The sequence below is a fragment of the Sturnira hondurensis genome, unplaced genomic scaffold (genome assembly GCF_014824575.4).
Source record: "Sturnira hondurensis isolate 20B ecotype Veracruz unplaced genomic scaffold, ASM1482457v3 Scaffold0022988, whole genome shotgun sequence".
In the NCBI taxonomy this organism is placed as follows: Eukaryota; Metazoa; Chordata; class Mammalia; order Chiroptera; family Phyllostomidae; genus Sturnira; species Sturnira hondurensis.
In genome coordinates, this window is record NW_028095619.1 from 309,692 (window position 1) to 381,780 (window position 72,089).

Genomic DNA, 72,089 nt, shown 5'->3' on the forward strand with positions numbered 1-72,089 from the left:
TGTTCACCAGGGCTGGGCAACCCAGTCGCTGGGTTGTGACTCGGTCTGAGTGGGTGGTTTGTTGTTGTCGGACTTCTGTACAGTTCAGTTTTCACTGTTTTGGCTGTATTTTTTTCTAAAACTTTGCTGTCTTTAAATTTACTTGTGGTAGGGGCACAGTGTTTCCACCTTTGCCTCGATCTTGGCCAGAAGTCTACTCTGTTTCTTTAAATTGTGGTTTTTACCTCTAGGTATGACTATATATATGTGTGTGTGGGAGTGTGTGTGTTTTGGAAGATCATGTTTTATGAATTTATCAATTTCTTCTAGATTTTCTAATTTGTTGGCATATAGTTACTTGTAATATTTCCTTGTAATCCTTTGTATTAATCTGGTGTCCTCTGAATCAAGACTAGTCAGCCCCGACTGAGCTGGTCATTGGTTGGAGCATTGTCCCACACACCAAAAGGCTATGGGCTTGATCTCTGGTCAGGGTACACGCCTAGGTTTTGGGTTTTATTTCTAGTCAAGATGAGCACAGGAGGCAACTGATGGATGTTTCTATGTCACATTGATGTTTCTCTCTTGGTCTCTTTCTCTCCCTTTCTCTCTCTAATCAATAAACACAGGGTCTGGCATTGTTCACACATGTGCATTCCAGTCCACATTCCTTTGCTGCCAGGTTACATGGATGTCATGCAAACCATTCTTTGTTATAATAACAAAAGTCCACTTTTTCCAGTGGACTTTTTATACTTGTATGTATAAAATACATGGTCCAGCACAAATAATATCCTTTTTATTACAAAATCATAAGCATGTAATTCTGCAACATAATATCACAGTGAAGCACACCACACGGCATTTTAGGTGAAATTCGTATTAAAACAATACATTATTACAACCCTATGATTACCCTACCAACCATACTCCATCAGGCCTTACTTCTGCCAGACGCTGTGTGCACATGTGTGTGTGTATATAAATTTTTTCTTATTAGCAGAACATCATGTACTAGGTAAGAAGAACTGCTATCCATAAGCATTTAGAAATATGGCAGTGAGGTGGGAGGGGAAACACTTTATTGTTTTGTGATTAGGTCTCAGACTATTAGTGAGTGTGTGCCTCTGAACTGTAAACTTCACAAATGTTTCTGAGGCTTTTATCTCCCTGCTTTTATCTGAGATGATGGCTGATGTGCACTGAATTCAGGTATTCCCATTCTGTCAGATCTATCTGGCTCTTACAGTATTACCTCAACAGCTCTGGGGCTGGTTCACTAGTTACCTTGAGGGTAGGGCTTAGTGAGAAGAACAAAGTGATTTTTGCCTCTTTCATAATGGCTTCTTTACCCCACCCTCTTCCAGATGTCTGAGATTTTTTTTGGCTTATATTTACCAGTGGAAGGAGCCCATTCAAGTTGCTGGAGATGAATCTCAGAATGTTGTGGAAGCCTTCTAGGGCCACTGCCCCTGCTGTTTTTAACTCTAACACTTGTTCTCACTAAGCCTCTAACAACTGATCAATCAGTTCAGGGTTTTCTACCCTGGCAGTAGTTCTTACAGAGGTTTCCACTCGTGTCTTCCCATATTCACCTGTCAGCCTTGTCATGAGCATAGGTTCATGATAGACTCTTTTCTGTAAGTTAGCTGGGCATCTGCTCTGCACACACCTGCTGAGCAGCCCAGCACCAAGGAACAGACAAAAGTCACACACAGTAACTACACTATTCACTCAGATTTTACTGAATGCAGATTCACTCAGAGTACAACACCAACCCATATTAATACCCTACTAACAACCTAAGAGAAATAACACACACACACACACACACACACACACACACACCGCCATCAATGGGGGATAACAAACCTGAGTCCCAGAGGCTCAGTCTGCAGGTCTGGGAGAGAGCACAGTGAGCAAGGAGTTGTCAGCATCCTTCAAGGAAGGATCTCCAGAGCCAGGTGGGCAGCAGGGCAGATGAAGTCCTCCGTCCAGCAGGGCAGAGCCTCTGGTGGCTGATGCCAAGGGAGACCATCATGGTGTGGAGCAGCCCTCTAGGGTGTGGGGTTTGGTTGTCTCAGCAGTGGTCTGGAGTCTTCCTCAGTTGTACCTTGAAAGTGGGGTTCTCCACCCTTCTGGGTCTTCCCAGTAAATGTCTTGACACCCCTGGTGGCAAGTGAGGAATCTCCCCAGGAGTCTATCTATGGGTGGTCCCGCTCTGCTGACATAACTGTTCTGATCACTTGTGCAGCTATCTTGGGCTTCTTTTTGTGGAAGATGTGTCTGCTCTGACTTAGGTAGTTTCCCTCTTGAACCAAAGCATCATGGCCGACCAACAGCTGTCTTGGTTGACATGAGGGATCCCACTTTGTTTTATATACTCTATGCTGTCTTGACTAAACCAATGCCATTTTATTGGTCCTGCTCTCCACAGACCTCCCTAGTCTTGGAGGCACCGGTCTGCCCTGTGTCCTCACCTCTTTTTAAGATGCAACAAGTATTGTCAATTCATTTCAGTCTGTTCAGCTTTTTTATGTGTTGTCAGGTCAAATTGGTGACCTTCAAAGCTCCTTACCTGCATAATTGAAACCACCTGAATCCAAACCAGGCCACTTACTCTTCCCCAAAATAATCCTGGGCATTATTTTCTTGACTTACAACATCCTCTTATCTCTTGACATTTTTATTAACAAAATCAATCACCTTCATATTCTCTTCCTCACCTAACTCTGGTTCATTGCTTCTTTTTGAACCCAGTAACTTCTAGGGAGAAGCAACCTGCATGGATTTTGTAACTCAAGCAGGCACACAGTAACCATGCTTTGCCTTACAACTGCAATGCTCATTTGTCAAATTCCTATACAGGATTTCCTTATCAGCACTGAACATAAGATATCTAGGTGCTACTTAACCATCTAAAGCACAGGTGTCAAACACAAGGCCCGGTGGCTGAATCTGGCCCTCTACCTAGTTTCTACCCAGCAGCAGTGCTGAGCTGTCGCTTAACTGTTAAGGAATAGTTACATTTACACAGTCCTAAAAGTACATTTGGCCCTTTGAAGACAACCACAAGGCTGATGTGGCCCCTGGTGAAAACGAGTTTGACACCCCTGATTGAAAGGCTCAGGAAAGGAAATATACCATAGGGTGAATCTTTGGTCACTGGAAGACAGAGACTGAAAGATGAATTCCTCCTCCTTCATCCTTAGAAGGATTGTCCACACATGAAATGGTTCATTCGTCCCCTCAGAAGATGGCCCTGGATAGCACAGCCTTATATCAAAGCTTCTTCCTTCCCAACCCATTCTCTGCCCTCTCACTCTTACTTTCCTGGTATTGAACTTCCCAACAAAATAGTGACACCCATGTTTTTGCCTCAGGTTTGCTTCTTAGGGAACTCAGGATAAGGCAATGTTCTTATTTGATATTTTCAATAACTGTGAGCTTGGATATTATTTTTCCTATATAATGCATTCTCAAAACTAAAACTTAACACATGCACTTGACTTGTCCATGGCATTCCACTGCTAAAACTACTGTTAGGTCTACTAAATACTACACTGATATTTCCACTATGCATTTTCAAGACCCAGTTTACATATTCTAGATTCTTCAGTCAGAAGGAATCACTTTTGGTCCAATCACTAAAGGTGTTTTGGCACTTCATATTGTATCTGTCAGCAAGGCTCCCGTTTCCACTATATGGTCTTTACCACTGACAAGGTTTTGCATAGTAGATACTAAATAATTGTTTTACATTAACTAATATGTTAGTGTTCAGGAGGTGAAAAAAATGAATGAATGAATGTACCAAATGTCCCAGTATTCTCTATTCTTCATGTATGCACAATTAGAATTACCATTTCCTTTTATCCTTTCTGAAACAGATGACCTCTAAAAGTCTTATCCAAATTACATAAATATTACTAAACTTGAGAACAAGCCTAATTGACAATATCATTAGGAGTTTTAATCAAACTGAGTGTTTTAATTCACTCAGAATTTAACAGAAAAATAAATGTGCTAAAATTTTTAAGGTTATAAAAAAGTAGTTTTTCTTCTGAGGATTTCTCTTAAACAAGTTACAGAAAAGAGCTTTATCTACAAATATCTCAGCTGTCACATTATTACAACCAAAGTTATGGAAATAAACTAAATATCAAATAGCAGACAAAGTAAATGAAACAATGAACAAACCAGTCAACTTAGTATTATTCAAATATGAAAATTATTTTTACAAAAGGTAATATCTTGCAAAATATAAGGCAGGATTAAAATGCTTATACCTTATGATCATTATTATGTAAAACAAAAAAATAAACAAATGAGGAACAACAACAAAACACCTACATATATAAAAATGCTGGTAGGATTTGCTGGTGCTTTTTTAAAATCTTAATTTCTGTGCTTCTCCAATTTTTACTAATAAATATTTCTTATTTATATAATGAATAGAAGCAATGAACTTTACTTAAAATGTAAAATGTGTGAGGGTTCAATATTTTTCTTGAGTACATTCCAATCAACATAATTTAACCTTCATTAAAATAATCAAGGATCTTTGAAGGCCTATAGGTCACCATTCTAAGCATAAATTCTCATTACTGGGATAACAGATCAAGCTGAAGTGAAATACTGGGTTTAATGTGCATGACCTCAACATATGTATTCATATTCAATGGGAGCATTGGACATTCTAAAAACTAATATATATATATATATATATATATATATATATATATATAGTGTGTGTGTGTGTGTTTATATGTGTACACATAACAAGCTCCTAACTATTCCTTCAGTTTCACAGAATTAACACTTTAAAAGTTAAAAGTCTACTAATTTTTGTTTTTGTTATTTTGCTTGTATTATATAAAATAGAGATATTTGTTTAGCTATGATAACAGAGATTTTTAACCTATGTTTACTATAATTTTCAAAAATTTTGTATCTTCTTATGTCAGAAGGTTTGTTCTTTCTTCTTTCATTCTTCTTCCTTTCCTGTCTTTTCTACACTTTCTTTTTTTCCTTTGGTTTTTGTTTTATTTGCTTTAGGTAAATGTTTTTCTTCATAAAATAATAAAAAAAAACAGTATACCATAAGAAAAGTCAACTTTCAGCCAAGATGGAGGCATAGGTAGACACACCATACCTCCTCACACAACCAACAGAAGGAAAACAACAAATTTAAAAACAAGAAACAACTAGAACTAACAGAAAATCAAACTGTATGGAAGCCTGACAACCAACAAGTCAAAGATGAAACATTCATCCAGACCCATAAGAGGGGTGGGCATGGGCAGGCAGGGATGGGCGGACTCACAGCAGGGTCATGGCTGGTGGACCTGGTGAACTGGAGGCTGGCACAGTGGACATTCCTACATTTATGTGCAGATAAACCAAGAGGAACAACTGGGAAGGAAAACAGACCACTCAACCCAGGGTTCTAGGACAAAGAAATAAAGCCTCAAAACCTCTGACTGAAAACACCTGTGGTGTTTGTGGAGGTGGGAGAAACTCTCAGCCTCACAGCAGAATTGGTTGGAGAGACCACAGGGTTCTAGAATGTACACAAACCTGCCCACCCAGGAATCAGCACCAGAAGGGGCCAATTTGCTTGTGGGAAGTGGCAGAGGGGACTGAGAGCCAGGAGAGAGCTGAGAAGCAACACTGTTCCCTCTCGGCCCCCTCCCCCACATACGGCACCACAACACAATGATGTGGTGCCCCACCCTGGTGAACACTTAAACCTCCACCAAGACAAAAAAAATAGCCCAAATGAAACAATGGATAAAAGCTCCAGAACAAATACAACTAAGTGATGAAGTGATAGCCAACCTATCAGATCCACAGTTCAAAATCCTGGTAATCAGGATGCTCACAGAATTGGCTGAGTATGGTTGCAAAATAGAAGAAAAAGTGAAGGCTATGAAAAGTGAAATAAAAGAAAATGTGCAGGGGACCAACAGTAATGGGAAGAAAACTGAGACTCATATCAATGCTTTGGACAAGAAGGAAGAAAGGAACATTCAACCAGAATAGAATGAAGAAACAAGAATTCAAAAAAAAAAATGAGGAGAGGCTTGGAACCTCCAGGACACCTTTAGATGTTCCAACATCTGAATCATGTAGTACCAGAAGGAGAAGAAGAAGAGCAAGAAATGGAAAACTTATTTGAAAACATAATAAAGGAGAACTTCCCCAATCTGGCAAAGGAAGTAGACTTCCAGGAAGTCCAGGAAGCTCAGAGAGTCCCAAAGAAGATAGACCCAAGGAAGCACACACCAAGGCACATCATAATTACATTACCCAAGATGAAAGATAAGGAGAGAATCTTAAAAGCAGCAAGAGAAAAGGATGGAGTTACCTATGAAGGAGTGCCCATAAGACTGTCAGCTGATTTTTCAAAAGAGACCTTACAAGGTAAGAAGGGGCTGGAAAGAAGTATTCTAAGTCATGAAAGGCAAAGACCTACATCCAAGACTGCTCTATCCAGCAAAGCTTTCATTTAGAATGGGAGAGCAGATAAAGTGCTTCCCAGAGAAGGTCAAGTTCAAGGAGTTCATCATCACCATGCCTTTATTATATAAAATATTAAAGGGACTTATCTAGGAAAAAGAAGATAAACAATATGAACAGCGAAAGGACGGCAAACTCACAGTTATTAATAACCACACTTAAAACAAAAACAAAAGCAAACTAAGCAAACAACTAGAACAGGAACAGAATCACACAAATGAAGATCACATGGAGGGTTATCAGTGGGGAAGAGGAGGGAGGAATTGGGGGGAGGTACAATAAATAAGAAGCATCAATGGTAGGTAGAAAATAGACAGGGGGAAGTTAAGAATAGTATAGGATGCAGGTGCCAAACACAAGACCAGAGGGTGGAACCCGGCCCTCCACCTTGTTTTATTAGGCCTGGCACCTTGTTTCTACTCAGGGCAGTGCCAAGCTATAGCTTCACTGTTAAGGAATAGTTATATTTATACAGTCCTAAAATTACATGCTGCCCTTTGAAAGCAACCATGAGGCTGATGTGGCCCCCGGTGAAAATTAGTTCGACACCCCTGGCATAGGAAATGTAGAAGCCAAAGAATTTGTATGTGAAACCCATGGACATGAACTAAGGGGGCGGTGTGGGTAGGAGGGGATGTGCAGGTTGGAGGGGAATAAAGGGGGGAAATGGGACAGATGTCATAGCATAATCAATAAAATATATTTTGAAAAAAAGAAAATTTATAGCCTGTCCAAACCACAAAAGTATTTGGTTGGCAAAAAATCCCTTTGCTTTTTTTTGGGGCAGTTGTTTTTTTTTTTTTTTTTTTGCTTTTTCTATAAGATGGCCCAGTAGTGCTTAGTTGTCTTTAACTTCATTCAGAACAATTTTATCATATTGTATTATGACAGCTGTCATATCAGCATGGATTAAACAAACTCGTAAAAATTAGTGAATTTTTGTGTAGTCACTTTACTACTGAAGGTGGAAGAAAATGTGCAACATTTTTGGCAAGTTTTATTGTTTTAAGAAAGGTAAAAATGCAACTGAAACATAAAAAAATATTTGTGCAGTGTGTGGAGAAGGTGCTGGGACTGATAAACATGTCAAAAGTGGTTTGCAAAGTTTTGTGCTGCAGATTTCTCTCTGCATGATGCTCCATGGTCAGGCAGACCAGTTGAAGTTGATAGTGACCCAATCAAGACATTAATTGAGAACATCAATGTTATGCCACGTGGGAGATAACCAACATACTCAAAATATCCAAGTGAATAAAGTTATTGGTGAAAATGAAAAACGTGTCTTTTATAGAAAAAAACATACAGACTTTGTTACCTACCAATATTTTCTTATTTTTTGATATGGTAGAGGGGGTGTTTATAAATAATCTTTTAAATAAGTTATCCTTTCTCCTAGTTCAAGGAGAATGGGCATTGTCACATAAGAAAGTTCTTTGTGTCCCTGACAGAGTGAAGCATATTTAATTAAAAAAAAACATGAAGTCTGCCCAGCAGGTATCCATCCATGTAATATGAAAAAGAGACATTTACTGAAGAAGGCACAAGATACAAGGAACTTTGTACATAGGACTACGACACCTCAGTCTTCTTCAAAATAGGCACCTTGGAACCTCAGACAGTTCTTCCAATTGCCATCAGCTGTCCTGTCATATTTTCCTAAATGTCATTGATGATCAGAAATTTCTTCCCTTTCAGAACTAAAATGTGATTTTAGTTTTTAGGAAAAGCCAGAAGTTTTTGGAATCACCACATCACCTTCTAGTTCTCACACTATCATTGATCTTTGTTGATTGAAGACCAGACACATTCAACATTCTCAGGTGTTCTGCTTGTTACAGGTCTTCCAGAATGTGGATCACTTTCAACAGACTCTCCACTATTTTTGAAGCATTTGTGCCACATTCTTATTTACACTGCACTCTTGCATCATCCTTGAAAGCCTTCTGAATCATGTGAATATTTTCTGTGGAGGAATGTTCAAGCTTAAAACAAAATTGGAGGCAGATTCTTTGCTCTGCTTGCTCAGTCATTTTGAATGAGACAATCACACAGTGCTCATGCTCACTCAAATGGTGTCTACCACCCACATGACTAGTACGATGAAGTCATCATTGTTCATGCATGTGCATTCCAGTCCACTCTCCTTGGCTTCCAGTTACATCGAAGTCACACAATCCGTTCTTGTTATATTAACAATGGCCAGACTTTTTCCAGGCAGACCTCCTATATGTATAAATAGGATATCTGCAGTTACAGTAGATTCTCAGCCATGAAGTTCACTGAAATACTTTTTGTGGGTAGAGTTGAAGCTCATCAAGTAAATTTTCAGCTCCCATATGTTCTCTCTTGTAGATCTGTTTCCTTGTCTGAAAAAATACAGATAGAATACCTGCTTTGTCTACTTCACAGGGTTCTTGTAACATCAAGCAATCATTGTTCTCCTTGGTTTTATGAAGCAGTGGAGGTATAAGATAAGGTTGTGAAAGAAAAGAAAATGCATGTAAAAAAATACAAGAGAGAATGAAAACACAGGTACAAGAATATCCTGCCTGATTGATACTATTTTTTATTTAAAATAATTCACACCACCACACTGGCTTTGTGAATTTGGCTGGCAAAAGACAGTTTCCAGGAATCTCAACAAATTTGGATATCCATATTAAGAATTGATTTTCTGAACTTAATTATGAAAGCCCCAACCCCTGAAATAATTTTAGAAATGGGAAAGCTGTAGCATAAAAGGCCAACAATTTTTGGCCTTTTATGTGTAGGAAGGATGGTTATAGAAAGAATGTTTAGCCTTGAAATAAATATCCTATAATAGTAAAATAATAATTTAATGAGATAGGGAAAATTCAGAGCTTATAACATAATTTGAGAACTAGAGGAGGTGGTGAAAGAGAAATTTAAATGAACTAATTTTTATTTTTTTATTTTTTACTTTTAATTTTATTTTAAAATTGATTTATTGTTCAATTACAGTTGTGTAATTTTTAAAACAAAGTCTGCTGATGGTGCTTCATTTTGTAAATTGATCAATAATTTTTAAAGAGCTATAAATATTTTCTCTAAAGATACTACACTATATATAACCCAAATAAGTAAAAAGTAGTATAAACATGCCAACCTACAAAAAATAAAAGAGAAACATGAAGAGCATGCACAATAGAAAAACTGAAGCTAAGGAAACAGCCAAATACTGCCAAAAAGAGAGACAATGAAATTTGATGATATATTTCAACCCAAACAATCTTCCATGGAAAAATGATGTAAATTAAAATTTTAAATATTGGGTTTATAAAATTTTTCATATATATATGATATACACATTTACTCACATAAAAATAAAAACATATTATTGGACAAAAATATACCACACATGCAAAATGAAAATTTTCTCTGGAATGAAATGACAGTGAGAGAGAAAGAAAGAGAGAGAGAGAATGTGTGTGGTTTTTTATGTGTGCACACATGCTGTAGGGTCACTTAAAGTATTTTTTCTTTCTACTACTTTTATGTGAAAATTGTTGTTGAAGAGAGCAATTCTAGTTTTCTGTAATTTCAAATGAATTATAGTCCAATGTTCAGATGTAAATTCTATAAGAATAGAGCACTCCACAGTGCAAAAATATAATCCAATGAGCTACAGTATGATTGGTTAACATTTCAAACACAAGAGCTTCCTATGCATTGATTCCTCTACACTCAAAATAATTTATTCAGTTTGTTTGATTGATTGAATCTTTGAATTACAGGACACATTTATTTGAATGAAGTGCCTACATCATCAAATCAATATAGAGCTGTGTCCCTGCATTAAGCACCAGTTTAGAAAGTGTGATTGAATTTTCACAGAAATGAATCGATGTGATAGATTCCTTTGCTATTCAGAGTAGACAAGAAAAAAAGGGAGCATGCATTTGCTGTGTTTTACTATGAGAATAGAATCTGCACTACTTTTAGGTTGTTAGTTCTTAAATTTGATACTAGGTAGTTTTCAAAAACATACGATCAAAACAACAGGCATTACTACTTAGTATGTTACACAAAATAGATTCAAAATTAAGTAGGTTATATTTATGAATGTGTATGTTTTTAATATGACCCTCAATGATTAATGATAATACTAAATAGGGATAGCTCCTAGAAAGATTATGTAATTGACTAAAAACATTATTTCGAAACAAAAAAATCAAAACATTTCTAACATGGCTTTCTAGAAATACCAGTCAGAATAATTCAAAACTGCACTCTGGCATAAATTGTATTAAGATTGTAGCTCTAAGATGCCAAAACAAATACAGATTTCAGGGGAGGGAAAAATGAAAAGTTGTATTGACAGAAAAACAGTACTAACAAGACATATCTATGGATGTGAATATGGATATGTGGATCTATATGTATAGCTATCATCCATAGAGAGAGACACATCTATCCATATCTCTATCTACCCAGAGAGAGACAGGGAAAGAGAGAGACACAGAGAAACCAATAGATTTATTTTAAGGAATTGTCTCATGTAATTGTGGGGACTGGCAATTCTGAAATGCAGAAAACTGGCTAGCAGGCTGGAAACTTAGGCACTATTTCCTATTGGTCTTGAGAAAGAATTCTTTCTCCAGGAAACCTGTTTTTGTTCTTAAGGCCTTCAGGTGATTGTAGATGGCCTATCTGTATTATCAAGGGTAAGCTCCTTTGCTTCAATTTGATTGATTGTAAATGTTAATCACACCCACAAAGCACTTTCATGACAACTTCTAGAATAATATCTGACCAAACAACTGAGAATTATAGTTCAGCCAAAATGACTCATAAATTTAACTAAGCATTATATTAATAAATATATCATCCTTTGCGTTATTCTTTTTCACAAAGTCGAATTGGTGCATTGTGTAAGTAAAGCTTAAATTATATGCTTATAATTAAATTGTAAGAAAAACTGCTCATTAGAGAAAGTATCTAGTATTAGGCTAAGTTACAACTTAGATCATATGCTTCCACCTCCTTAGAGTCAAAATTAACACGATTTTCCCTTAATCTTTTTAAATAACAGATAATAACACTTGGATATAAAATTATTTTATTTTGACCAAATGTCCTACCCGAACTATTTATAGTCTTTATGTTTTAAAATAATGTAATTAAGATTTTATTCAAAGACTTATAATGTATTGCACTTGATAGCTATTCAGCTTCTGAAATTGCCTATATTATAAAAGATTAATTATAAGAATATTGTTTTGCTTAAAGAGTGACAAGTAAAAGGTAGTAAGTATTCCATAGATGTTTTCTTGATATCTGTAAGTGTATATTATAAAGAAATAATTGCTTCAAGTTTCTTTTTTCAATGGACAGGACAATTTTATTAACTCTACATTTGTTGAAACTTACAGAAGAACTATACCTGAAACAGAGCAAATCTTACCTTTTTATATTGTTGAAGAACAGTTGTCTCCATTTTCCCACCATGCCCATCCCACCTCCCACCCTCAGTCCTACCCCACTTTGGCTTTATCCATGGGTCCTTCATACATGTTCCTTGATGATCCTTCCCCTTCTTTCCTCTGCTTATACCCCTGCCCCCATCTGGTTACTGTCACTTTGTTCTTTATTTCAAGTTTTAACAGAATTATAGTTGCAGGTTAGTGTTTATTATAATTATTCTTGATATTTCTTGAGAAGGTTTTATTAAAATCTTATAATTGCTTAAGTATCTATTTTGAGACACTATTTTATAGTTGATGGCAGAATTTTTTAACACCTGGGAGATTTAAAGATAATCTTTTTTTAAAATGTCCTCCTAGTTAAATTATAATAATTATAATTATAAAATTATTGTTATTAATTTATGAATTTAGCTACCTGATTAGTAATAATGAAAGTAAAATTTATTTCAATGATGTCCTTAGTACCTAATCTTTTCATTTCCCAAGAGGGCTATTCCCTCCCAATTAAGGAGATAAGGTAAGAAATAAAGGAACATATTCATCTCTTCCATGAAAATATGACTGACCAAGGAATCTTTACTGACACTGTTACATGAGAACTCTACTAAATGGGATTAGTTTAGGATTAGAGATGACCACTCCTAGGAATCATGATTCCTCCTGCCTTACTCCAACCTGTTTGGTTGGTTAGAGGATTGGCATGTGAGAATAAATCAGGCTGCCTACAGAGAGTCCGATCTTAGTCTTTTGACTGATTCATCATGTTCACATGTGATCTCTGTATTGGATAAAAAAATCAGTTTCTTTGATGTGTTCTTGACACTCCCCTCCCTCCTTTGCTTCCAGTCTGTAACGTTTTGTGTCACTCTCTCTGCATGCTATTTTTTCAGCCAAATGGATCTCAATCATTTGCATGCATCCAAATCATCTTTTTGTTTCTCACTTGACCTTCACTGTTACATATCTCCTAAGTAGGGAATAGCTCAGAATTCAAAGGGGAACCGAAAAGATAAAAGAATGTTTTCTAGATCAGTGGTTCTCAAACTTAACTACATATTGGTAACACTCAGAAAGTTTTAAAAACTAAGGATGCCTCTATACCTCATTCACAGATTTTGAGTTAATGGTTCTGGGAAGTATGCTAGGCATGGGAATATCTAAAGTTATTTGGGTGATGCAGCCAATATTGAGAACCAGTCTTCTAGAAGGATAGGTGTTACAACTAATTTCTCTTAGTATTAGAGAAGAAGGATAGTTGGAATAAAGACCACTTTTCCTAGGAACTTCCTTTCTAGAAATATTCATAGCCTCCTAGGTGTACACATCATGTATTAGAATTCAACCAAATTATTAGGCATTAACTTTCAAGTCAGAAATAGTTCATTCTTCCTTTCCATTAGATTATCAACTTTTGAGTTTCAGTAGTAAGGACAGAAGATCTGGATAAGAAAAAAAAATGATGCCAATAATATTGGCAATAAGTAACACCTGAACTTGTTATCAGAATATTCTATCCTTAATCACCCCAGCTGGTGGCCGCCTCTAACTTCAGTTTTCATCACCAAACTAGAAAGTGGAATTTTCAGGTTTTAGCAGTAGCTACTAAGTAGGGCTTTAGGAAGAGACAAAGATTACCATAAAGGACATCTTCAAACTAAGTTTGAACACACTTGAATGAACTAAGTAATTTTCAATTGAGAGCAATTTGGCTCCTCAACAGACATTTGGCAATGTCTGTAGACATCTTTGATTGTCATATCTGGCTAGGGAATATGGACATGGAATCCAAATGGGGAGGTTCTACTGGCTTCTAGTCCTACAATCCATAAAACAAACTTCTACAACAGTTATTCAGCCAAAAATATCAATATTACTGAGGTAAAAATCCTGGGCTTCTAACTCATTTGACTCAATAAATGGTCTAAGTTCATCTAGAAAGATCTTAAATAATTAGAGCTTTTAAAGAATTTGTTGCTCGTCAATACACAGGATCACTGAAAAAGAAAACTGATGATCAGATCAATTAATACAATAAATTTAAAATAAAATTTGTAAAATGTTAGTATGCTTTATTATATCCAAAACAAAGTAAAACATTTACTACTGCTACTATGATTGCTATTGCTATTATTATTATTATTATTATTATTATTATTATTATTATTAGAGTGATAGTGGGAGTATAAGAAAATTGAGTAACATATCTTTTTGCCACAATATTGAAGAAATAAGAGACATGTACTAATCCTTTGCATAATTCTTTGACCTGAAAGCTGGCTCCAATTATACAAGTTCCTAAGGAAAGTCATGGAAAAGAAAATTATTCAGGCTCTCGTTTTTCTAAGGCCATTCTTACAGAAATCTCTTATTCTTGAAGTTTATTTTTTATTTGACAAACATTGGGCAGAGACACAAATTCTTCCTCTTTTTATTAATCCACAAATAATTATCCTGTGGAAATGTTAAGGTTTTAGAAGAGGGAGCAATGTGAAGAGACTCTCCTCTGTGCTCAGACTTTACTATTTCCGAGATAGAATTTCAGTCCGTGTACATAAAAATGTATGTTAAGTGGTATATTCTCTTCTCCACTATCTTCCTGCTATTTCTAATCATCTGATTTGTTATCTTTTTAATTTAATCTTTATTGTATTTTCTCATTACCATTTAGTCCCCTTATACTCCCCTCCCCCCAGCAATCACTACACTGCAGTCCATGTCCATGAGTCCTTTCTCCTTTAAGCATAAAATTGTTTTTCACCTAGAATGACTTTTTGCAGGCAAGTTATAAATTCCTGAAATCAAGAGTTTATTGTGGAAATGCTGACACAGTCTTTACTTTCATAGTCTGAAGATCACCACAATGATAAATTAGTGACTTTCTTCCATGTCTTTCATAAGTTCTATCAAAGTCTTGGATATAAATGATATCTTAGAATATTTTTGTAAATCTACTCTGAACATCAACACTGATAATAATAGTCTGTCTGTAAATAATACTGGTCATGAAATATTCTTGTGCCAGTTTATGGAATTACTTTAAAAATAGTAAAAATTATACTTTGGGAGAATTTCAAAATATATTGCTCATAATACTATTTTATCTTGGGAAAAGAGAACTAAAAGTGTGACTTACAAAATTATTTAACAGTTTTATTATTATGTTAAGTACACAGGCCTTCTTAGCCTAGTTATAAAGATGTTATATATCAAATAGCTGACTAAGTATATTACCCAAATTTGATATCTATACAGCTAACAGAAACGTAGAAGGAACAAATTACATCTTTTTAGATCATGTACCAAAATAAATGGTAAGTAATTATACACTTGCAGTCAGTATTCGTTTTTCTTGAAATACTTGATGAGTGAAACAATTTACAAAGTTTCCAGATGTCAACAGGGATTACTGAACTTGACCATTTTATTTTGTAATTAAAGAAAATCTAGTTTGCTTCATTAAGAAAAAATTCAAACAGAATGTAATTATGTATTCTAGAACTGGAAAATCCCCCACTACTCATTTACCCTAATCATCAACCTCTCCATTGTTAATGAAGAGGCTCACAATTTGATGTGAATTATTCAGGTAAATGTCTCATGTTTGTACACTCACACACAAACCAAATACGTATTCAAAATTTCATATGAGTATCCAGCATGTGTCTATGCTTATTTGCATATAAGCATTTAATTTTTGTTTGTTTTATATCATGAAATCTATTTTTTGTATGTCACTGATTTTTTTTTACTTAACATAGAGACTTGAAAATCTTTCTTACTTAATGCATGCAATTCTACCTCTTTTAGTTTTTTACATAATATGTAGCATTTTAGTCATTTTTTTGTGGATGGATATTTATGATTCCCCACCCCCTGTTGCACATTTCAATGTTAAAAATGTACTGCAATAAACTAAGTTGTATTTAGTGTTTTAGAAACATATATGAATATTTCTATATAACAGATCCTTAAAATGAAATTTTAGTTAAAATATATTCATAGTTGAATAATAAAATATTTTACCCAATTCCCCCAGCAATTGTTTTACATTATATATATATATATATATATATATATATACACACACACACATATATATACTCTCTCTATATATACATATATATATAATGTATATATATATAAGTATATATGCACTCTCTATATATACATATATATATATATATATTCATTGCATACATGTGGACTATTTTACTGACTTGTATGTCAACACTGTCTTCTGTTAACTTTCCCAAGATGAACAATAAAAGACAATGGCTTATTTGTGTGTATGTGCACATGTGCATGTTGGGAGAAAGAGGCAGTATTAAAATGAGTTGCTTTCAATCTGTCTAGCAGGAAGTTATGGATGGCAGGACATAGTTTCAACTGGAGATAGAGTTGTATGTTAAACCTTTGAAGCAGATGAGTTTACAAGGATTTCATGCTAAATGGATTATAGTTTTATGACAGTCTAATGCATTACTATATTCATGCAATTTTATAAAAGAATATACTACACTGCTTACTGGAGACTGTATTGAAAGATTATTTTATTAAGCTGGGTTTCTGGGAAAGCAGACTTTGAGCTAATGCTTGGAGGCAAGTTGTTTTATTTGGGGGATGGTTTTATTTTGAGGAAGAAGGAAAAGTCAATACCTGGGGGCATATTTTGAGTTGCTTACCATAGCCTAATCCTACTCTGTACTTTCAGAGGGATCATAGAGAATGTGCCCCATAACTGACCCCTGTACCTTTATCCCTATTCACACAAGAGTTTACCCTCCAGAATGTTGACACTGCCCTTCATACACACTCCTCTGGACTGTACACACACACACTTCTAGTCTGTGTTTGCACACAGCCTGCCTGAATTTGCGAGCTTATGGCTTTAGAAAACATCCTGAGGCAGAAAGAAAAGCAAGAAGTGACAGTATTGATACGTGTGGTGAAAACCCTTGGCATGCTTTGCCTGGGAAACATAAACAAGAGCTGCATAAGGGGTAAACTTAAGGGATAGGTCTACTGCAGTTCTTATTTTATTCCTTCAGTAAAGTCCCACACAAAAATGTAAAAGGACCGCATAGTTATTTTCCCAAATGTTCACCCTCATTTGCAAAGTTTTCTTTCAGGTTACTCAGTAAAAATTGCCCAACTTCCACTGAATATTCAGATTTGTAGAATGTCCAATCAAAAACTTAGAGTAAGTTGAACTGAAAGTAGTAAGTAGCAAACAGTAACCCTAACATGAGCATTTGCCTCATTTCAGATGCCAAGCACCTATGTGAATGACAATTCTTAGCTGTTTATTTATCTTCCGTGTAGAGTTGTGTTTAAGATAGTAGCCACATTACAAAATACGCAAATAATTTTTTCTGTAGGCATTACATCTCTGCCAACCATAAAATAAGAGGTAAAACAGCAAGGGAAATGCAATGGAAAGGTTTGACAGAGGCAGGTCCACAGAATATTAATGTGTCACCATTACTGCCTTATGTGCTGCTAATTGTACACAACTTGGTGTGTGGAGTTACTATATCGCGAACAGGTATATTCTTCAGTACTATCATTTTATTCCTTGCTGTGGGCAAATTTTAATCCAGTCAGTGTCCTCTGACGTTTAGCAATTGTGTAGGTTTAGCTGGGTTATCTCCATACTTTAAAAACTGCCTTTCCATTCTTGCTGAAGGCTTCGTGTTTTGTCCTTATGTCATGTAAATACCACTATCTGCAGAGAGTGTTTCTTTTGGGCATTCCTTTTTCACTTGTAAAATGTCTATGAAGAAAGCTACTCATCCTTCTCTGTAATGTCCTTCAGAACAATCAGAAACTGAGACATATGCTGCTGTCATCACAGCTTGTGCGGGCAAAGTGGGATTAGAAGAAACAGTCAAACAATAAGATGTTCATCACATCTCCCTTGGAAATTTTTGTCCCAACACAGTGTATAAAACATTGGTAAAATCAATTGTGACACTGATGTCCAGGAGTTGAAGGCCAAAGAGTAAGTCACGTCTGGAATCCCGTGGTCTTTTTTTAAGACTCACACTGCTCCCTTCTTGCACATAAATAATGACTTCAGTCCTTCTTCAGAGGCTTACCAGGCAGAAGTAAGGAAGAGATTGTTGCCTAATTTCCACATCTAACTTACTGGGAAGAAAATGATCCCATCTTGTTTTCTTCATATTTTAGCTACATTAATAGTATAGACATGCAAATTCACTCCTAATAGTCATTTCCTGTCTACGCAGTTGAACCAATAATCAAACTCCAAATGATAAAGTAGGGTTTATATCAGGAATTGAAGGTGAACATTTGAATGTCAGCCAATTTACTGTGTTGTATAAAATGTATAAAAGAGCAATATCATGTATTGTTCTCCAAACAACTAGAAAAAACCTTTAAAGACCCATTACCTATTTATAATAAATCATATATACATATATCATAAAACTAGGAATACATCAAATATGCCATTATTAATAATTCATAATAAAGCAAATATCTATCATAAAATTAGGAATATGAGATAATATCAACCTGATAAAAGCCATATATGCAGAAAACCTTAAGGATAATACTATACTAAATTGTAAAAGACTAAATATTTTCCTTTAGGACAAGATACCAAAAAAAGGGGGATAGACAATTTTACCACTTCTATGCAATATTATACTCACGGTATTAGCCAGTGGAATAAGAGTCACTTTGAGTGCTACTTGGTACTTGAGCACTGAACAGGGAAAGATTCCCACCAAGGTTCAGAGGTCCAGACAGTTAAGTTGAAACACCACTTAACCATCAAAAAACCACACCCATTAAAATACTAACAGTGATAGTCTACAAGGCAATTCTCAGGATAAAGAAATTATTCGGTACTGAGAGTAATTCTTCTCTGATACAATTAACACAGTAATGCCAGGTCACAGATTCCCACACACTAGTCACATATGCACTTAAAACCCTTTGAGATAAATGCTGATGAAATTCTTTTACCTTAAATAAACTAAAAACTCACCACCATTATTATGAGGAAGGTTATTTATGTACCTAATGAAGCACAATGTTCTTTTAGTTAGTGTATAATGAAAATGATACAGAATGAAAATCTGTCCCCTAACTGCATATTAACCTAAGAAAAAATAAATTGTTGACATGGATAAAACTGTATAGGATAGAGGTGAAACTCACTGCTTAAACAAATATACAAATACTCAGTTATTTATATTACAAATAGGTCAGTGGTAACTGAATTTTAATGTCCTGAATGAAAGTGTAGAAATAAACACTTCAGGTAGAAATTGGGGAGAATAGTATTAATCTGATAAAGTAGTAAGACAAAATTTATTGACTTGCTATAAAATAAATTTTGCACTGTCCACTATGCTTAAAAAAATACATTTCAAATACATGCTCACTGACACAAGCAAAACCGGCAGAGTTTTTCAGGACCACAGAGATTAGAAATTCGAGGGTTGCCTTGAAGTGTAAGAACCACTTAGAAACATTGGAGCCTGCTACTAGATAAGGGAACTGAAATGAGGTACTTTGTGGGGAATCAGATAAGTCTCCCAACTGGTAGTCAATATAGCTGCTTCCTTTTTAGCTTTTAAGTTAATAAAAACAAGATGAGGAAATATAAGGGATGTTTTACTTTCTCTGTAGTGACCTGTGAACAGCCATTAATTAGAAATTGGTGCACTGCTATGCACAAGAGGACATGATATTTCAAATATTTCAGCAACTGACTTAGGAATGACTGGACTAGTTACAGGCTAGTTTCAGAATTACAGCAAACTGAGAAGTCGATGGCATAGGCAGTGCCGTAAATGATAGTCAGTGATAAGGCAACTGACAAGAGGAGAGTTCATTGTAGATTATTATGCTATATCTGAGATAGTAGATAAGGCGTGTCTGCAAATAGATATATGGTACCTATTTGAGCTTAGAAACCTAAGTGGTTTTCTCCCATTTTTTGGCATGTGTGCTTGTGGTTTGTTTTCTAACAGCTTTGTAGAGGTGTAATTGATACCCAAAGTAATTGAAAACATAATCTCCGAGATAGCTGCACCCCTGTGTTCATTGCAGCATTTTTTCACAATAATCAAGATAAGGAAACAAACTAAATAGTTCACTGATAGATGAATGGACAAAGGAAACATGATCTATGCATACAATTTAATATTAGTCAGCCTTAACTAAAGAGGAAATTTTTCATATGGAACCATAGAGGTTTTTCCTTGCATTATTTGTGATGCTGCCTAACACTTGTTGTGTAAGGTAATTTGGATGCTAACGAGCTTAGTATTTTTAGAGACTATTTCATACTTCTGGCTTTGTTGTACCTGTTCCTGAAAAGAAGCAGAAGGTTAATTCATCAAAGTTGCCGGGTACAGAAAAACATTTACCTCGTGGTAAATCCTTCAAAATATAAAATCAGGTTCACTAAATCTCAAGAAGCGCTCTAATCTGTTAGGTGCAATCTGTGTACAGTAACACAAAGTTAGATACATCTACTTCAATATTGATCTTTTTCTAGGTTTTAGGTATTTTCCTTCACTGAAGAGAATATCCACTTTCAGTGTATTTGCAGAGAGAAAAAGAGAGGAGGGAGGGAGGGAGAGAGAAAGAGAGAGAAAGAGAGAGGGGCATTTCATAGGATCTATATGCTTTACCAGGAGAAGGAAAAGCAAATGAAAAATAAAGAACAAATTCCCAAATTGTCTTATGATTAATGCCAGCAGGCCTGACATTAAACGCTTCCTGTTCTGCTCAATCCTCCCAACACAGCTTGCGTAATTTACTCAATTTTTGACAGATTTTTCTGGATACTTGAACAATAACATATAGAGAGCCAGTACTTTGCCTTGTGGCAATCTGTTTGAGTCAGTTTGAAGAATATACTGTCTCTCAAATCAGGGACAACTTGCATATGACAGAAACTTATTGAAACTCATTGAAGTTAAATAGAATGAAAGTTGTTTTCTATGTTCAGATATACCTGCAAATACCCAAATTGGCAATAATGCAAACAGTTCAGGAGTTACGCACCTTTTATTCAACTAATACATGTGTTACTCCATTATTTTATAATTGTATACATCCAATCTGGTCAGGTTATTTAATGTGAATTCACTCTAATAAATTCAATAAAATGAAACATTACACACAAGGATGAGAAGTAGTTTTCACCCAATATGCAGGTATCAAATTACTGGGGACCACTACCTAGAGATCTTGATTGAAAAAGATGAAGAAAGCATGTTTTGTTTCCATGAAGAAAAGGATTATGATTGATTGTTAACATCACTCATTGGTGCAAAATAGGCAGTGATATGCACCGTGTACTTAGCAACTCTGTGTTAGGAAGTAATATATGAATCAGATCAATTCATCCAAATGTATCACATAATAGAATTTTGTCCCAATGTCTCCTTTTGTGCAATTGTTTTTGTAAATTTAAGAAATAAAACTACATTTTCATGCTTCAATTACATTACCAATAAAAGCATCACCCATAGGGAAGTATTCACTATAAAATATTAAACAAGAATTCATTTTATATGCTACTAAGTAAATTTGCAGTTATCAACCTCTGATACTCCCAAATTATAGTTTAGCCTTTCCATTGGGCCATTTTCTTTATTTCCCCATGATTCCTTTTTATCTCATGTTAATGAAAAATTATTTTTCTACTTTATTAATTCTACTTGTCTTAAATCAAAAAAGACAGACTCATGCACACAGACAGTAGTGTGGTGATCATCAGAAGAGGGGTCTTGGGGCAGGTAGAAGATGGTAAAGGGGGATAAGTGATGATGGGAGAAGACTTGACTTGGGGTGGTGAACACACGGTACAGTGTATAGATGATGTGTTGTGAGATTGTGTATCTGAAACCTGTGTAATATTGTTAACCAGTGTCACCCCAATAAATTCAATAAAATAAATAGGAATTTAAAACTCAAATGCCGAGAGAATATGGTTAATATGTTTGCTTGAATTTAATAAGATGGAAGGTAATAGGTGTTAAATTCTTAATATTGTTATTAAGGCCTAGTTACCTTGCCTCCTTTTCTGAGGCGGGGCCATTTACAATGCATTCTATGGAAAATTTTTCAACGGTTTAACTGAATGAGCAATTCGATTTATTTATTTATTTATTTATCTTAACATAATTTTTATTTAATTCTTGTTCACATACAGGTTTCTGTCTTATATTCCCAACCCTGCCCGCCCCCCCACCCCATGCTCCCTGCCTCCCTCCCCCTTCCACCCCCCCCTTAGTTATTGTCCATGTGTCCTTTATACTTGTTCATGTGAGTCCATTCCCTTTTCCCCTATAATTCTCTCCCCTCTCCCCTCTGGACCTTGTCAGCCTGTTCCATATTTGAGTGTCATTGGTCGTATTTTGCTTGCATGTTTGGTTTGTTTAGAATCCTGTTAACGGTGAGATCATATGATATTTGTCTTTCACCGCCTGGCAATTCGATTTAATTATCAAGCAGTTATCAGTCTCTTTAGAGGCAACAAGCCATTGGGAAATGCAAGTTGCTTATATTCTAAACAAGCCTTTAAGATGTACATTCAGTTGTACAATAGACATCAGAGGAAGTGTAAGTTGGATATCAACTTGTTTTAGAAAGCATATTTTTATAAACTTGTGCTTCATATTGAGAGAAATATATGCATTGATATTAGATGTTATGGGATACCCTCCAAGACGAGTGGATGAAAACATTTTTGAATGTTTAAACCTACTTTGTATATCTTCCCTTTAAACTCTATATTTTATATTCCTTTAAAGGAGCTTATAAGATATAAACATAGCAGGGATTAACACTCCAATTCAATGTTCTCTTCTTGGTGACTTGCTGTAAAAGAACTCACAGAAGGCAGGAGGAGGAGGCAATTTCAGATTAGATAATGGCATTTACATTATCTAATGTAAAGGTTTAGATACATTTACATATCTAATGTAAATGCTCAGGTTTAGATACATTTTTATGACATGTAAGCAGCTGTGCTTTTGTTTTTGCTTCACTTCAAAATATTTTGAAAAGATATTAAATTTCTGCCAAGCTGTACATCTTTAAGATGGAAATATTGTGAGGAAGTAAAAATATTCAGAAATATAGCCTTTATATTCCACAGTGACTCTATGAGCCCCCAAAAAGAAATGGAAAGACTTTGGTAGCTATTTGCGAGGCATTACTTCTGGATTTGTGAAGGGTTTTAATAGCAGGCCACAGTGCAGATGAAAGACATCTGTAGAATGACTATTTTCAGAGACTATCTACAGGATTCCTGGGTCATTTCAGTAACAGGTGAAAGGGATGGAAAACTTTCTAAAGTTTGATCTAATAAAGTTAAGTCTCATAAATGCATGTGACTTAACTGAATAAATTATTAATTTTTATATTTTTTATTTTCATCCTCACCCAATAACATTTTTTCATTGCTTTTTTAAAGAGAGAGGAAGGGAGAGAGAGAAACTTTGATGTGAGAGAGAAGCATTGATTGGATGCCTCCCTTCGATGCCTAGACTGGGGACAGAATCTGCGATGTGGACATGTACCCTTATCAAGGATCAAATTTTCTGTTGTAAGATGATACTCTAACTGAGTCACACTTGCTAGGACAATATGGTTAATTACAATAAGAATATTATAGTTTCTATAAAATCGAGTACTATAAAATATGGTTATTATTCTTTACATAAAAAATGTTACATTTTCTAAAATTTGAAAATTAAATGATATTTTATATGTTGATATCTGTATTTTGATAATCCAACATACATATATAGGATACACATGATCATACATACAATATATTATATATGTTTATATGAACATGCATATGATTATAGATATATTTGCAATAAGAGGAAAAATAGAAAATTTTGAATTTCATGTATTAAATATGAATTGGCAGTAATGCATATAAGTTATGGTATAGGATATGGAGTTAGACTGTTAATTTTGTGTTTTTTTAAATTTTTATTGAATTTATGAGCATGAGATTGATTAAAAATTATATAGGTTTCAAGTGTACAGTTTTTGAGATGATGTAATATATCATCTCAATATTGTATTTTGTGTTCATCTTTGAAACTCAAGTTTCTTTTGGTCACAGTTTATCCCTCTTTGCCTCCTCCCACCCACTCTTCCCTATGGGAGTCACCATATTCTTGTCTGTGTCTATGAGTTGGTATTTTTGTTGCTATCTTTTTTTTTGCTTAATCCCTTCACCTGTTTCACCCAGCCCCCCACATCCCATCCCCTCTGAGAGCTGTCAGTCTGTTCTCTGTGTCTATGAGTCTGTTTCTATTTTATTTGTTAGTTTATTTTCTTCACTAGATTCCACATATCAGTGAAATCATACAGTGCTTGTCTTATGTCTGTTGGATTAAACTCAGCATAATGTTCTCCAGGTCCATCCATGCTGTTGCAAAGGATAAGATTTTTCTCCTTTTTTTACAGCAAGTAAAATGTTGCATCATTGTTTTATCCACTCACCTTGGGCTGCTTCCAGATCTTGCCAATTATACATAACACGGCAATGAACACAGGGGTGTGTATAGTCTTTTGAATCTTAATCAATTTTACTTCAATAATCTAGATCTTTATTTCTCTCACTGCTTTACCAGCTTTATGTACAATACTTCAGGTTCCCATGCTCATTATTGTGGGTAGCAATTATCATTTTAGTTATTTATTTTTCTAAGAAAGCAGAGATGGTTTACTCTGCTATGACCTTCTTCCCTATCTCCACATTTGACTTTCTTCCTGTGGAAGCACATGAATTGCATCTGTCAAGTCACATTTAATGAAAGCTGATCATATGCCTAGTCATAACCCTATGCCTGAGATTTTAATAAATGCAGTAAGTTATCTACAAAGCTCCAAATTTCTCTTACAGATGGTGACAGAGAAATGAAAAATATTTCATCTATTCATAAACTCTCTCCTTTGCTTCGAGAAGCGTGTATGTGAAAATGAGGCCACGTCTGAGGATGGGAATAATGTCAGAAAAAGCAACAGCACCCGCACCATAAGGTCCATTCTTACCCCCTGCCCAGCCCCCTCCTAATCAGTAGGGCCTGTCTCACTGATAAGCTGATGTCTCTAATTCACCAGGACCAAGTTACTAAAGATCATGTCACCAAAGGATTTTCACATCTTGGAAAAATATTGAGAAATAAAACCCATTCCATTAACATTTTAAGAACAATTTTCACCAACAATCGGGTAATGATCTCTTAGAAACAATGCCTTCCTGAGAGAGCACACCATAACATACAGCAACATCTGGCAATTTTGACAGTCTCTCAGATGGCTTTAATTTGACACTGTCTGCAGAAATGAAAAATGGGAGGTATCACTTAAACACCAGCTAGAGGTCAGTTCATTCCAAAATTGCAGGTATAGCCATACATCTGTCACAGAGTACAGGTCTTGTGGGAGAAGAGGAGTGATAACACATGAGCTCGATGAAGAGCTTGTTGGGATCAGAGTCTAGAAATGACTACCACAGAAGCCCCAGAGGTGTGTATGCTTCCTTCAGGGGAAACATTCTTTATTACGCCCACAAATCTTGACACTCTCCTATTTGTTATTAAGAAACCATAGCACTTCCTTCCCCATCTTTCTCATTTTTGTTAATGCCACATTTATTTCCCCAGATTTTCAAGCCTCAAACTCTAGAGCTATTTATGACTTCTCTCTCTACTTCATTCCCTGCATCTAATTTGGTGTACAGGAATTCTCTGATTCACTAAGGGTTTACATGTCACTGTACAGTGATGGACAAAACTCAAATTTCTGACTATAAAATAAGAGTGCCCAGGGCCAACACACACTAATATTTCATTGAGTGAATGACCAACATTTAGAAGCCTACCTTGATCTGCAGTAATTCAGATTATTGTTTTTGAAATTAAAAAGGCAAGTAATCACTGAAGAAATATTTCCCTAGACATCTTTTTTCCCACGCTGAAATTAACTCAAAGGCATTTGAAGCAATAAAGATTTGTTACAAGAATATTAACCAGGAAAAACTATATTTTAGGCCAACTAGACTACATCCTTATTTCAAGGAACATCAGTCTTTCTAGATTCAACAGACAGAGCTGCATAAAAATATCCTATGGCTTTCACATTGAATGCTTGATTTCATACATTTACTATATGGGCTAGATTGAAATTTCAATTTAAATGAATACAAATATTAATCATCACCATGATTATAAATGAATACAAATTTCATTATTTCCTGTCATCAAAGACAATGTCAAGCCTCAATTCTCCAGATAGACATCTGATCTTAACCCATTATTTGATTTTCTGATATTTCACCCCACTCTCCTGTGTATCTGTACTTTCTCTGCAAAATTGTTGCAGCTTTCAATCTTTAAATTACAGGAGAGCCACAGCTGTAATCCTGCTCTATTCTCTCTCCCTCTTTCTTTCTCTTACTCTCTCTCTGTTCTTTCTCCCAGCACCCAACAAGCAATATGTGTAGTGCACGGACATAGTTCTTATTCATATTGCCATCTCTCTGACTCTAGTAAAATTCCAGTTTGGGTTATTGCTCAGTTGCAATACATTCTTTGCACTCAGAGGTTTTTTAACACATGTCTGCTCCTTAGTGGAAGGACTGATGGAGAAAAACAAACCAAATCCGAAACCAAGAATTACTAAAGTGAAGAAGCACATCACATCTTATTTCTCTATGTTTTTACATCTACACAATTGTATCTTATTATCTTTTAACTAACTCTTATGATGTTATCTTGATATTTATAAGCCAGTCTGTCCTGTTCTGATCCCAGTTTCATCACTTAATAAATGTGTATGTTTGGACTAGTTGTTTTTATCTCTACATGCCTTCATTTCCCATTTGTAAAAAGGTGATACTGATAGTATCTATCTCACCTTTAAGGATATTGAGAGGATTCCTTGAGTCAGTATATTTAACATACAATAATACCTAGCATATAGCAGTCGTCAGATAAATAACAGCCTTGTAAGTTGGAAATTTGTAAGTATGTGTATACATATTCATGTATATTCCCTGGTGATTAGAAAGTGAGAAATGATTTCAAGCTAACATATACAAATATAAAATCTGGAGAGCTAATTTCTTCACTTAGGACAAAGGTGGCAAACACAAGGCCCACAGGCTGAATCCGGCCCTCCACCTTATTTTATCTGCCCAGCACCTTGTTTCTACCCGGCAGCAGCACAGAGCTCCTTGCCCCCAGTTAAGGAGCAGTTACATCTATACAGTCTTAAAGTTACATTCAGCCCTTTGAAGGCAACCATGAGGCTGATGTGTTCCTGGGTGAAAAATGAGTCCGACACCCCTAGAATGACAATTTTCACTTGTAATTGGCTGAAGACATTTTCTCTGATGGATAAATGAGATCTAGGATGGGTGAGACACAACAGAGTCACAAGTGGGAAAAGGGAAAAGGGACATGAAATACACTACTTAGAAAGTGACACATCTTCAAGTCAGGATTTGATCATTTTCTAAAGGACAGGCAGGGAAGTTAGTATAGCTACCAACATGTGAAAAACACAAATGTAGTTACAAGTACCCTTGATCAATTACAGAGAAAGCCTTTTCAAAAATGCTGTGAACTTCAAAGAAAAAATAGGAGAACCTCTATATTGAGTGGATGGAGGTTAGATGTGAGTAAAGAATCTGTCAGAAACAGTCTGGGTTTTATGTGGGGAAATGGACACCACACCATGGATCAGACATGAGCCTTTGCCTCTACTTTCTCTGCCAATTCTTCCTGTAAAACTTAGAAATACTTGCACTCCCACATTTTAGTTATACAATCTGCTCTAACTGAAGTTTGTTAAGCACTTAATTGATACTGCTTTTACCAATATCAACAACTATTGCTCATCACCATGTTTTCTAATAAACCACACAGCTCAGAAATTCAAAGCCATGAAAAGAGACCATGGGAAAAATAAAAGTGGCCACCCTGCCCTGGCTGGCATGGCTCAGTGGATTAAGCATCGGCCTGCGAACCAAAGGGTCACCAGTTCAATTCCCAGTCAGGGTACATGCCTGGGTTGAGGGCCAGGTCCCCAGTAGGGGTGCATGAGAGGCAAGCACACATTGATGTTTCTCTCCCTCTCTCTCTCCCTCCCTTCCCCTCTCTAAAAATCAATAAAATCTTTTTTAAAAAATTGGCTGCCATTAGGTATTTTTGTTTTCTACAAAATTGTCCTTGAGTTTGTCAGCAAGTATTTTCTAAGATCTGCAGCATTAGATATTTTTACAAGCCTACTTTAAGTAGTCTTTTGCTCCTCGCTGGTAAATAGCAATAAAACAAATCCCCAAGATAAAAATAATTCTACAACATGCTCCCTTAAACTTGCACTGATCTTTCACAGATCATAACTTACAGAAGCAGTGTATTTCTTTTAAGATTTCAAGCTATCATATTAATGATATCACATTAGCAACACATTTTCTTTCAGAGGTTTAAAATCCTATCCTTGTTGTAGGTTCAAATTTCTTTTTATCTTATTTCCTTTAAACTCCACCATGTAATCTAATTCTACAAATCCACCTTGACCATTACACAGGTTATCATGGTGGACAATGTGGTTTCTTAAAAGATTAAGTCATTATTATGATAAAATATCTGATAACATCTGAAGTACATTTTCCATATTCTATGAATCCAGAATATTATTCATTAAATCTATGGAGCTTAAAACATGATCAAATACAGATTGTACCTATGTAAAACCAAAGGAATAGTTGTAATTATAAAAAGATAGTTGGTTCAGTTAGCCACAGAATATTCCAAAAACATTCCATTAATCAGGTTTCCAGAAAGTGTTTTAAGCCTAAGTTTGGAAATATGTCATTCTTTGCATATTCAAACTTAGCAGTGTTAGTTCAAACAAAGACGCTTTTACAGCTTCCACATTTCTCAAATGATTTTTGAATTTTCTAAATGTATTCATTTAAAACTCTAGAAATTTTGAATTGGGTATGATTTGATTTGGGCTGAAACTTGTATTACAATAACCCATATCTAAGAGATAATATGGTGCTGCTGGTAACTCAGTGGGTGACCTGAGCGTGACCTAACTTTCAGCCTCAATTTTCTCCACCTCAAAGTCAGTTGTATAGATTAAATGATTCCTTTGATCTCTTATTATCTTAACCCTTCAAAAATCTTATGTTTTCATCTGATTGCTTAGGGTTCATTGTAGGCAAGATTGTTTGGAAGATTCTTTATTTTACTATTTTATTTACTTATTTATATTGTGGTAAGGACATTTGACATGGGATCTCCCCTCAAATGAATTTTTACTATATTGAGTCTCACGAAGTTATTCATGTTACATGAAATTTTATAAATGTTTAATAGGAGTTCCTTCATTCTCCAAAACCCGAGCCAGTGGCAAATACCATTCGATCTTTTGGCTCCTAAGAGTTTGACTACTGTAGATACTTCATGTACATAAAACCCTGCATTGTTTGTTTTTCTCCGTTGGGGTAATTTTATTTCAAATAATATCCTTAAGGCTCATTCATGTTGTCACAAATGGCAACATTTCTTTTTTATTATGATAGTGAATAATATTCTATTTTATGCATATACTACATTTTAAAAATTCATTAATCTGTTGATAAAACTATCTGAAAGCCAAATAAAGATCTTTAATAAAGGTGACTACATAGATAGATATAAAAGCCACTATTATTTATTTTAGCTTGTATTTTCACTATTTATCTATTATATCATTTAAGAGAAAAATTCATAAAATATACATATATGTTTTTGAACACATGATGCATGAATGCATTATTTGTGACAACAACTGCAGAAAGGGGAATGAGCTGTATAGGAGAAGAGTTTTTCTTTCTTTTTCTTTTTTTTAATTTAAAGATTTCATTTATTTATCTTTAGAGGGGAAGGGAAGGAAAGAATATCAATGTATGGTTGCCTCTTGTGGGTCCCCTGCTGGGCCCTTGCCTGCAACCCAGGCATGTGCCCTGACTGGGAATCGAACCTCAATCCTCTGGTTCATAGGCCTGCGCCCAATCCACTGAGCTACACCAGCCAGGGCAGGAGAAGAGTTTTTCTATGTCAATGAAAGTAAATTGCTACCACTTCAAACTAGATCATTATAAATTTTGGTTGTTAATTGTAATCCTCATTGTAAGCACTAAGAAAATACCTTTAAGCCAGGCTGATGTGGTTCAGTGGATTAAGCATCTGCCCGAGAAACAAAGGGCCACCGGTTTGATTCCCAGTCAGGGCACATGCCTGGGTTGCAGGCCAGGTCCCCAGTAGGGGGGGCATGTGAGAGGCAACCACACATTTATGTTTCTCTCCCTCTATTTGTCCCTCCTTTCCCCTCTCTAAAAACAACTAAATAAAATCTTTTAAAAATACCTTTACAAATATACACAAAAGAAAATGAGAAGGTAATAAGCACAGTATACTCAACAGCATTAATAATTAAGAAAGTTCACATTAACACCAAAATGGCCTATTGCTTCATGCCCACTCAGATGGCTATAAAAACAAATAACAAATGAAAATTACAAACATTACAGATGATGTGGAAAAGTTGTAGCCGTTGTACTTTCCCAGTGGGAATGTGAAGTGGTGCGACTTCTGTAAAAATAGTTTGGTGGTTCTTCAAACAGTTAAACATAGAGTAACCAAACAGAAGAGAAAACAGGGGCTCAAACATGTTCACAAATGCTCATAGTAACAGTATCTACAATAGCCAAAGTGCATAAATGTCCCAAATGTTCATCAACAGATGAATGAATATGTTATCAAACCATAAGGAGGAGTGAAGTACTGATATATGTTACAATGTGGTTGAACACCCAAAGCATTATACTAAGTTTAAGAAGCCAGACACAAAGGACACTTACTGCATGATTCCATCTACATGAAATATCTAGAATAGACATACCATATTTTTTGGACTATAAAACACACTTTCCCCCAAATTTGGGAGGAAAATGTGGATGTATCTTATAGTCCAAATGTAGCTTACCTGGCTTGCTGTGTGTGGGGGGAGACCTATGTTATTTATGTTATTAAATATTTTACCACATTTGTGCTCCAAAATTTTTTTCTTATTTTCCTCCTCTAAAACCTAGGTGCATCTTATGGTCCAGTGCATCTTATAGTCTAAAAAATTCAGTAATAACAACTAGTAGTTGCCAGAAGCTAGGGGAATGGACAAATGAGATGGAATTATTTATTTTAGAGTGGCTAACTTTATTAATTTCACTTCCATAAATTAAAAAGAAACTATTTTAGAGGCATATTATACAATTAATAAATCAATATTTTATTGTTCTGTAGTATTCAGGCTTTTATAATTTCATATTTATTGTGATTTCTTGCCTAAATAGATCCTTGTATTTATACTTAATTTTTAATTTAAAAAAACAGTTTTCTTAGAGCAGCCCTTGGATCTCATAGTTAAAGGAGGTTCAGGTCCCACAAAGAGATCTCTGGAGTTAAATGAAGAGACCAGAGACCCTTCTGATGCATCATATGTATGTGGACAGTGGCTAACAATAAATAATAATTTCTTAGAGAAATGAATCACCTCATACTTTCCAGGACAAGATGTCCTGACCAAGAAGTTTCAGTAAAAATAAATTGATGACCCCAGTGGAATGATCTCAAATTTGTCAGCTTCTTCAGCTTCTTGAAGTTTTCTCAGATTTCGACCATGTACATAGTGACATATTTAGAGAGAGATTCATCTTTTATAATCATGTTGATGTCCTGTGAACTAATTGGTTTTTGGCATCAGTCATTTTCTGTACAGAGGTGGGGCGCATGATAAAGAGATGACCAAAAATCAATTTGGGAGTATTGTCATTTTCTGGGTCACATAGTGTTTACAGAATTCTATAAACCTATTTCTAATAGCTATCTGTTAAATGAAAATGCTTTCTGACTCTAGTTTCCGGTTTGGGATTGCTAGTCATTATGCATATCTTTATAATTAGCTAGCTAATGAGCTCTCATGTTATTCCTTCTTCCATATTTTTTACCTTTTTATCAAATGGCTTTCTCATTATATACAAATGAGTAAATATATAATCATAAGCACGGTGTGACTTTAATGACTAAATCTGACATCTACTCTTTTCCTCTGCTGTCTGACTTTTTATAAATTTATCTATATTTACTTACATGCTTACTATTTACCCCTTTTAGTTTCTTTTTGAAAGGTGTCATCATTATTAATAAATTGCATGTTGCTCTGTATACTTCTTTGATTGTTGTCTTTTTATCTGGCTAGTCATTAACTGTGCCAATTCATCAGCCTCTGTATATGCTTATTGGTCACTTACACCTGGTTGCACTAAAGGTCATTCTATTGATCTAGTATTATAAATAAACCACTTGTGAATAGTTTCTTCAGTTGATTTCCTTCTTCCTACCTCATTCCGCCTCTTTCTGCTTGAAACGTTTGACAAGAGATTTATATATCTACACTTACTTCGTAGCTGATTTAAACTAGCACCTTTGCTTAAAAACATTCATACACTCCTGCTTTCCAAATTTATATTTCCAGTCAAGGCCTTGCCCGAAAATTCATTCCAAAGCTCATCCCTTCCAGTGATCACCCTGCACTGCTACCACTCCGGCCTGAGCCGGCATCATCTCTTACCCAGAAAACTTCAACAACCTCCTAATGGTTCTCTCATCTTTTACTCTTGACTTTGTTGCAAATCTAATTTTGACACAGAAATTAGAGAAGTCATGTTAGAATATAAGGTATTTAGTTCCTGCAACACACCAAATTACTTTGGAATAAGCCCTTAGAACATTATTTTCTTTATTTGAAGTAGTATTTAGTCTGGCCCTGTTCTCTTTTTTAGCAGTTATGTTTTCATAGAAAAGTATTCCCTGAACTTCTGAGATTATGGGCATATTGTGTTAAACTAAAATGGGGATAAATAGATATTCTGATTGTTTAATAAAATATCTGATTGTTTAATATTGAATTAACCTCTACTTTTAGTAGCTAACTTATTTGTTTTATTTTTAATTTTTAAATATCTCTCAGAAATACTGAAATAGCAGATATAATGATATCTGCATAAAAGTACATATAAACATTTAAGATTAACAATTTATTATAGGTATCTCATGTTAAAGAAATAGAACTAGAAAAAAACACTATGTCATGATTTAAAGGGGTAATAATTCAATCAGTTCTCCCAGTTTCATTTCCCAAAATAACCCTCACTTAAGTGTATCATTTTTTAAAGATTTTATTTATTTATTTGTCTTTAGAGGGGAAGGAGAGAGGGAGAGAAACATCAATGTATGTTGCCTTTTGTCCATCCCCTGCTGGGAACTGGCCTGCAGGGAACTGGCCTGCAACCCAGGCATGTGCCCTGACTGGGAATCAAATGGCAATCCTCTGGTTTGCAGGCCTGTGCTCTATCCACTGAACTATACAAGTCAGGGCTGAGTGTATCATTTTTATCTGTGTCCACAGTTGCACCATGATTGTGCTCCATGAGTTGAAATCCAAAAGTGCAATATTTTTATTTATAACTTATCCTGGACAAAGTATCATACTAGATATATGCAAACATATGGATGTCTGGGACATGTAAGGAAATACTGCCATTTAGAATACACAGGTCACACATTATATGTTACCATAAACTTCACAACACCATGGAATTAATAAGAAGGTCTAATGTCATGTGAAAATTGGGGCTGAATACTGTACTATTCCTTTGTTATGTTTGTTCGGGACCTCAGGTTATAATCTTCATTTCAGAGCTTACTATCATTAATGAATACATTAATTTTTATTTACTATGAACATTTTATTTGCTTCATACTGTCTCTATGATCCCAGTTAGGCACCTACTTTCATTTATTTATTTTCTTTATATATTTTTAAACATTTTATTTATTTATTTTTAGAGAGGGGAAGGGAGGGAGGAGAGAAAGAGAAACATCGATGTGTAGTTGCCTCTCATGCACCCCTAGCTGGGGACCTGGCCCACAACCCAGGCACGTGCTCTGACTGGGAATCGAACCAGCAACCTTTCACTTTGTAAGCTGGTACTCAATCCACTGAGCCACATCAGCCAGGGCCCTACTTTCATTTATTTAACATAGATTCTTCAATGTTCCTACCATATGCTTACTTATATATTGAAAAGGGCTTAAAAGATAGTATTTGGGAGGAATAATAATGCTTGTCTGTTTTATATGTATTGTATTGCTCTATGATTTTTATTCTTGCTGATTTTGATCAATGAGTTTCTTGCATATTCTAGCATTAATGCTTTCTTTGTGATGAATGCTGCAAATATTTTATCCCACTCACTTTCAGAATTCTATTCAGAATAGAGATCTTAAACTTAATGTAGTAAAACTCATTCATTTTTATGTTTGTGGTTGGCACTTGTAGGGTTATGTTAATAATACCTTTAATAACCTAGAGCAGAAGTTCTTCAGATGCAGAGCGCATGTTCTTTTATATGCTGAAGAAGCTGACCTTGACTTTTCTTTCATCACAGCAGGATAGCAAAACTCTTGACAAGCCCTCTGGTGACTTATCGATCCCCAGACACCATAGAGGCATCCTTAACATCCTGCAGACTCCACACTCTTTCAAAGTTCCACTTGGCCATTTCTCAAACTGGTGTCCTCCCCCATAAATGTCCTCCAGTTCACACAGAAGACAGCCACCTCTTGAGGGTGACCTTACCAATTTCCACTGACACCAGTCCTTTCAAGTTACCCCATACTGCTAAATTAAAAGCCATCTGCCTTCACCTGGTGCTGTGTAAGCTTATAGGACCCTGTGCTGCCTGCACTCCCTTCCCTCCCAAGATTCCCTCATTAGGATAAGAAGGGCATTCTCACATGTACAAACATCTGCCTCCAGATGCAGCCTCTGATTCTTAAAGGGTGTTCACTCCTTTTAAAATGCCCAAGTGAGTAAGTGAGATAGATGACGAGGGTTGAGCTCTCTACTTTAAAACAGATGATTTAACATAACAAACATCATAAATTTGTTTTATTCGCAGTCCTGCCAATTAAGGGTAGTAGCTCTTGGAACTACACATAAGCAGTCACTTAGTAAGACTTTCACATGGCACAAAAGCACCCAAAAATGGGAACTTAAGCTTAGAGAAATCCAAGAGTTGCCTTGCGTTAAATCTTTTAGTAAAGAAAATATTCAGGATCACCACCAAAGGGACTTCAGTTTTGTTGGACAACTTCTCTCAAAATTTGATTTTTGTTTCATAAAATGTTCAGTGAAACATTTTATCTGTATCTAAAACCACTTTCTCAATGGGAAAAAAACTGGTTTCTTTCAAAAGACACAATGTACTGAAAGATTTAGTTTTTTATAGAAGTTATCCAACTCTGGGTGTGCTGCTAAAGAAACAAAAAAATTATTTGAATGTAGTGTTAAACAAACCGGACAACTGTGCTCCATCTTGGAACTGGCTGTCTTCTTTAGAAAACCCTTAGAATAAATGAAATAACTATAAATATAGATTCATTTCACCAGGAGTGGGGGTCACATTTGAAAAACACACTCACTCGTGTAGCCATCATCTTTAAAGGACCTTTGCAATGATTTTTTGACATGTTTTTCTATGAAAGGAACATTTCTTTAATTCTGGGGACTTAGGAATGGCTCAAAAGATTCTCAAACTTATTACAGAAGTTTAAGTTTCATAGAAAAGTCCCAAATACTACATGTAAGCCAACCAATTCAAAAGTACTCTTGATGTAAAAATATAAACATTCCCTTGGAAAAGGTCAACTTTGGTTAATTGACTCATGCTTGTTCCCATGAATGGTCCCATTCAAATTACATCAAAATACCTATGCTTTATAGGACAGTTCCTCAGGGGTGTCCAACCTGTGGCTTGTGGGCTGCATGCAGCCCAGGATGGCTATGAATGCGCCCCAACACAAAATCATACATTTACTTAAAACCTTTTTGTTTGCTCAACAGGTTTTTTTTTCACTTATTTTTTTTAACTAAGTGTTGCCTGCATGATTTGTCTCCTCAGTCACTGTCCAAAGGACTCTGAGAAGCTGTAGGAATATGCAGGTGCAGACTCAAGGCCCAGCTTTCTCTCCAATGTTGTGGAAAGGGACTGTGCATCACAGGACAGAGCCCTGTGCTCCCCTACGCCACCTGGACAGAGCCCAGAGAGAGTGACCTCCCGGGGTATGCATGTTGGTAGTCATCAGTTTTCATTAGTGTTTGTGTGTTTAATGTGTGGCCCAAGACAACTCTCCTCCCAGTGTGGCCCAGAGATGCCAAAAGGTTGGACACCCCTGCATGAATTCACCATGAACTTGCCTGTCCTTATATATCCAGCAAGGAAAGAGAATAAACACATTCCAGAACTTCTTTAGCCCAAATTATTTCATATCCTTAGACAGAATGAACACATTTGGTCCCTGATAATATGAAGTGTCATGTGTCATTTAAGGAATTTGCTAATATACTTTTGACATAGCAAGTTAAAAATCAGTTTGTCCCTTACTATGTGCTGCAACATACAATATACATTCCGTTACCTCTTAGACACTTTTAGGTCTAGGTTACATGCTCCCTATAAAATTTCCTACCCAGCCCTGGCTGGTGTAGCTCAGTGGATTGAGCACAGGCCTGTGAAGCAAAGGGTCACTGGTTCAATTCCCAGTCAGGGCACATGCCTGGGTTATAGGACAGGTCCCCAGTAGGGGACACATGAGAGGCAACCACACATTGATGTTTCTCTCCCACTCTTTCTCCCTCCCTTCCTCTCTCTCTCTCTAAAAGTAAATAAATAAAATATTTAAAAAAATAAAAATAAAATAAAATTTTCTATCCACAACCACTGATGCCCTCTTTGCTCACAACAGAAGAAACAGATTGTATACTCAGTTATTCATACCTTCCTGAATCGACAATATGGATAATGCTTTTATATAACCCAGCTTTTAAGATAATTCCAAAGGCTTTTGTGTAATTTCTAAAGGTAAATACACATAAGTGTTTATGTTCACAAGCTTTTGAAAGGGTTCAGTGATCAAATGATACCTGATATCTTTAAAACAACAGTTGGACAAGGCAGAAGGTCCAAAGGTAAAACTGTGTGGAGATAATAGTGTCTTATAATTAAGAATGAATTCACACCTAAGGAAGGCTGAGAAATTAGGTATTTCAATCTGGTACACTGATATTTTGAATAAACTTGAATCTCTGTTAGTAAACAAAGAAATAGTTGATATAGTATAGTAAGCAGCAATTTGATGACTTTGAAATAGAAAACAAATTATATAATAAAAGTAGAGAACTATATGTCAAAAATTTATGACATTTCTCTTATAAAATATTACTCAACCACATACCAAGACCTATGGCTACAAATATTTAAATAGTTGGGGATCCTGGCAGTACTGGATATGTAAAAGATAGTTGACATTAATAAATGTATTGCTTTTATCAGAAATTGCTCAAGCTATTAAAAAATTTTAATAAATATCACCTAAAAACATTGCACATTTATAAAAGCATGTATCTTGTGTAGATTATATTGATCTTGCTTGCGATTTAATGTACTTTTATTTTTCATCATTGACTACTTAAAATTTTTGTATGGTATTTTTTTTCTGGCATTTTGTGGTTCTCTAGTGAATAAAAGGCCATGTTCATTCAGAATGTCATGTGGGAATCAGAAGCCGATTTTTTATTTCTTTAGTTTTATTTTTATATTGATTTTAAATTATTGCAATTGAATACTATGGTTTATGCTTTAAAATAAATAGCTACATGCCTTCATATGAAAAGACAGTTACTTGTATATGAAAGTGGTTTGACAGGGTCCAGAGGGGAGAGGGGAGAGAATCATAGGGGAAAAGGGGATGGACTCACATGAATAAGTATAAAGGACACATGAACAATAACTAAGGTGGGAGGCAGAAATGGGAGGGAGGTGGGGAGCACTGGGGGGGCAGGGCTTGGAATATAAGACAGAAAACTGTACTTGAACAAGAATTAAATAAAATAAAAATGTAAAAAGAAAGTGGTTTGAAAAATATAAAGCACTCTACAAACATAGAGATTTTAGTGGACATAACTTTAGAGCAAATCATTAGAACCTCTAGGGAAATTCCATGCTTATTTTTTAATCATTACTTATAAGAGTAAACCACTTAGAACCATCCAAAATAAAGCAGTTTACTGGATGTAATTCTAATGAAAAAGAATTAATAAATAGCCATTAATAAATGTCTTCCCTTTCTAAACTTGAGTAAAATGTTAACCTGATGATAAGTACCTTTTCAACCTGTGCTATTCCAATACAGTTGCCATTAAGTTCCTGTGGCTATTTTTTGAGTTAAAATTAATTAACATGAAAAAGGCACTTTGTAAATCACACTAGATACACTTTACATCCTAGCATTCATTCATTTACATCCATTTACATCCTGAAAATTGACATATCGCTAGTCACTACCATTATTGGACAGGGCAGAAATTTCTAGAAATGGCACTGCTCTAAAAGATACATGGTTTTATTACTGTCATGAAAGTTAGAAATAAGTTAATTTACCATAGCTATCTAGTTCAAAAAGCAATACCACTGTATTTAGTAGTGAAATTCTTTAAACTTGGGTAAAACCCCTTCAACCATTTGAAAATTGGCAGGTGTTCCAGTTGCTATGGCTGTGTAGCAAATAGCCCCAAAACTCAGTGGCTTAAAACAACAATAATGTTTATGCCGATCAAATATCTGCAACTTGTGCAGCACTTGACTGAGATTCGTTTGTCAAACAAGGCAGAATAGTTTGCAGGTGAGGGTCAGGGGCTGGAATCATCTGAAATCTCATTCAGTCAGATGTCAATTTGTAGTAGTGGATGGCCCATTGACACCTATTGTACATTACCTTGGCTTCCTGACCATGAGATGACCAACTGCCATGCGTGACAATCCCACCTAAAATAAAGGGGAAGCTAGTCTGAAGCCATTGTGTATTCTATATTAGCCTTGGAGGTCAGGCAGTGTGGCTTTTACCACTTTGTATTTGTTGAGACAGTAGCACAGGCCTTCCCAGGCTTAAGAGGAGAGGAAACAAAACGCACCTCTTTATGTGAGATTCTAAATGTGTGTGAAGGGTCACATCTCTTCTCTGACCACTCAGACAATGTTTGGAAAATACAATCTGCCACAGCTGTTTGCCACATTCGAAGTCCAATCTACCCACAGAAATATATGTTCTTCTGATTTCAAAAGTGATACTGTATTAATTGTAAACACCTCCAAGGAGTGGGAAGGAAGGAGACTTACATTTTTGAAATCATGTGTTTGTGTAGTCTTGGGATTTTTAATGATCTTGAATCACATCATAAAGAACATAGTACAAATTGATAATATTTACATCTGTATATAAAAGTATTAGTGGAAATCAGTGCATACATGAACTGTCAAAGAATCTACTTTTTAATACATGGATATAACCAAGTCCAATTCTCTAATTTTACAGATAAGAAACTACTGTACTTGTCCATAAATAGCAGTCACTTGGGTGAATTATCACAGCCTCTTCATTTCTGGAGCACTGCCAAAGTCCTCACCCAGCTGCCTGCTACACAGCACGGCTGTGCTCACAGATACATCACCTACACTGGTGTTCCCAGGCTATAATGTCATGGAGTTGGGGCAGAATGGTTGCAGAACAGCAGTAGAAAACTACAGAGAATTACATTAAAACTTCTATTTGATTTGTTGACCTTGTAAAAAGCCGTGATATCATCAGCTGGGCTGCAGTGGGGAAGCAATTAAGGAAGTTTACTTTGCTCTGTAGAATTCACGAGAATCTTCTGGCTCCTCCTTGACTTCAGATCCCTATAAAACTGATGTATTTTCTCTGACCCTATCTCTATTTTCAAGACAATGATGCAAGGTTGATCTTGTTTTAATGAGTACAGTGATATGACAAATATACCCAGAACCTTCTAGAAGGTCAGCAGAAAGTACTTCAGTCCATCTGTCCTACTTTCATTAAGAGATAAAAACAATTTTAAAAGGAATAGAAAGGAAAAAGTATTCTTGGGAGCAGCAGGATAGAAAGGATATTGACAGAGAAAACAGCCTTCAACGTGTGATTAGTGAGATGTGGCTGGTTCAGGTTAAAAGAAAATACTTTCATTTTACTGTATGAACAATGATCCCACTTCCCTTGTACTGGAACAGCATTGCTCTTGATTTTGACAGAGTTTTCCTGATTTAAATAGCATCTTTAGTCACCGTGGATTATACATTCTTGTGGGTTTTGGTTGGAAGCCCCGACTTGTGAAGGCTTCATCTAGGGAAGAGTGCTGAGTGCCTGGGTCACAAACCCATGCTGGCAGCCCCGAAGCAGACTTTGCAGAAGAACTTAATTCAATTCTCTGCCCTGCTGCATTCATTCAGCACTGAGAAATGACATAAATAGGAAATAATGACCAACAATTGGGTGGTTATTGTCAGCATACACTGTCCAAAATTAAGTGAAACAGGAAGTTTTAGAACTATCAGCTTATGGTTCTGATACTCAGAATGGAAAATCTTAACAGGACATAATTCTACTATTTTTCCCTTCTTATAACCATTATTTTGGGATGTCCAAGTTATTCAGATACAGACAAGAACATTTTTAATTGATTTTGAAAATGCAACTTTAATTACTGAAGGCCACCCCCCCAAAGTTTGTTTTTGTTTTTCCAAGGATTAAAATATATTTTAAGGATAATTAAATAGATATTTAATTTATGTTATTTAATTGGATATTTTTCAAATTCTAAGTATCAAATTAAATGACCTAAACTCTGGTTCATTATATTTTCTAGTAATTGAGGTGTGAGATTCAAAAGAAACAAAGTAAAGTCTAGTGGAGTTTTTTTTAATTATTATTATTTGGTTTCTGGGAACATCTATTGATGAGTCAGGGACATTTTTTGAGCAATGTGAATTTCTCATCCTTCCTCAAAGAACTTTGTCTCATCAATACACTACATGTGTCTGGGGTACCGACTGTATTCTGAACTCTGTGCTAGGCTCTGGTAATATAAGTTACATCACATTTATCCCTGCCCCAGACTTATTTCCAGTTCTGTGGAGGGATAAACAATGATAATACATCAGGTTAGTGCCTTCATAAACATGTAAGGAACACAAAGGTAACACTAAAAAATGGACCACTGGTGTATTGAAGAAAGTTATAATTTAGGAAGTTTTGTTGGAAACTGCAATCATGCTTTCAATAGAATCATTGAGTATCTATAAGTATAGCATTAAATGTCCGAACACAGTAACAATGTAAGAACAGGACAGTTGACACATATACAGAAAGACAAAGAGACAGAGACAGATGTAGCTCTAGTTTCAGGTACAGATACACATATGGACATAGATAACACTCCATAGATAAACTCCCGAGAGTTGGTATAGAGATGGTATCGTCCACTCAGCTATAGTCTCTATAAAACACACTTATGCGTACTTTTAATATTGTTTGTTTATCTATAAGATCGTCTATGTTTAATTCTTTTTTAAATTTGTCAAGTATTTTTATTGTACTTGACAAAAATTTTAAAAGATTTTTGTTTATTTATTTTTAGAGAGAGGGGAAGGGAAGGAGAGAGGGAGAGAAACATCAATGTGTGGTTGTCTCTCACATGCCCCCTACTGGGGACCTGGCCCACAGCCCAGGCATGTGCCCTGACTGGGAATTGAACTGGTGACCCCTTCAGTTCACAGACCTGCATTCAATCCACTGAGCCACACCAGCCAGGGCCTATGTTTAACTCTTAACATAGCGTTTACCTTGTCCTACTCTGCTCCCTCATACCGTATATTTAGAATTACTGGGTTTCTTGCTTTCAAAATGTACCCCGAAGCCAAAACCTCCTGCTAGGTGGCTAGACCAGAGGGTGAGCATCCGTCTTAAGAGGCAGAAAACTTTAGATTTACTCATAAAAAGAGACAGAATGAGTTTTTCAAATACCTGTCTTGGAAGTTGTAGAATTGGAAGATCTGGACAACTGATCATTCTTCTATGGAACTACAAACACAAAGGCTTTAAGATAGAAGCAATAAATCAGAACCAGGGTCAAATGTCACTATAATTTATGCAAACACAATATTCATAAATAAGCAGAGAACATGTATTGGCACAGACCAAAAAGCAACTGAAACAAATATGCAAACAGAGTCAGACACGACTCTGAAGACAGAGAGACTGCCTACTGACCTTGGTTTCTAATTGCTTTCTAGAGACTTACTTTGAGTCTCTAGAGTCTTGCAATTATTGGCTCCTTTTTTCAGATTCCTGAGAGCCTCTCTGTACCCTTACAATCAGCTTCTTTATCTACTGAGCTAGTTTGAAAGAATCTGTTCTTCTAACTATTAAAAGAACTTAAAAATAAGTTTTTACTAATACAGTCAAAGTTTTATTAACGAGAAGAAGAAAGACATAAAAATAATGACACATTTTCAGTACAGAAGCTGAAATTTTAAAGACGGGGAGGTTATTTTTGTATAGTAAAAGAACAAAAGAATATTTTCACAACACTTTGCAAAGAAATAAATGGGCACTGTCCAAATTTGGGTTAACATCTCTTGTCCACGTACATTGTAGGGACTGTACAAATTTAGATTTTTTTAATAGGCTAAAGAAGAGATTGTATAATCTACTACTCAGGCACTAAGTTAGTATACATTTTGCTATCTCAGGGAATAACTGAAGAGTTACTCAGTTTAATCAAACCACAAAGGATATTGGCCTAAATAAGCCCTGTGATTGTGTTATCTGTTGGTACATGCAAAGTGAGTATGGCATAGCATTTTAAATAAGGCAATTTATAAACCCCCTAGAATATCAATGTCCTTTCAATGTAAAAGCTTATTTTTGCCTGACATAAAGTGCCAATGTGGGTGCTCTTGATCAGTCTCCCTTTCCAATGATAATTCACTTACCCACATTCCTTCCATCATGTGGCTCCACTACATGAAATGTACAAGTAGCAAAGTTGTTTGCATTCCACCCAGCCCATGGAAGAAGAATCTGGAAAATCTCGTAAGTGAGGAGTAGGGGACAAGGCCTGGAATGAGCATACACGCCTTCCTACATTTCTCTGCTGAGAGATTAATAGCATGGCCACACCTAACTTCCAGAAAAATGAGAAAATGCAGTCAAGCTTTGTGCCAGGAAGCAGAACAAACAGATCTGATGAACATCTGGCAGTCTGAGCCAGAGAGAGTAATGCAAATATATATATATATATATATATATATATATATATATATATATATGCAAGTTAATCCATTTACAATGTATTTACCTTATATGGATCGCCATAAAAATTCTTTCTCCAAGTAATTTTTAAAATATATTAGAATATGTAAGTGTTTACATCTATTCTTTAGCTATTTGGTGTTTTAAACTTTAAATAATACCTATTGCTTTTGCTACATATCAGCAACATAGAGATACGGTTTATGTAAATGACCCCCCCAAATCAACATTTCTCCTCTAAAATTCTTACTTAGGACAAGCCACACCCTTTAATGATATTACTTGTATAACTTAATAATTAAATTTGGCTTATATGGGAAAGGAAAGGTAAAAATATTGACTAATATGAATTTAGTATATTGCAAATTGTGATAAATCATCCAATTTCCTTAGTATGCTACAATTAATGATTTAGAACTGAGTAAGGAGATGTGTAAATTTTTGTTTCTATTTCATTAGTGCAGATTGGAATAGTTTTTTTTCTTTTTTAATATTGTGTTTATTTATTTTTAGAGAGGGGAAGGGAGGGAGAAAGAGAGAGAGAGAAACATCAATATGTGGTTGCCTCTCATGCACCCCCTACTGGGGACCTGACCCACAACGTAGGCATGAGCCCTGACTGGGAATTGAACTGGCGACCTTTTGCTTTGCAGGCCGGCACTCAATCCATGGAGTCACACCAGCCAGGGCCTATTTTTTTTTTAAATAATGTCATTGTCTGGGGTGGGTTTTTTTTTTTTTTTGGTCTGTGTATTCTGAAGGAAAGTTAAATACATAGCACAGAAATTATTTAAAGAGAGAGACCATCAGAACCTAAACACAACATCCCCAGGATAATCATTCAGGGAAAATATAGTTTTATACAATCTTCAATGATTTTATTAGTAGGTGACATTTGTTGAGTGCCTAAATGTATGAAGTCACTCTCAAAAATCACATGAGATAAATTGCTTTATTGCCGTCATTTTACAGATGAGGAAATATTATTATCTATTAGTTTCTGTGGGCTGGCATAACACAAGACCAAAACCCAGGTCACTTAAAATGACAAATATGTATCCCATCACAGTTCTGGAGGCCAGGAATCTGAAATCAAGGCATGACAAGGCCCATGATCCCTCTGAAAAAATCTGTAGAATTCTTCCTTGCTCCGACTTTCTGGTGTTTCCAGCAATCCTTGGCATTCTTTCACTTGTAGTGGCGTTACTGCAGTCACAGGACTGTCTTTTGTGTGTGTGTCTTCACACCGCCCTCTGTGTGTGTAGCTGTTGGTGTCTAAATGTCCCCATTTTTATAAGGAAAACTTTTGGGATTAAGTCTCACCCAAATGACCTCATTTTAATTTCTTTATATCTGTAAAGATTCTACTTCAAAATAAGGTCACATTCTGAGGTATGGAAGGTTCCTACAATGTATTTACCTTAGGCGGGGGGAAAAGCACATGATTTCATACATAGCACACGCCTACGTACTGAGTGAACAGTTTCCTTCCTTCCTTCCTTCCTTCCTTCCTTCCTTCCTTCCTTCCTTCCTTCCTCTCTTTCTTTTCTTCTTTCCTTCCTTCCTTCCTGCCTGCCTTCTTTCTGCCTTCCTCTCTTTTCTTTCTTTCTCTCTCTCTTTCTTTCTCTCTTTCTTTCTTTCTTTCTTTCTTTCTTTCTTTCTTTCTTTCTTTCTTTCTTTCTCTTTCTTTTTCTCTCTCTTTCTTTCTTTTTCTCTCTCTTTCCTTCCTTTCCTCCTTTCTTTCTTTCTCTCCTCCCTCCCTCCCTCCCTCCCTCTCTCCTTCTTCTTTTCCTTCTTATTTTTTCTCTCTCTCCCCCATCTTTCTATCAACATTGATAAAACTCCAAAGCAAGAGCCTCCTCATTTTAAGCCTGTACATTTAGAAATGAAATATTAGACTTAACATATTCCCCTATATTTACATTTGTGCTTGTTCATAACTGGCTCTTGCACTACTAGACTGTAAGGTTCTTGCAGGCAAGGATTCTTCCCATTTATAGTGCTTTCCATTACAGTCCATTTCATACAATCAGTATATGCTGTTTTCAATTAAATTATTTCTTTTCAATGTTACAGAAAAGAACACTTAGATTATCTTGAATCCAAGTCTCTTTTATAAGATGTAAAATTAATGACACTTAAAGTGATACTTATGCTTGTCTTTTAAATTTTTTATATTTTTGAAATTTATTTTTATAAAATAAAAATATATAGGCTTCATCTTTGTTATAGATATAACAAAATGTGATGTTTACAAAACTCTTTTATTTAACTTGGTCTTTTTTAATAAAAACATCTTATTTATTTATTTGTTTTTAACAAAAACATCCATTTATTCAGTGGCTGCCTTTCCCCCTGACAGTTTCCTTTCCTGACACCTGATAAATTAATGATGGGAGTATAGGTGACACTATTCTATTTTCAAACTTCTGTGGCTCATATCATGAATCACATTCTGGCATGTTCTAATGAGAGATCAATAATGTTTTCAGAGAGAGAGACCCTACAGTGTTGTGTAAATGATAAGTGGTTAGTGTAAAGTGTAAGAGACAAAGTACTAATCATATTTTTACTCAAAGTAATGTGTTTTAGCTTTGTTTTCTTCTAAATCACACCTTGAACATGATAAATGTGTAAAGATAGAAATAAATATAAATACTAGAATTGATTAGTTGGTCTCAATGCCCCTGAAAAATGGATATATTTATTTTCTATTACAAAATATGTGGCTATTGTCATTAATGATCTCACATTAATTTTAAAACACATCTTTATCCAAATGATTTATAAATCATAAAAATTTGTCAATGTGTTTAGTACAGGGAATTATTGATTTTATATTTCACATTAAATTATACTTTTGGAAGCACTGACAAATAATGTCTGTGAATGCAGCCACTGCTTAAAAACATATAAAGTCTAATGCGATGAATAGGCCCCACTGAAGTTTTCAGCTGGAAACGTGGCCAGTACCAAGCAATACTAAACGGTTTGGACTTTGTCAATTGTAGGGAGCTGTAAATTATTTGGAGTATGAATGATCTATGATGAGACTTGCATTTGAGAAAGAGTCATTTGATGGCAGTGAAAAAGATGTATTAGAATAAAGGAAAACATGAAAGTGGAGGCCCATCCCTGGCCCAGTAATGGTTAATAGATACTGAGATTAGTTTCACATATGTTGTAATGTGAGCTGTCAGTCTCATGAAGATATATATCAGACTGTTGGAATTTCAAATCTTTAGTTCAGGAGAGTGGTCAAAACTAGGGACAGATCTGAGAGTCATACACTTACACAAGCCACTGGGGATAAATTTCATTCCTATTGCAGAGATTCCAGTTTGTTCTGAGACCAATGTTGAGTTCTGGGAATGAAAATATCAAGAAGACAAGCTTTTTCCCTCACAGTCTAGCTACAGTGAAGACATGCAAATAACTGTAAAGATTTATCCATGCCCTATGTGTTAAAATAATGATGAATCCTGGGAGATGCGACTAGGTGTTCAATGGCCAAATATCCAAGAGTTTTGGGAACCATCACCTACTAAATATTGCCTCAGTATATTAATAAATAAAAATGGATAACAAAGCAAATTACTGACTTTATGTATTAAGCATTGTGTTAAGTATTATATGTGGAGTATCTCTTTAATTCCTATAACAGTCCTATATTCATGCAAAATTTTTCATTTAGAAAACTGAGACAAAGCGTGTTTAAGTAATCTACCCAAAATTACATAGCTGCAAGAATATTTACTTTGGTTTCTTTTTTCTGGAATGAAAACTTTAATTTACAAATTGTATGTTTAGGTGAAACAAGTTTTCAGCTGCAAAATATATTACAAAGCATAACATACCAGTACCAGTATTTTAACCCAGGAAGCTTTACCATAAAGATGGAGCTTTGAAATACTGCAGCCTACATTAGGATAGTAAACCTACAAAGAAGAAGTCTTGAGATAGGAACGTAACCTATCTCCAAGTACCATCAAATCTGAGGTTTTAAGACTTCAACAAATGAATGTGACAGAGGACATAATACAGACCATAATGGTCCACAGTTATGTGTGTTCTGCATTGTATTATATCAGAGAAAATGTATTTCAAAAATCTTCTCCATAAAATGTCTTAGGATGATTCAGTCTACATTAAATTTTGTATTTCTCAAAATGTTTGATATAACTTTGTTTCTGCTTATGATATTAGAAATATTTCTATTTACCATATATTACTTTGTATATAAGTAGTAATAATATCATGTTATTTTGTATAATAATTTCAAAGAAAAAATAAACACATTTTTATGAAACAAACTCCATAAAATGACAAGTACCAAACAGCTAGTGGAAATTCAGATCCAAGGCTACACATATCTAGGGTGAATTTATATTAAATCCAGGGAGTTAGTTAATTAATTAGAGGTAAAATAAGAAGGTAAAGTAAAAGAAAATGTCACAATGTTACAAAGATGCTATTTTGAAAGAGAATAGAAATGTCCTTTAATCTGAACTAATTTTCAGTTCTCTCAGTTCTTCAAGGTCCAGTTTACAGTTTTGCTCCACGATGAATTTTTCTTCTGAGCATTTACACTGATGTCTTTTATTTTGAAGCCCTTTATATTTTTGTGTTTTCCCACCTGACCACATGGAACAAATTGGCTCCCATACAAGAAAGAAGTCCTTAGAGGTCAGGGACTTCATATTCTATTAGCATTTTTGTCCAAAATAACAAAAAAGTGAATACTAGGCAATAAGTTGTTAGTCATTTCACACTGTTAAAACTAGAATCCACATTTTGGGTTGAACACAACATTATTGATGCCTGCAATGGAAACTCCTAACATGCAAGACATCAGATATAAATGAGAAAGTTGCTGTAATTGTGAATATGTGTTTCTGAAACATGTTCTCTTGTTGCTACTTGAGAACAAAGATACAAACATCAGTGAAGCAAAAGACTCCCATGTGTCCATAAAACATGCTTTGTGCTAGCAAGGATTTTTGTTGTGGTTTTTATAACTGAACTAAACGTGATTACAGTGTAAAATGGCTCTGTATACTCAGTAGAATATTATTTTTATTTTGTTCTTTACTTTTGTGCATTAGCACATGCCCTAGGCTCTAGCCATTTCTTCTACTCCCCAAAGTTTGGAATTCATTAGGTCATTAATAATATATCCCATCACTTTTTACTACCTAAAAAGAAGGGATTTGTTTATATTAAGGCTCAATTGATAGTCTTGTACCACTTCTAAGTCTCCCAATTTTCTTGCCATTCATTTATCACTTTATTTTCTCTCCATGACATTTTCTTCTATGATTAAGTACTCAACTTCTTAATATTTCCATGGAAATGGGTGGACCAAATACTTCTATTGTCTTCTAAATTACATATAGGACTTTGAAAATTATATTTATAGAACATATTCTATATTACAGAGGTGGTCCAAGGCATTTTACATGTAGTAAATTTAATCTTGTTAACCTTTGATGTAGGTGTTAGATGTTCACTTTACACTTGAGGAAACCAATGCTTGGCAGGTTGAAATAGACACCATTTATTCCCCATCCAGTTAAGTGGCCAGCATTCCAGTCTATGGAGAAGATGGTAAACCCCTGTTCTCAGTATGCCACGCTACTTATTCTTTGCCAGCATGGATATATGGGTATTGTTGAATCACTAATATTTCTGATAAGTGACTACTTTATGAGGAAGAATTATCACTCTTCTCTGTCAATTAAGGAAACAAAGGTGTAGAGTGCTCTAAATATTTCCCAAGTTTACATATCAGTAAGTGGTTGAATTGGAATTGCAGCACAGGTTTATAAGTTAAAATTAATGGTGTAAATGAAATATATTGATTCATATCCTAAAAAAACTAAAATTTTTACAATGCTTAATCAACTTTATATTTTAAAAATAAAGATTGAGCTCATTGCATCTGTAAATGAGTTTCTCTGATATTATTATGGTTTTCATGAAAAATTCTGATTCTGATCTTGTTACAAATAACATGTCCAATACCCTGAAATTTTATTTCACATTCTAATTATGTAATATTTGCATTGTATAGTGTTTAATGTTATAAAATACTAATAAAACAATAAATTTGACTACCTACTTTTATTTCCAACTTTCTTTTATCTGGGGAACTGCATGATCACTTTCCTAAATAAAAACAATTAATATTAGCATCTTGTGTTAAATAACCTACAACTGTATATAATAAACTATGACTTTCTTTTCCTCAGCACTCGCAGAGGTATTTTTGCATGACTAGTATCTGTCTCTCTGAGACAGTATGTCCACACTCCACTAGCAAATCCTTTTCTTTTTCTTGTCATCATTCACACTCATCAGCACTCACCCTTATTTTATGGCACAGGGTACTCATGAGAAGCTTGGCCACAAGCTTTTGCCCACTTAAATACTTTTAAGTGTTTGGCCACAATACTTAAACAAACTTCTTAAGGAGAGATTTTACAGGTATTCAAATGACCAGTTGGCTTTCAAATAAATCACCCCATTGTATCTTTATCCCATGCACATTCATCCAGTCACCTGGAGTACCTTACTAATAGTTCAATGAGCCATAATGCTGATGATCTCCCACAACATAAAATATCCTGATAGGTTTCAATGTTTAACAGAATAGACATTTTTGGAAAATTATCTTTTTATTCTGTCTACATGCTCGGGTTCCAGGGAAGGCTCTTCTGAGTTGGTGTCTGCTGAATTCTCTCTGCACCCTCACATGTTACATGTTACAGGTCATGTTACATGACCTCACAATCCCCCAAAGCCTCTACCTCCTAGTACCATGGCCTTGGGCATTAGGATTAACAGATACTTTTCAGGGAGGCATAAGAATTCAGACTATAATCCTTGACATTTCCTCTAAATTGCTCAACCCCCTAGCCACTGGCAACCACTAGTTTGATATGTTGAACCTAGGTATTTCATATGCATGCAATTATACGATGGGTGGTCTGTGGGAGCTGCTGTTAGTTACTACTTTTCAAGGTTCATCTGTGTTCTAGTGTATGCGTTCTTTCTATGACTGAATAATATTTCATTGTCTGGATATATCATCTCCTGCATTTTGTTTATTCGTGTATCAGTTGATCGACATTTCGGTTGTTTCTAATTTTTGCCTATTATGAATAATGCTTTTATTAACACTCATAAACAATTTTCATGTAAATGTGTGTTTTCAATTCTTTGGGGCCTATTCTAAAAGTAGAATTACTGGGTTGTATAGAAACCTTATATTTAATTCTGGGGGGAATTTTTTTTAGTTTTTTTGTTTTTATAGTTTTATTTATGTATTTTTAGAGAAGTGGGAAAGGAGGGGGAAGGAGAGGGAGAGGAACATCTGTATGTGGTTGTCTCTTACATGCCCTCAACTTCAGACCTGGTCTGCAAACTGGGCATGTGCCTGGACTGGGAACTGGCAACCAGCACTCAGTCCACTAAACCACACCAGCCAGGGTGGGGAGAACTATTTTTTAAAGCAGTTGTACAATTTTACATTCCCTCCATCAGTGTATGAGGATTCCAATTTACCCACATCCTCACCACCACTTGCTAGGCTTTTTTTATTATAATCATCCCAAGTAGGTGTTAAGTGGTATCTTAATAATGGTAACTCCATAAATGTTTGTTAGATGACTGAGCTCGACAGGCTAGCTACAGATACTGGGCTATCAACTTAAATCAAGGGATTTTACTTGAGTAATCATCAGAACAGGTAGCTTTTGGATTTCCAATATTTTTGGCTTCTCTGTCCAATGACAGCTTCCATATTCTGTTCACGCCTTTATTGTATTTGAGTTCCACCCATGCACCTTCTTCCCACACCACATGAAAAATCGATGCTAGTGCTCATGTGAATTCCGCCAGCTCTTTCTCCTGTCACAGCAGCTTAAACTTAACATTGTCTCATTCGAGTTTCAGTGTCTCAGGTTATATGAAAGAACAACAATGGTTGATGTCTATGGCTGGAGGGACCTAAGAATAATGTCTGTATTTGAGCAAACAATAACATGGCCTGTGTGCCAAGCTCTCCAATGCGATTTGAGCTCTAGTCGTATAAGTACAGTGATCCAATAGGACCCTCAAATGCTTCTCCACAAAGCCTTGTATACAGGCTATGAAAGAATGGCAGTGCCCACACTGAGCATGCTCACCAAACTCTATGTTCTACATCGAAAATACCTCGCCTTCCCCCATTAACTTAGGCATTGGAATCTAAGTGGGTTGGACAGTCACACTGCTGCCCCCAATACTGAAAAATCATCAAATAGTCCTTATCATATTAATATATTTTCCCCTCAAATGCTGATGGACACAGAGTCGATGCATATTAAGCTTTTCCTATTACACTTTTGCATATCTTCTGAAGAAGTCGATGCATCTCAAAGGCTTCGCATGTGCAGCAGACAACAAAATAAAAAGGTTCAGATGAATAATTTCTGTGGTCAGTTCAGGAAGGAACAAGGAAGAAGACTTAGCGATGCCAGAGCCAGGCACTGATAAAGGCCCAGAATTGCAAACTCCACCAGGAGTAGCTTCATAAGAAGTGAATAAAAAAATCTACTTATCTATTTTCTCTTTCTACCTGGAGTAGCTTCTTTTAATGATGAATTATTTCAGAGCTCCATTTTTTACCCCTGGGTACTTTTCCTTAGTTGTGTGTGTGAGTGCATGCATGTGCATTTGTGTGTGCGTGATGGAGTCATTCATTGATTATCCTGTATGACATGTTAATTTGGTTGCTATCCTTTTGTGAGTATAGCAATAAAATTTCAGATATAACATACAAATGTAAGTGTGTTTATATATTCAGAATCTCCAGGTATGTATTTTTTTAACCATATGACACTGTAAATCCAGTAAGAAAAATAAGAGAATAAATATATTTTAGTGACATAAAACAAAGACAGAATTCCTATGTTAGTATGCTTGGGGAGATTAATTCTCACGAGAGATTTTGTAATGTTTCCTCAAGTATATCCTTCTTTTCAGTTAACAATAAGGCAACATATGGCTATTAGTCTTTCCATCTTTAAGGATTTGATTCAGGCAAATATCCAGATATCCTTTATTAAGCCAAGTTGATTCAGTGGTTTAAAACAAATGACTCAGAAGCCAGTATATAAAATTATTTATTTTGTGCAATGATTTCAGGGATTTAAATTATAGAGTTAATACTGACTCACTAAGAACCAACTAAATAAATAGACCTAACACAATGAACAATCTTTTGTTCATCTTCCACTTAAGTTGGAAAATAAAATCAAACAAATTGCAAAAAAATAAGTGTCCGAGGAGGGATTCCAAAATCCTGGAATTTATTGACAAAAAAACTGTGTACTTTTTCTTACATGTTTAAGCTTCGGTCCCCTTCAAAGTACTCTCCATATGATGCAATATGCCTATCAAGACTTTTTTTTTTAGCAGTGATAGAACAGTTTTAGAACTTGTCAGTCTTTATGTCTTTTTGTGCTTCTGCCATTTTCTGTTTTACCTCTTCCACATTGGCAATACATTTCCCTTTGACAACTTTTTTCCCCAGGGAAACAAAGGCTGCTCAGGGACAAGGTTGGGTGAATAGGGAGGGTGGGGCATGGGATTCATGCCATTTATTGGTAAAAAAAAAAAAGTGCTAAACACTCAGCACAGTGTGGGCAAGTGCAGTTGTAAATCACCCATCATGAAATGGGCAAATGCATTGATTCTCAAAAAAATGTTCAGTGAAGCTGAACACAGCCTCTCATAACAATTGGTGCACTAATATACATGGGTTCCTACAACACTCACCTAATGGAGGAAGCCTTTACTATAAGGGAAGGCTATCACCCTCCAGAAGATAATTTCTGTTTTTGGGGTCCCCCCTCATATGCCATGCATTTATTTTGAAGCAAATTCAGAGCACACCCTAGAGTCTTAATTCTCATCTATCTAGAATTGTCACAGTACCAAGTAGTGATTATTCTTGTTTAAAATGGCATAGAAAGCCCTAAATCAGAAAAAAATTGTATTCTCTATATTGTTTTACTAAGTCAGGAAAGAAAGATAAATGCATTTTCAAAAAAATGTTTTAAAATAAACCTCCATTACTGAAAGTTTTTAAAAATAAATTTCAAATTGTTCTAATTTATATACCCAGGTTTCAAAAGTGCTTTTATTCTAAGTTTTTGGGAAGAAGTGATAAATTGCTGGTATTGGCTTTAAATATGAACAGAGACCAGTGTGCTCCTTTAAACCTGTCTAGATATTTTTGCATGACTACAAGTCAGTAACTGGTCCTGGGAATCTTTGTATACCAACGTGTTCAGATTAAGAAACAGACATTCACTTTAAAAATTTACAATCTGGGTGATAGCCAGAGGGAAAGAACTGTGGGGGCTGGAAGGAGGGGAGCAGAGGAGGGGGAAATGAGAACATCTGCGATAGTGTCAACAATGAAAATAAAGACAAAAATTCACAATCAGCCCTGGCTGGTGTAGTCAGTGGATTGAGCATGGGCCTGTGAACCAAAGGATCATAGTTCAATTCCCAGTCAGGGCATATGCCTGGGTTGCAGGCCAGTTCCAAGTGGAGGGACCCATGAGAAGCAACCGTACATTGATATTTCTCTCCTTCCCTTCCCCTCTAAAGATAAATAAATAAAATCTAAAAAAATTCACAATCAGATTGGGTCAGCAGATAAAAAATAAGATTTAACCTTTTAAAATTTGATAGAGTAAAAAACTGCATTAGTTACAGTCAACACATGTATATATGTCTATGCCATATTGTACTTTTTAATTTTTGTCAATGTTGTCCACTTACTTTTTTATTTTTTATATTTTCAATTACAGTTTATATTCAATATTATTTTCATTGGTTTCAAGTGTATAGCACAGTGGTTAAACAGTCACATACTTAACAATGTGCACCCCCCAATATTTCTAGTACCCATTTGACACCAGACATTGTCCACTTTTAATGCCACATTTGCTGCCTTTACAATTATTTCTTCTGTTATTACTAGCACTTACTTAGTGCTTAAATTTTGCCAGGCACAAGGCTTAGAACTTTATAAGTGGTATCTTATTTAATATTAATAGCAATGTTATGAGGAATTGCCACCAATTTAAAGATATGCAGATTGTGGATGCTCCCATGTACAACTATATTCATATACCCTTTACTATAATGTTTATTATTTATACCTTGTACTTTTAGAAGGTGAAAATTATGTACTGTACATATGATTGTGCACCTTGCAAGAAAATTAAAAAATATACTGCTAGAAATCACATACAAAATAAGATCTGAACACTGGGAAAATCAAAGACCTCAAATTTGAAGCCAGCTACTAAGACTCCAGAGCTTCTGCATCACAGATGCTTCATCAATAGTGCATTACTTTGCTGCCAGAACTGTGGCCAACCCCACAACAAAGCTAGTTGGTTATAAGTATTAGAGTAAAAAGTATCAGGAAACTTAATATTTCCACCCTACTTCCTGGAAAATCATAGTGAAGTAAAAAATGAACTAAAATTTTCTTCTGAATGACACACTGCTTTAGATTACTTATGTTGAGGCTGCCTTTTATTAGAGTGAATCATTGAGTATTTACTCTGCATTAGTGCAGAGGGATGTGCAGGGAAGACAGAAAGAAGATGGTACAGATGTAGGTTGAAATTGTTTAGTTTTGAAAAATAGTGGATAATCCTCTAGCAGGGATGACCAGCCTGCAGCCTGCAGGCTGTATGCTTCCCAGGATGGCTATAAATGTGACCCAACACAAAATTGTCAATTACTTAAAACAAATGAGATGTTTTTATGGAGATGTGTCAAAGTATATTTACTGTGTGGCCCAATAAAGCTCTTCTTCTTCCAGTGTGGCCCAGAGACGCCAAAAGTTTGGACACCCCTGCAAAAGCATCTGAGTATATTCTGAGCACATGTGTAAAAACATGAGCATTCCATGACATGCTATAGTTTCCCCTAAACATTATAATCTGTGCACTACTCCTTGGTTTGATGTAGTTGTTGTATGCCCTTCTTGACAATCTTTCACACACATGGACATACACATACCCTCTAAACATGTTTGATAAAAGGGAAAAACCCAAATTCATATCTTTTTACGTTAGAATGGCAAGTGGAGAAAAAGGCAAACATTTTTGACATTTCATATCATTTTTGAATACAATAGCTGCCCAAATAGCACTACAATTCAGCAATTCTAGGACAAAAGGAATCACAGAAGTCGTATACATTCTTTGTACTTTTGTCTGTAGGCTTGGAAAGATAATCTTTACCCCATGTGTTGCATATACATGCGATCTGTAAGAAAATGGTCACAAATTAATTGTTTAATTAACTCTTACACATAGAAAAAATGTATTACATTTCAGATTATTTTAATTAAATCTAGATAACTGAAAAATAAGAATACCAAAATAAAATAATTACGAGAGCATTGAGATATAAATTATATAGCTAAGTAAATTGAATTGTATAAATGTTATTGTTTTCAGAACACCATGATAGACTGAGAAATTACAGCACAACACTTGTTATATGTATTCTGTAAGTTCAGTTCTGGGAGTCTCTAAAACATGAATTCAGTAAAAAGGACAACACAAGGCAAATACAGTGTGTGCGACATAAAAGTCATATTTACTCAAGATGTTAGCTACTGCTTCTATGTGTTCCCAGCTTGCCTTCTGATATCTACTGACATTTGAAAAATCACATGTCCTTATAGTGACATAAAACAATTAGTTCTAAAACTATGTGTTCAAAAAGGTTTCCACATCAGAAACAAAGTGTGCTTATAAACACATTCATATTTATATCAATAAAAGATATTGTGGGTATTATCATAGCCTACACTTACTGCAGTTTTTACAATAAATTTAGGTTAGCATAATGAATAACTTAGTTTATAATGAACACAGATGGCTCACAGAGTTTTCTCAATTGAAGAAAAATACAATTAAACCCTAGAAGAATTTATAGGTGAGATACTGAATGTAAGCTCTGAAAACATCCTTTGTTTTCCCTTGATTTACTACTCTCCAAGTTGATTTGCATAATCACTATTCTGTTACATTGGTAAAATTCCAAAGCCCTACCGTGACTTGCACAGCACAGTGTGGGATAGCCAAGGACATGTTTGCAAAGTACTGTAAGATTCAAATGCCTACCTTCTGCAAAATAATCTATTGAGTCATAATTTGAGGTTTGTAGTATTGCAATATAAGCCATAAATTAAATTGAACCATTAGTCCTCTTCCAGTCATGACAGTGAGAAAAGGTATACTCTTGATATATACCTTTAGGGTCACCACCAAATGGTTTTCAGTGGTTTCTTTGAAGCCCACTAAGATAAACTCTTAAATAAGGAGATAGCAGAAGATATGTATTTAAAATGGCTCTCCAGCCCTGGCTGGTGTAGCTCAGTGAATTGAGCATGGGCCTGAGAACCAGATAATCGTGGTTTGATTCCCAGTCAGGGCACATGCCTGGGTTGCAGGCCAGTTCCCATCAGGGGACCCACGAGAGGCAACCATACATTGATATTTCTCTCTTTCTCTCCTTCCCTTCCCCTCTAAAGAGAAATAAAAAAAATCTTTAAAAAAGGAAAGATATTTAAAAATAAAATTGGTAAGAGTACTGCATGGAGCTTACTGCTATGTTTTCATGGTTACTGCCATTTTATGGTTTCAGGTCTTACATTAAAATCTTTGATGCATTTCGAGTCAATTTTTGTGTATTGTATAAGATAAATAAAATACATAAAATAAATAAATAAAATCTTAAAAAAATAAATAAAATGTCTCTCCAGACTTGCACTTGAGGTAGAAGCATAGGTACAGTGAGGGGACAATATAGGAAAAAACAATGGAATTTGGCCACTACCTCACACTATACATGATAGATTATATAACTATTATATATGTGATTTCAGCCTGTGAAAGACACTGCAGTTGCGGGAGTTCCAAGTGGTCTAGGAGCAGATGGGTTGGAGGCGAGGTGAGGATGATGAGTCCCTTCTTCAGGTCTTGAGGACAGTTCTGAGGTCTTTTCTTGACCTCTCTGTCCAGTTTCAGGGGTCTGTGCTACTATCTTCTCCTACCTCAGGGCTCTGTCCATAAAGTACCCAGCCATGAAGTATGAAAACTAGACATTTATTGAAGAAGACACAAGATGCAAGAAGCACTATCCATAGGACAGTGACACCTCAGTCCCCCTCAAAGTAGGCATCTTGGGACCTCACAGTTCTCCCAATCGCCATCAGCTGCCTTGTCATATTTTCCTGAATCTCATCAATGTCTGAAATCTCTTCCCTTTCAAAGGTGATGTTAGTTTTGGAAAAAGCCAGAAGTCCATGGTCACCAAATATGGGCTGCACTTGGGCTGAGTCAACTGGGGAATTTGAAGTTTTGCCAAAAAAAACTCTGTATAAGATGAGATGCATGAGTGAGAGCGTTCTTGTGATGAAGTTGCCAATCATCAGTTGCCCATAGCTGCGGACTTCTCACTCATCTGAATAGTTTCCATGGAAGAATTTTCAAGCTTCACGCAGAATCTGATGCAAATTTGTTGCTCAACCCATGCAGTCATTTTGAATGTGACGGCCACACAGTACACATGCTCACTCAACGGGGTCTACCACCCCCACTGACTAGTACAGTGAAGTCGTCATTGTTCACACACACGCATGCCAGTCCTCTCTCCTTGGCTGCCAGGTCACATCAGTGTTCTGCAAACTGTTCTCAGTATAGTAACAATGGCTGGACTTTTTCTAGACAGACCTCATATATTGTGAGAAATAAAGATGCTACCTAGAACTAGGATTGAAATTTAATCACAGTCACAAAGACCCTCAGTTAAAAGTAAAGTGATAGCAGAAGCAACAAGTGCAAAAAGAATCAGAAATTCAGCTACATGGGATCTGAAGACACAAAGAGTAGAAAAAGACAAACCACAGAGTTGGCTTATCAGAGAGACAAAGACATCACAGTGGCTTATTCAACAGCATGGATGGAACTGGAGAGCCTTATGGTAAGTGAAATAAGTCAGGCAGTGAGGGACAAATACTGTATTGCAATATTATTGACTATATTCTCTATGGTATACTGTACATCTTTGTGACTGTTTCATGACTACGAATCTGTACTTAATCCCTTCACCTTTTCCCCTTATTTCTTTAAACCCTTTCTTTTCTGGCAACCATCTATCTGATCTTCATATCCATGAGTCTGTTCAGTTTGTTCATTTATATTGCTCTTTAGAGTCCTTATTCAAGTGAAAAAATATGGTCTTTGTCTTTCTCTGACTCAATTATTTCACTTAGCATGATAGCCTAGTAATATTGTATTGTATATATTTACCACTCATCTATTCATGGGTACTAGGGCTGCCTCCTCATCTTCCCTATTGTAAATAATGCTGCAATGAAGATAGGGTTGCACATATTATTTAGAATTAGTATTTGGGGTTTCTTCAGTTAAATGCCCAGAAGTGGAATAAGTCTGTTCCAGCTGTAATTTTTTAAGGAAACTCCATACTGTTTTCTGTAGTAGAAGAACCACACTTTTGAGTGCCATTCTATATTGAAAGTTTAAACTAGTGAATTCTGTGAAAAAAAAAAAAAACAACAGAGACAACAGAAAGTAAAGTAACCAGGGTATATTTTTAGTGAAAGTGTTTCAGACTTAAATATTTCATGGCTCTAATTCCTCAAGTAACATATATCAATTTTTCTTCCTACTCTAAAATTTTTATTATGGAAAGAGTTGGTTTACAGAGGTTATTTATAGTATGTTTTCCTATATACCCAATGAGCATTTAGTGTTATTTATCTTCACAGTTGAACTGTGCATATGATTTAAAGGAGAAGAAAAATTTGAAGTCATATTCCTTGAGAATTAAAATTTTGTCCTAAATCTTTGTTAAGAATTATTGCTTTAAGTAATGTACTCAAAATTTAGTGAAAACATTTATTTGTGCAGAATCTAAATAATTATAAATTTAAGGTAGAAATTGTTTACATTTTATTTGTATAAGCAATAGAGAAATGATGATTAAATAGGAATAATGTATTTTTAAAGTCAACTTTTCAAAATGTTTATAAATCTGCATGCAGTATCCTTTGAAGTGACTGTTGAGTTTTTAAATTAAATTATGTTCAGTGTAATTTTAATGACAACATAGTTGTCTTTCAACTGGAAATTATATACTCATTCATAACATGAAACAAATTTGATATAGGTGGTGGCAAGGTGTGCATGGGGGGAAGTATCTATAGTCATCATTCATTCTCAGTCACTTACTGAGTGTGTGTCCATCCCTCAGCTCTCTCAGTTTTGCCTCCTTCAGTTAGTTGGGGTAGGAGGTTAGATGGACTATTCCCCCAAGTCATCAGCTCAAATAAAATCTTAATAGGTTAAATGGTTTCTCTTGAAGGAGGGCTTTGTTAAGTAGAATAGAATGCTCTGTTGTATTTCAAAATTGTACGTTCTTCTCCCCATTCCAGAAACCCAAGAGAATTTTTCTGTGATCTTCGTGCTGCAAATATGATAGAGCTCCAGAATATAAAACTCACAAAGTGTCAGGGGTCTTCCCAGAGAATTTGACTCTCAGATTTGTTTACTGTGAGCAATTCATCAGTGACATGTCATGTTCCCACAGAGGGCTCAGCTTTCAAGGGGCAGGGCTTTGTTAAGTTCTGATTCCCTGTATTTGTGCCTACTATTTGGGGAGCGGTAGTTTACCCTGTGACCTTACTTCTCTCCCAAATATAAGAACAGTTGCTATTTTCTACTTTGTTCAGTCTTTTTTTTTACTTGCTAGGATGCAATAGTGACTTCCAAGTTTCTTACATGATAACCTGGTAATCGGGAAATGAGCAGTCTCTCAATTATCTTTAGTTTAAGAAGGGGAAGGGTCAAGTCAGGGAACATGTAAAAAAAACCCATAAACAAAGCCAACAGAGTGGGGATTGATTGTGGGAGGTAGGGGTAGATACGGCAGGGAAGAGTAATGGGGGAAAATTTGGGACAACTGTAACTGAACAGTAATAAAAAAAGATAATATAAAGAGTAACTAAACTTTCTGGCTAGGCATGTCATTATATAAATATAAAATATTATTACCTGTTACATTGTTTATGACATTATACTGTTCTGCTTCTTGTTAAATAATGTAAATCATGAAATACCACAGTTTTCATGTTTCCTTTCATAATAAGTGGGTATAGTCATTATTATAGTCATTCAAAACAAAAAATGGATGTTTGCTATTAGGATTCATTGCAGCTAAAGGAAAAATGGTTCCAGATTTAGTTGTAATGATGTTTGTGGAAAAATACTTTGGTAAATAACTCAAAAATGAAAAGCAGTTCATTTGCAAGCAGAGAATATTTTACTTAACACACTCATTTAACACTTAAATTTCTTCATTTCTAATTTGTTTTTAAGATAGAAGTACAGGCTGTAACTCTTGAAAGATCTAAGTAGTTATATGAGTAAAGAGGTTGTTTCTTCCAAATACTAAAATTAGAACACATAATTGAGAATTATGAAACAGAAAAAAATGTCAAAGGGCATCTGATTTTCTTGTTAAGAATTGGTAACACTTTTGTCTTTAAAAATAGAGTAAGCATTACATATCTTTGCAAAATTGTGTATATTCCTCAGTAGAGAGTTCATATTATTGTTGCCCTCTCTTTGTACCTTTCCTATTCCTTTGAGAGTTTCTAGTGTCCCAGTATTAGGAGGTAACAAAGGAAGTTTCTTACCTTAAGGACAGTTTTGATGTTAATCATCATACAGCAGTTTCCTGTTATCCACAGGGATACACCCCAAGACCCCCAGTGGATGCCTGAAATGGAAGATAGTATAGAACCCCATATGTACTATGATTTTTTCTATACAAATGTACCTATACAATGTTTAACTTATGAATTTAACACAAGAGGAGATTAACTGCAATAACTAATAATAAAATAAAACAGTTATAAAAATATACTGTAATAACAATTGTACGACTGTGGTCACTCATCTCAGGAGCTGCCTTGCTAATGTGTTCACATAGGCGCCGTGGTGTCTGGTGCAACACTTGGATGTCAACACACACAAATTCAAGGCCTTTTCTATCTTAACTAAGCATTTATCACACACTATGGCCTTAACTTTTGCAGTCTCAGATGCAACAGCAGAATTAGAACACATTTATTTTTCCTTCACTTTTTAAACAGACGCTTCATTCTTACTATAGAATTTAGCAACATCAGCAGTTTCTTTTCTTTCCTTATTAAGTTGAGAACTGTCATCTTTTCACTTAAAAGAAACACTTCATGGCTTCTCCATGGCATATCTGAATTGCCAGCATTACTACTCTTGTGCTTTGAAGCTATAATTAAGTAAAAACAGCATCACTTGAACACAAGCACTGCGATGCTGTCACAGTTGATCTGATGACAGCAAGGGCTCAGTGACTAATGGGGAGGGGACATGTACAGAGGGATGCTTGATTCACATTCCATGCCAGGATGGGGCAGGACATAAATTCAAAACAGCATGCAATTTAAAATGCATGAATTCTTTATTTTGGAACTTTCTATTTCATCATTTGGACTGTTGTAAGCTGTGGGTAACAAATTGCAGAAAGCAAAACTGTGGATAGAGGGAGACTGCTGTAGTAGAGACATTTTGTTCAATTTATCAAGAAACCATAGTAATAGTCAAATGTAAGCTGTAATGGCACTTCATGAAGGAATAAAGACTATATTTGCCGTACTTCCCAAGCTCCAACAGTTCTATTAGTTTACTAGTCCCCTGAGGACCTCCTCCATGCATAAGTTTTTTTTCCTTGAAGTCTGGGTGGTTACAGGGATGGAGGTAAGATCATTAGATACAAAGAGTTTCACCACAATGTTCTGTATGCTTGTATAAACTGCAGCACAGTAACAGAATTACATTTGCCACTTGGCATCAATATTCTATATTCTCAATATTGTAGGTGCTCACTGGCTGTTGAATTCCATATTCTTTAACCTTTAAAATGGAGATTTTGGCTACAATTTAGTGAAGCTGTGGAGAAAGAGAATATGTTTTTGTCTCATAATAATTGGGTAGGCCTTTTAGTGATTCATTTTCATCATCAAAAGAAATAATTATTGTTTTTCAGGAACTATATATTTGTTACCAACAGTTTGTGTTCAAACTTGATTCAAATAAATCATTCTATTTGTGCACAATAGTTGCTTAAGGTGATACCTAAGTTGTATCACCTGTAAGTTGTTTAATTATCAAGTTGTAGAAATAATAAATCAACTATCAACCCAATGTATAATTTTTCACTTTAAAATCTTCCTACCAATATATGGAGATTTTGCTTTGAAGCTTGACTTACTTCTAATGATGAATAACGAGATAAGACATGGGACTGTCTAACCCATTTGGAAATTGTCCTCAGTAAAATTTAGAGAAAATATTTGAACATATGCAAAAATGCTTAAAAATTATGCTTTCCTTTGAAATATGAAAACATGAATATACTGAATATAATTCCAAGTTTTAAACAAAAAGAAACCAAGTTTTCTCATGCCTTAGTTTTTTCCATATCACTACCTACAGTAAATCATGAGTGATGTTCTTGAATACTGAAAACACATTTAAAAATCATGTTTCTGTTTGCCTTTTAAAGATATTTCCAGTTAATTACAAATTAATGAACTTAACAAGTTGCTTCTAATATAATTCTACTCAAAATAATATTCTTCCTTTAATTGTATAAATCTTTCATCAAATGCTGTTTGAACCATAACTTTTGAACATGTATTCTCACTCTTTTGGGCAAAGTTAAATACCCTTATATTTCATTTTCTTTTTTAGTTCACAGAAGTTATTTCTGCCTGCTATTTTTCTTTACCCAATGCAATGTAGTTAGTTACATAGTCTCTTAATGACTCAACATCCTGCTTATTTTCCTTCCCTCCTTTTTATGTGATCTTCTCATTCCCTCAATGCTTGCTATATGGTTCAAAACTAGGAACCTGATGCATGATGAATACTAAATAGAACGCATCTCAGCACCCTCCTTGAAAACAGTTACATAACAAGGGACCGGGAAAGTCTTTTTATTTTTCCTCTTAATTATGCCACTCACAGAAAAAAGCAGCATGTCATAAAGCATACAGTTCTTTCTTGGCAGAATTATCAGTGACTTTAAAAACACATTTTAATTTGCTTTTAACTCAAAAAAGGACTAAGTTAAAACCTGTATCAATCTGTCAATGATTTTTGGAAGCAAGTATTAACTGAGACTGAAAAATCGATATTACTAGATTTTTCATATTGTTTTTACTGTGCAATTACATTCTAATTTGTCACTAATTTAATGATGTAAGTATACTATGAACTCCACCCATAAATAGGAGCAAAGAGCTGAAATAAATAGTTCTTCCATGAGACCTGCAAATTTAACATCAGCCCAAAATGCAAAATGAAAAATTTTAAATATATGAGAATTATCAAAACACAATTACAATTACTTAATATGGGAGCACATATTTTGGATTATATGATAATAATCATTTGAAAATGCATTATTTTCAAGACTGTTGAACTATAAATGTTTCTCAAAACAAACTGGGAAAGAAATGAAGTCATAATTTCTCGTGTTTTATATTAAATTTTAATTTTCTGACTGTACTCTATTTTCTGTGTACAGGCTTCTTACTACACTATTTTTAAATGCACATATTTAACAATAATTTAGATTACATACTTTGAACAAACAAATACTCACATTTACTCACCTAAGTCAGTGTTTTACAAACCTGGGTTTAGACTTTAAAGTAAAAAGCCCCAAACCACATTTGAAACCACAACACAAGGGGTGTGACAGTGATTAAAGAATTTGTTAAGTCCTGGAACAGAGTAGGATGGCTGCAGTTTGTGGGCAAAAAACCCTAAGATGCATAATTGCAACCTCTTTGGACAAGGCAAGTAAGTTTTAAGCCCCAGACAAACTATAAATCATAGGGAGGCAGTTACCCTTGTTCATTCAGTCCTTATCTCTATACCATATGTAACATTCTATATTATCTATAAAGTCACTTGTCTTGATCATGGGCTATCATCAGCTGAAACAAATATTGCTCGCACCCTATATGGAAGAACATGTCTCGATGCCATAATATTATGATTTAGCAGTGTTTTGTATCTTACAGTTACAAAACAAATACATCTTCAAGCAGTCACTAAATGGCTACTTCTCATTAACTTTTTCCTTTTTTTCTAAATAAATTAGCTTTCTTTTCGCTCAAAATGAAATGTCAAAGGCTGTTCAGATTGAAATGTTGTGTGTATTATAATAGCTTTTGGTTTCCAATTTCTTTGTTTCTACAAAGAGGACTTTGAATTTATTGTTGTTCTAGAATTCCTCACACATACATACAACACGGAAATTATTTTTTAATGAATGGATACATCTTTCTTGCTTAACAGGGCAGATATGCATACACATATTATGATGTAATTGTTTTCTTTAAAACAAGAATAATGTGCAAAGCCCTCCTTTCTTTATTAAAAAGTGTTACAAAGAAGCTGCACACAGCAGGAAAAATGTCACGGGTCTGTCAGGGATCACAGTAAACAAGTGGGCACCTGACTTTGCCATTGATTTTCTTTTTTACTTTTGATGGGCTGATGATCTTTCCTTTTATTTCATATATGTACTTGAAATAAGTTACTGAATCATTTCCAAGACTTTTTACAAAGACTATTAGGCAAGCTCATATATAAAATGTGATGCTAAAGTCAAGTATATGCGATATATGTTTTTAGTGTCATTTTTTTCTATTACAGTGGACATTCAAAATTATTCTGTATTACTTGCAGGTACACAGCACAGTGGTGAGACAATCATATACTTTACAGACTGGTCCTCAGATTATGCCTGGTGCCCACCCAGCCCCCTACATAGTTCTCACAATATTGCTGATTGTCTTCCCTGTACCGCACTTCCCACCCCGTGACTGCTCTGTAACTGCCCCTCTGTGCACTCAGCCCCTCACCTTCTCACCCAGGCCCCATCCCTCCCCTCTGGCCACCACCAGTCTGTTCTCTGTATTTTTCAGCCTGTTTCTGCTTTTTGTTTTGCTTTGTTTGTTTTGTTCTCAAGATTCTGCATATAAGTGAATTGTATGGTATCTGTCTTTCTCTGCCTGACTTATTTTTGTCAGCCTAACACCTTCTGGGTCCACCCACACTGTCACAAATGGTAAGACATACATAGTTGTGATTCATTTTCCTAATTTTATCAAGTCGTATTTCCCCATTACTGTTCCACTGGGATTTTTCTCTGTGTATGTATGTGTGTTTAAACCAAGAGCACTTTGGATGTTTATTTGAAAATGTCTCCATGTGTATTTTTCGTATACGTTGTGGTCTGGTTTGTAGAATAAATGTTCTACAAAAGTGTCTCAGCTCTTTAACAGGTATTCATTTAAGTGAGAACCACTGTAATTCAAGATGTTCCTCACATTCTGATGTAAAGGTTGAAAAGGACTAATTTACATACATTTTCAGAGTTGAACATGCTGGGAAGTACAGAATAACATGTCTAATAACACATTCATTACATATCCTAGTTTTTAAGAGTCATTTTAAGTTAAAAATATTAACATCGTTCAAGATAATAACTATGTTAATTAACTGCTATTATTATCTGCTGCAGTTCAGACACTTTGACTTTAATCTCTGTCGTGCAGTTTGCAAAAGATACTTTTTTGATGACAAAGTGGCTACTGGGTCTACAAAAGAAGAAAATCCTTAAAATCTACTGCATCTCGCATCAGTGGATCAAAGACTCCACAGTGTGATGCAGTGTTGCTGTGGCTCCTATGGAATGATGTTGTAAAAGTTCTGCCTGTACATTTTCTAATCTATTTTAAGTGACTTAAAATATATAAAATGGTTGCGAGAAATGAATTGGTATATATATTAATGTTCTTCTCCAAATGCATTTTGCAAACTCATCTCTAAATTATGTATATACATATAATCTAAACCTTTTCACCTTGCAAATCTGAAACAAATCATTAAGCAATTCCACACTTCCACTTGCTGAGCTCTTTGTGATTAACATTTTATTTCTCTGTGAATTTGATTATTCTACGAACCTCATAGAAGTGGCTCCATATAGTATTTATATTTTGGACCTGCTGTATTTAATTTAGGATAACTTCTAAAGGTTCATCCATTTGTAATATTTGTCCAAATTTCCTTTTTTGAAAGCTGAATAATAGTTCAGCATGGATGTGTGTGTCACATTCATTAATAAACACTTCAGTTGCTTCCACCAATGACTGCTGTTATTGCTTATTAATTTTATTCTATATATATCATTCCAAATATATTCCCCAATTGTTGATTATATTAGTTAGGATTTTGTTTTTACATTTAGAAGCAGTTTATTTTGGAGAACACATTGAATTTACATGGCTCAAAGTGGAATATTTTATAAGTGGCTCACTAGATTACTTTATGAAAAATTAGACATCTGATTAAACCTATTTCAAACTATTTTCATCTACTATTAAGAAAATGTTTTATACACACTGAAACCTAACCTCTGCAGTATGAACATATCAATTATTTTAGTTTTCTTACCATGAAATTATTTTTCCAACTACTAATAGTTTCAGAGAATAAGGTAACAAATCCCACATGAGTTAAACAATAGCTCCTTATTCTCCCTCCTCACAGCTCCTGACCCCATTCCACGGGCTCTGAATACTTAGGTGCTTAACTGAAGAAGACATGATTTGGGGAGGGCAGGGAAAAGCTTATTCCATGCTTGTGACTTTCATCTTCTTGGTATTTGTGTATTCTTCTCACTAAAATTAAAATGGCACTACAGATTACTCGCCACAAAAATTCCCTAGGATCAAATATTGTGCTGCTTACAGATACTTGTTTATCTGATACCCAATGAACACTATATTGTAGAATTATACTCCAATGAGACCTACATAAATCATCTGGTTAAAAGTCTTCTTTTATGTTTAGAAGACAAACCCTTGTGAATTTTCATCTTTAGCAAATAAATAGACCTCAAGGATTGGTATATGGAGAAGGTAGTGGATAGGGCCCTTTGAAACAGGAAATCATGTCTCGATAAAAGAAATCCAGTTTCCTTTATATGACTTCAAAATATATTTTCCCAACACACAATTCTCTGTTTCTATTGCTACCCCATTTGACGCTTTGTTTTCCTCACCAAACACTATATTTTTTAGCTGTGGCATTTTAAGAAATATATGATATGCTAATCCCCAATATTATTTTCCAAACTTTATCTTAAACTACCCATTCTTTCCACTCAATGCCCAGTACTCTTCTGGCACACTATAATTTGTCTTATTTCCAGAACTTTTAATGAACACACATTTATACTTTTGTCCTTTTCTCAATAAAGTGTCTCAGCCAAGAATAATCAGCCAAAATGTTCTCATTATTCAAAACCAACTTAATTGGTATCTCTTTGATGAATGTTTTTATTATCTTCATAATTAGTCTCATTCTATAATCTTTTGTATAGAGGCCTTTACCTTTTGCCTCATATGTTAGTTGCACGCAAATGTCTCATGGATTGTAAACTTCCCAAGAGTATAAAATACATCCTCACTGCCTTAGTATCTTCGCTGTCTAATACTTTCATACATAGAAGGTGTTTCAAATATTGTGATAAGTCCAGAAAACTGGCTGTATAGAAGCACAATAAGCAACATTATAGAAAATGATCATTCAATCGATATGGAGCTAAGAACCTCAGAAGTCAGATTTGTCTGTTCTCCCATTTATTCGTGATGTTGCCCATTTGATGCACTTGTTCTTATTTGTACTGGAGATGGATGCATCTGCATAGTCTAGACTAAACCTTACTGCCAGCAGACTCATTTCGAAACCCTGACCATTGTTAAACTTTCTGACTTTGGAAAATGTTCTCGACTTGATCATCACCCCGGACCAGCAGCCATCTACATGAAAGTGTACAGTTTTAGTCAGTTTGTATCCCACTTCCAAACCTGGCTTGATCCCAAGGGGATCAATAAAGCTGACATTGCAGGCCGGCTTTATTTTGCTTTATAATTTCATTTTCATGCTTATGAAAAACAGTAAGCTGGTGTGGTGTAGTGAAATAACTGGACTGTATCCTAACAGAAGACACTACACACCTTCACCAGCTCTATAAACTTCAAATAACCCTACCCCTCTGGCCCACTTTGTTGCTTGGATAGAAGCTTTGGAGACTCAAATTGTTTCCCAATAGAATGGAACACCTACATGAGAAATGATCATGGAACCCTCACTGCACAGCTTCCTCAGAGCTAGAATAAGAGCAACAGTGTCTAATACGCATGTATACTGAGTTTTATGTAAGAACACTCATTAAAAGTAATTGGGTGATTACACGCAAAAACATCTCAGTGAAATTCCTCATTAAATTGAATATCAATGACAACAGCATCTGGTCCTGAATAAGATCACTGTGTTAAGAAGATACTCTCACCAGATATCTTTTGTAGATTTGGGTAGAGGATTAACAATAAGGAAATGTAGCATCTCTGTTCAAAGTAGAATTTTGGAGTTTTTCCAGTAAGTAAAGTCTGCTGAATACTTGGAGCAATTCCATAGCCATTTTAAACAGACTGTAGCTTTAGTAATGATCCACAGTAACCATATATTAGAATTTTATTAGTGTGTATGTGCTAGAAATAGATATATAAGTATTGTATAAATATTGTTTTACATTATTCTTTCATGGAAGAATAATTCATGAAAATTATTGGAAATAATTTCTATGGAAATATTTATAGACAAAAATTGCAGATACTTCTTTTTCAAGAGAATTTTGGGATTTACTATTGAGTTATGTTGGATTTAACAAAGAATTCTCCACGACTAAATATCTAGAAAATCTACATGGAAATTAATAAATAATGATCCATAACTATATTTTTCATTAACCATCATTTTTCTGAGATTCCGACTATAGAGAATATCTCCTGTATGTCTGACAAAACCCTAATAATATAACATGATATTAGCCTCTGTGGAGGGAAGTAGCTGTGTGAAGATTTGCTCTGAGAATGTCTGTAACATTACCCTATGCTTTGGGGTCTTGATCAAAAATGAATGCCGACCAGGCATTTGGGAAAGTAAGAGTACTTCATGCTTATAAACACTGGACTTACTACCAATCTCTTTCCTCGACTTTCTGAATGATTGGAATTCTCATAGAAATAAACAACGCATTCTTGTTTCGTTCATTGTGATAATATCTAGCCGTATGTTGGCTTGCTTCAGAGACTAACGCAGTGCCATGCGTGGAGCAAGTAGGTAATGAACATTCATGTGAAGGGACAGAAAGGACTATAGCAGGGAAATTAGATTAATGGTGCCTACCATTTATTAATATATCCCTCTTTTCCAGGAACTATATATTTACTTCACATTTGTTACATTATGTATTGTTCACAATAATCCCGAGGAGAACAAAAGAAATTGGGAATCAAAGTTGTCATCCCCCCAAAAAAAAATGTAAGTGTGTGTGGTGACAGGCATTAACTAAATTTTTTGTGGTGATCATTTCATAATATACAAAAATATCCAATCATTATTTCATATACCTGAAAATAATATAATGTTATGTGTCATATCTATTTCAAAAAAGAGAAAGTTTTTTATTAAATGAAATAATATTTCTATTTGCTGGAACCAAGTTAGCAGCATGCATCAGCTATTACATAATTATTATCATTGTGTATTAAAAAATGTCAAGAAAAGCAAAGTCAGAAGGCCAATGCAAGGGAAATAATCTAAGTGGACTATTCTTTTCAGTCTCCATTATACATCTGTATGATCTTAAATATTGTCACAATTTTTGGTGTAGTTTATTAATGAGTTAATATTCATGTATAGAAGACCAAATGTATATCAATAATGATAAGCTGAAAAGTACAGAATATAATTGTCTACTCATGTCTTCTCAAATCTTGCTTTTTTAGAAGAAACTATTAGACATAATATATTTCAGGGAAGAATGTCCTATGAGGCAACATCATTCTAATTAAGTAGAACTCTAATAGCACCAAGGCCACCATGGCCCACTGTACACAAACGGCCCTCCATATGCACACAGCCAACTTAGTGGAACAGAGTAACAGTGAGAGCTGGTGCCAATGAAGTTTCCTTTCTACAGAAGTTGTGGCAACCTATTTCAAAGTCCTTCAAAGCCAGTAGGGGCAATTTAGGTCTCATGCAATGCATGCTGGTACAAATTAAAATGCACTAACACTGGGTTTCAGAAAACAGACAGTGTTTGCTGTGGAACATTAATGTTTTTTCTTCTAAGAGAAAGAGTTCAGTAAATCCCCGGGGGTTTGGTCATCACATCTCAATGCAGGGCCAACCTATTTAAGTCAGTATTTACTTGATCAATGTTTGAATCTTCTAGTTAGGCATCTGAATGTAAAAAAAAAAAAAAAAGTTAAGGCACAGATTTGGAGAAAACTTTTGCAAAGTGTTTATATCCAGAATATACAAAGAAAGCATGCAACTCAATAATAAAAAGAAAAATGATTCAACATAAAATAGAAAAAATACTTCAACAGACTCAAAGAACAAAATATGTCAATGCCCATATAAACAAATAAAAAGGTGGTCAATAAGTTTTTATAAACAGAACTTAAAAATACAGTAAGATACTAATAATTACTTACAGAATGACATACACTAAAAGCAACCCAACCATCAACCAATAAATGAAGAAACATTTTGTGTATCCCTGCCATGTACTACTGTACAGGAAAATGTCTCAATATAAAAACATGCAACAACATGGATGCATCTCAGAAACATCATGCTAAACATCACGATATGACTCCTTTAATATGAAATCTTAGGGAAAACTATTGTGGTAGAAAGCAGAATGCATGTGGCTTGGTAGCAGGAATGAAGGGAGGTGACTGAAAAAATACTCACTAAGGTGAGAAAAACATTATAGATCTCGATTTTTGTAAAGGGTTACATGATTGGATAAAATTAGAAACTCTCATCAAAGAATTCAGTTAAAACTGGTCAGTTTTATTATATGGAAGAAAATCCTCATAGTGGTTGTACCAGTCTGCAAACTAGGGTCCCCTTTTCCCCACAACCTCTCCAGCCCTTGTTGTTTGTTTCTTTGTTTATGATAGCCATTCTGACTGGTGTTAAGTGGTATCTCATTGTGGTTTTAATTTGAATCTCTCTGATAGCTAGGGATATTGAGCATCTTTTCATGTGTTTCTGGATCCTCTGTATGTCCTCCTCGGAGAAATGTCTGTTCAAGTCCTTTGCCCATTTTTCAATTGGGTTGCTCATCTTCTTTGAGTGAAGCCAAGTGAGATCTTTGTATATTTTGGAGATTAAACCTTTGTCTGAGGTATCATTGGCAAATATGTTTTCCCAAGCTGTTGCTTCTCTTTTTATCTTGATACTGTTTTCCTTAGCCATGCAGAAGCTTTTAATTTTGATGAGATCCCATTTGTTTATTCTTTCTTTTATGTCCCTTGCTCTAGGGGACATATCAATAAAAATCTTGCTGTGTGGAATATCTGAGATTTTCCTGCCAATGTTCTCCTCTAGGGCTTTGATGATTTCATGGCTTATATTTAAGTCTTTTATCCACCTTGAATTAATTTTGGTGTATGCTGTAAATTGGTGCT

At 35.2% G+C, this 72,089-nt stretch overlaps 1 non-coding gene across 1 annotated transcript; it reads right to left on the reverse strand.

Moving 5' to 3' along the window:
• Positions 1-36,012: 36,012 nt before the first annotated feature.
• Positions 36,013-36,216, reverse strand: LOC118980705 (small nucleolar RNA SNORA73 family). Its single transcript, XR_005065195.1, has one exon. It is a non-coding gene; the product is annotated as a small nucleolar RNA SNORA73 family (small nucleolar RNA).
• Between the last annotated feature and the right edge of the window lie 35,873 nt (positions 36,217-72,089).